Source organism: Pteronotus mesoamericanus, unplaced genomic scaffold (assembly GCF_021234165.1).
Source record: "Pteronotus mesoamericanus isolate MK-2021 breed Mesoamerican mustached bat unplaced genomic scaffold, CSHL_Meso_final contig_752, whole genome shotgun sequence".
NCBI classification, from domain to species: domain Eukaryota; kingdom Metazoa; phylum Chordata; class Mammalia; order Chiroptera; family Mormoopidae; genus Pteronotus; species Pteronotus mesoamericanus.
The window spans coordinates 418,431-490,519 of record NW_026555251.1 but is presented as its reverse complement, the minus strand read 5'-3'; the positions used below and the strand labels follow the sequence as shown (position 1 = coordinate 490,519).

The 72,089-nt window shown below is 42.2% G+C and overlaps 1 protein-coding gene across 1 annotated transcript; it reads right to left on the bottom strand.

Moving 5' to 3' along the window:
- Positions 1–29,748: 29,748 nt before the first annotated feature.
- Positions 29,749–57,251, bottom strand: PRSS38 (serine protease 38). The gene is made up of 5 exons (XM_054584054.1): positions 57,119–57,251; positions 56,752–56,914; positions 55,824–56,095; positions 30,445–30,587; positions 29,749–30,003 (listed from the first exon to the last, which is right to left on the bottom strand). Exons 1-5 carry the CDS (start codon positions 57,249–57,251, stop codon positions 29,749–29,751), a joined length of 966 nt encoding a protein of 321 aa, XP_054440029.1.
- Positions 57,252–72,089: the final 14,838 nt, after the last annotated feature.

Below are 72,089 nucleotides of genomic sequence, written 5' to 3'. Positions count from 1 at the left end.
ACTGGTGTAGCTGCTGTGGAAAGCAGTATAGAGATACCTCAAAAAATTAAAAGTGGATCTTCATTTGACACAATCCCAATTCTGGGAATATATCTGAAGGAGCCCAAAACGATTCAGAAGAACATAAGCACCCCTATGTTCACTGCAGTGTTGTTTACAATTTCCCAGACATGAAAGCAGCCCACGTATCCATCCATAGATGAGTGGATAAAACAGCTGTGGGACATTTACACATGGAATTGTACTTGGTCATAAAAAAGAAAATTTTACCTTTGCAAGAGTATGGATGGACCTGGAAAACATTATGTTAAGTGAAATAAGCCAGTCAGAGAAAGACAAATACCATATGGTTTCACTCATATGTGGAATCTAATGAACAAACTGAACTAAGAAGCAAAACAGAGACAGACTGATAGATGGTGAACAGACTCATAGATGGGGGTAGGGAACTTAGGGGGTGGAAAGATTGAGAAAAAAGGAAAAAGGACTCATGGACATGGACAACAGTGAAGTGATTGCTGGGGGGAGGAGGGTATAAGGGGACTAAATGGTAATGGAAAAAATATAATAAAGATTATATTAAAAACTTACATTTACACAATGGAATACTATGCAGCAGAAAGAAGGAATGAATTCCTACCTTTTGAACAGCAGGGATGGTACTCAGACTATTATGCTAAGTGAAATGAGCCATTTAGTAAAAGAAAAATACCATATGATCTCACCTAAAAGAGAAATCTAATGAATAAAATAAACTACCAAGCAAAACAGAACCAAAGACATGGAAACATGGAAAGACTGACAGCTGCCAGAGTGCAGGGTTGAGGGGGCATGGTGGCATGAAGGGGAAGGGACTAGTCAAAGAACATGTATGAGTGGCCCGTGGACATGGACAAAGATGTGAGGATTTACTGTGGGAATGTGGTGGGCTGGGAGAAGGAGGGCAAAGGGAGAAAAATTGGGACAACTGTAATAGCATAAAGAAAAATAGAATAGAAAAGAAAAGGCTAAAGTTAACCCAAACTTTTACTCGCTTAGATAATACTAGGTTAAAGCTGGCTTCCCTGTCCTCCAGGTCCTGCACTGCGCTGCTCTCTCCTGACTGTTCTCAGACACGTCCAACAGCATCTGTGCCACTCATGACACCAGAGTTCCCCTCTTCTGCCAAGTGGACATGCGAGGGACACAGCTTGATGGCCCTTTACATGTGGATGCCTACTTGTACAAAATCGAGAACATTCTCAGAACCAAGAAGTTACCTGCACTCCCAGTTCTCCGACTCTAATCACAGGGCCAAGAGCCAGTCCTGTTTCTGATTCAGACACTGAGGTTCTGAGAAAGCGAGCTGCCGTGGGCTGCAGGATGGCCACCTCTGTCTCCCCTGTTCCTGTTGTGACAGTGTGAGAAAGCGAGCTGCTGTGGGCTGCAGGATGGCCACCTCTGTCTCCCCTGTTCCTGTTGTGACAGTGTGAGAAAGCGAGCTGCCGTGGGCTGCAGGATGACTATAGCTGTCTCCCCATGTGAAACACTGATTTGGGGAAAGTGAGGTACCACACACTGTAGGCCAATGATTGTGTCCCCCAAATCCATACACTTAGAATGTAGGAAAGCAAGAAGCCACATGCTCCAGGCTGACTACTGGTTTCCCTCCAGTTCATACACAGAGATCTGTGGAACTGAGGTGCCATGTGCATGTAATGAGTCTCTCCTCTGACTATGTAAATGAGAGATTAAAGAGGAAACCCAGCACTGGGTGTGTTTGCTTTAATGATGTAAACAAAGATAAATAGACAAAGCACAGCATGGAATGTGTCTGTGCTCTGACAACATATTAGAGATGATAGGACTGTTGACAAAGTGAAACGGTTTGTGCTTGACAATGCAGATGAGAGATAAAGGGGTGAATCGCAGCATGGATGTGTCTGCGCTTAGGACATCGGTGAGTTAGAAGCAAGGAGCACAGCATGGAATTGGTCTCTTCTCTAATCGTGTGAGTGTTAAAATGATGGACCAGAGCATATGATGGATATGTGCTCAACCTACATAAATAAGAGAGAAAAACAAAATGTAGTACAGTATGGAGGGATTCAGTACTCCACCAACACATGAGAGGTAAAGGTGTAATTCTGCCAGTGTGTAAGAGAGAAGGTGATGGAGCACAGCACTGAATACATCCATGCTGTCATTTTGTAGAGGAATGTTAAAAGCATGGAGCTCAACCTCTAAGTCTGAGAGTAAGCTCAGAATAAGTCTATGTTCTAAAAACTTACGTGATGTAAAAGGATGTAGCCAAGTATGGAATGCATCTATGATCTAACAACACAAATGAGAGATAAAAATATGGACCACAGTATGAAGTGTCTATGCTTTAGCAATGTAAATGAGGAATAAGGGATGGAACACAGCATGGAATGGATCTATGTGCTATCATTTAAATGTATATGCACATATTAGGAATGGTGAAAAGTAGAAGAGCATATTAAACAATTGAACTGTTATCAGTAATCACATTTGCAGTGATAGTATTATTAAACTAATCTCAGACTTTGCATGTGAATGTGACAAAGCTATTGAATAACCATGGTATATCACTTCCTGTGTCTTGAGAGTTGTAATTTCCATGTGGAATAATAGATACAGATTGAAAACAAATGATTGCTTGAACGGAAGGTTTGTCACAGCTGCCATCTATGGGACACCCTGGTTCCTAGAATATTCAATGAAAAATGAAATGCTGTTTTGACTAGAAGAAGCCAAGTCTTCTAGGAGAGATCACAGACCCCAAGTTGGGGTAAGATGAGCCCAAAATCTCATGCCATATGAAAGGATGTTTGAAAAGACTTCCTGCTGAGTTCAGGATGCAGGAACAAACTTGTAGAAACTTCTATCATGCAAATATTGGACATTCTGCACCTTTATATAGACGATAATTGCAATGATTTGAAACCCATAAAATATATGTAAATCCATGACTTTGAGATAATATTTAAAAAACTAATTTCTTTTGTGGATGGTGAAAGGGAAGCATCTCAAAGTTTCTAAAGAAAATAATTAAACATTGCCTTTTTAAAGAAACTACTCATAGTGGGGTAGATGAGGGTTGTGGCTCTTTACAAAAGAATTTTACTAACTCTTGTTTGTAGACAAACATGTAAAGTGCTTGGAAGTCTTCACTCCCAAGAAAAAAAGCTGAACAAACTGAAAACAACTCTTCCTAGATCATCAGAAAACACGTGACAGGGAAAACCATGGCTTGGCACTGAGAGGTGAGGTGAGCCCAGAGAACCCCTTCTCCCAGGGCAAAGATGGACTGTAGCCAGTGGAGTAGCTGACACATTGCTGGAAAATGAAGGAGGAATAACTCAGGAGATGAAACTCATGAAGGCCCAGGTTTACCCCCAGCAGCTATCCCAGGCTTTCTGGGTATCAAAGGAGAATGCTTGTCCTTCTGCGAGACAAAGGAAAATCAGCCAATCTGGAACACACCAGAACTCTATGCTCTCATTAAGCAGACCAGTCCTAAGGAAAACTAACTAAGCATAACTGTTCAGGAAAGGGAGATACTTGAGTCCAGTCCACTTGAAGCCTTTGATATGGGAGAGGGAAATGCCCATCCCAGTCCTTTTACCCTTCCCATCTCACCAAAGGGGGAACTGAGGAGCATACATGAAGGTCACAACCCAGGGCACAGTCCCATAAAAACAGACCTGCCCCACACCTCACCATCACATCAGTGGAGCTCAAGGGCAGCGAGAGGGTTACTGCATATTGATTTAAGAAGGGGTCTAGGAGATACAACAGGGAAGATGAGAACGAGGGCACTCAGACTCTGAAATGATGGCCCCAGTAAACAATGAACATAATCTAATGTCAGCCAGACAAACCGAGAACTCCACTTAGGACCCAGAACTTCAGTTCTCACTCGATAGATCATGTCTAGCTTTTAACAAAAATGACAAGTAAATTAAAAGACTAAAAGCATAGTCTCAAGAGACAAAGCAAGACTCGGATATGGCAGAGATCTTGAAGTAGTATGACCAGGAATTTAAAGTAATTATGATTAACACGTTAAGGACTCCACTGGAATAAGCAGGCAGCACACAAGAACAGATGGTCAATGTAAGCAGAGAAATGGAAACTTTAAAAATGAATAAAAAATAACTGCTAGAGATCAAAACTCTGTAAGGGAAATAAAGGCTGCCTTTGATGGTCTCATTTAGTTGACTGGACACAGCTGAGGAAAAAAAAAAAAAATCAGTGTGCCTGAAGATATGTAAATAGAAACTTCCAAAACGGGCATGCAAAGAAAAAGAGGAATAAAAAATAGAACAGAATATCCAAAAACTCTGCTGTAATTAGAAAATGTAACATGTGTAACATTACATGTGTAACATACATGTAATGAAAATACCAGAATCAGAAGAAAGAGAAGTGTATAGAAGAGATAATTTACGTAATAAGGACTGAGAATTTTCCAAAATGAAGGGGGGAGACTAAACCACAGACCCAGGAAGTACAGGGATCACCAAGCAGGATAAATACCCAAGAAATCAACACCTAAGCACAGCATATTAAAACTGCAGAAATTCAAAGACAAAATTTTGAAAGAAGCCAGAGAAAAAAAGAAAACTCTTACCTCTGGAAAAACAAGGGTGAGAATCACATTCATCTCCACAAAATCATGCAAGCAAAAAAGAGTGGAAATATGTAAAGTGACAGAAAAAAAATTACCAACCTGGAATGTGTTTCCAGAAAAATTATCTTTTAAAAATGAAGGGTAAGTAAGGACTTTCTCATACAAACAATAATTAAAGAATTTTTTCCCCATAAAATCTGCCTTGCAACAAATTTAAAAAGTTCTTCAGAGAGATCAAAAATTATAGAGTTAAAAAATCATAAAGAAAGGAAGAATATTAGAGAAGAAATAAACACAGGTAAAATAAAATCTTTTCTTGTATTTAATCAAACATCATAGTTTGTTCAAAATAACAATAGCAATGATGTATTAGGTGATTATAGCTTATGGATAACAAAAAAAAATGACAGAAATGTAACAAGGGACAGGAGGAAAGAATTATTGAGAGTCCTCTAAGACACCTGTATTACCTCTGAAGAGTTAGACTGTCATTTGAAAGTGGACTTAGATTAATGTAAATGTGTATTACAAATTCTAGGGCAATTATTTTTTAAAAAATTAAAAACGGTACAGTGAGAGAGAAGAAAAAAATAGAATAATGAAATATTTAAAACTAGAGAACACAAAAGAGTAGAAAACAAATTTTTTAAAAAATGCAAAGAACAGGGCAATGAATAGAAAGCAATTACAATACAGTAGACAGTAATCAAACTACATCGATAATCCCTTTAAATGTGAATGGTCTAAATACACCACTTAAAGATATAGACTGTCATATTGAATAAGAAAGCAAGACCAAACTGTGGGCTGTCTACAAGAAACACAGTTTCAATATAAAGACACAAATGGATTACAAGCAAGGGAGAGAACAAACTAATTACAAGTAAGTTGATTACAGCAGTGATCAGAAACCTCCCAACACAGAAAATACCAGGAGAATTCTATTGAACATTTAAAGAATCAATGCCAATCCTCCTCAAACTCTTCCAAAAAACTGAAAAGGAGGGAAACTCCTCCTCTGACTCCTAAACTCATTTTTGAGGCCAGCGTCACCCTGATACCATATCAAGACAAGTTTTCTTTTCTATAAAACTATAGATCAAATATCCTTGGTGAATATTGATGCAAAATCACAACAAAATACTAGGAAACTGAATTTGGCAGTTCATTGCAAGAATTATACACCAACACCAAGTGGGATTTATTCCTAGGATGCAAAGGTAGTTCCATGTACAAAAATCAATCAACATAATAATAACAACAGAATGTGAGACAAAAACCACATGATCATTTCAATTGATACAGGAAAAGCATTTGACAAAATTCAGTACCCTTTATGACAAAACCACTCAGCAAGCTAGGAATAGAAGGACATTACCTCAATAAAGGCCATATATAAAAGAACCCACAGCCAACATAGTACTCAATGGTGAAGGACTGAAAGCTGCTGCCCTAAGATCAGGAGCAGGCAAGAGTGCCTGTGTTTGCTACTTCTATTCATCATAATACTAGAAGTCCTGGCCAGGGCAGTTAGTCAAGAAAAGGAAATCAAAAATATCCAAACAGAAAAGAAAGACATAAAATTATCTCTTTGCAAATGATATGATCATATGTGTAGAAAACTGTCAAGATTCTATAAAAATTGTTAGAGTTAATAAACAAATCAGGAAAGTTTCAAGATACAAAATCAAAATACAAAGATTAGGTATATTCCTTTTAATTTATGTAGTATTTTATTGTTTATGTTATTATAGTTGTCCACACTTTTTCCCACTTTGCCCATACTTACCCAGCCATCCCCCTCAGGCAGTCCCTATGTTGTTGTCTGTGTCTATGGGCCATGCATATATGTGTGCTGGCTAATCCCTTCACCTTATTTCATCCAGGGAACTGGTATATGCCTTCCCCCCCAAAAGAAACTATACCATCACCTTACACCATACACCAGAATAACCTCAAGATGGACAAAAGACTTATTAAAAGTCGTGACACCATAAAAGTCCTAGAGGAAAACACAAGCAATAAAATTTCAGATACCCCATGTAGCAATATTTTTGCTGATATATCTACTAAGGCAAAGGAGATAAAGGAAAAAATAAACAAATGGGACTACATCAAATAAAAAGCTTCTGCACAGCTAAAGAAACCATCATCATATGAAAAGGGAACTGACCATCTGGGAAAACATTTAGCAAGGATACATCAGACAAGGGATTGATCTCCAAAATATATAAAGAGCTCATACAACTCAACACCAGGAAGACAAATAATCCAATTAAAAAATGGGCAAAGGACCTGAATAGACACTTCTTCAAGGAGGACATACAGATATCTCATAGACAAAAGATGCTCAACATCACTAGCCATCAGAGAGATGCAAATTAAAACCACAATGAAATATCACCTCACACCTGTCTGAATGGCTGTCATTAATAAATCAACAAGCATCAAGTGCTGGTGAGAATGTAGGGAAAGGAAACCCTAGTGCACTGTTGGTGGGAATGCAGACTGGTGAAGCCACTGTGGAAAACAGTATGAGTTTCCTCAAAAAACTAAAAATGGAATTGCCTTTTGACCCAGTGATTCTGCTGCTGGGACTATACCCCAAGAATCTTGAAACACCAATTCAAAAGAAGTTATGTACCCCTATGTTCATAGCAGTGCTATTTAATAATAAACAAGTGCTGGAAACAGCCTAAATGCCCATCAGTAAATGAGTGGATTAAATACTGTGGTACATTTACACAATAGAATACTATGCAGCAGAAAGAAAAAACTCCTACCTTTTGTGACAATGTTATGGACCCAGGGAATTTTATGCTAAGTGAAATAAGCCAGTTGGTAAAAGACAAATACCATATGATCTCACCTATAAATGGAATCATATGAACAAAATAAACTACAAACAAAGTGGAACCACAGGCACGGAAACATGGAACAGACTGACAGTCTCAAAGCGTTGATGGTGGAAGGACGGAGAAGAGACTAGTCAAGGAACATGTATAAATAACCCATGGACATGGACAACAGAGTGGGAATTGACTGTGGGAGTGGGGGGTTGGATAAGTGGAGGAGAGCAAGAAGGAGAAAGTGGGACAATTGTAATAGAATAACAATTAAAAATGACAAAAATTTTTCAGAAAAAAGAAATAGCCTTTTTACCTACTTTGAAAGCAATTAGGATACCATTTCTTGTATTTATTTCACAACAGCATTTTACTGCAAAATACAAGATATTACTCTAAAAACTACAATAATTGAAATGAAAAATACATTAACTGGAATCAATAGCAGATTAGATGAAGAGAGGGCTGAATCAGAAATTTAGAAGACAAGGTATCAGAAAACACCCAATCAGAACAACAAAAAGAAAAACATTTTCAAAAGATGAGGACAGTTTAAGAAACTTCTGGGACAACATCAAGGATACCAACACTTGCATCCTAGGGGTACCAGAAGGAAAAGAGAAAAAGGGATTGAAAATCTATTTAAAGAAATAAGAACTAAAAACTTTCTGAACTTGGCAGAAGAAATAGACATACAAATCTGAGAGGTCCAGAGTCCCAAACTAGATAAACTCAAAGAGGTCCACATCTGTCATAGTTAAAATGCCAAAGGTTAAAGACAAACTTAAGAGAGAAACTTAAAAGCAGCAAGACAATGCGGTGTGCCTGAGGCTAATACAAGGTAGTGTTGAATGTAAAGTGTAATTTTTAAAAAATGAAAAAATTTAATTGTGTGATATAAAAAGGAAAAAACAAAGCAGCAAGAGAAAATCAGTTAATTATATACCAGGGAGCTCCCATAAGACTGTCAGCTGATTTCTCAAAAGAAACTTCTCAGGCCAGAAGGAATTGGCATTAAATATTATTCAAAGTGATGAAAAGCAAGACCTATAACCAAGACAATTCTACATAGCAAAGCTATCATTTAGAATTGAAGGAGAAATAAAGAGTTTCCCCAACAAGAAAAAGGTAAAGGAGCTTATCACTACCAAACCAGTATTACAAGAAATGAATGTTAATAAGTGTTCTTAAAGAAGAAAAAAGTAAAAGACAAAAATATGAATAATACAGTGGCAATAACTACATACCTATCAAAAATTACTTTAAATGTAAATGGATTAAATGTTCCTATCAAAAGACATAGGATGGCTGAATGGATAAGATGCAACAATACCTACATAGGCTGCCTGTAAGAGACTTCAGAGTGAAAAACACACACAGAATGAAAGTAAAGTGATAGAAAAATGAGTTTCATGCAAATGGAAATGAAAAATAGACTTTAAAACAAAGGTTATAAAAAGAGAAAGAGGACACTATATAATGATAAGGTGAGCAATCCAACAAGAGAATATAACCTTAGTAAATATTTATGCACCCAACATAGGAGCACCTAAATATATAAACCAAATAATGACAGGCATAAATCGAGAGACATACAGTCATACTGTCATCCAACAAGAAAATCACCACGGAAACTGACCTTAAGTGGCACATTAGAGTAGATGAATTTAATTGATACTTTTAGAATATTTTACCAAAAAGCAGCAGAATATACATTCTTTTCAAGGGTACATGGAACATTTTCCAGGACAGACCACACATTAGGCCACAAAACAAGTCTCAATAAACTTAAGAAGACTGAAATAATGTCAAGCAACTTTTCTGATCACAATGATATGGAAGTAAAAATCAATTACAATAAGAAAAATGAAAAACACATACGCATGGAGGCTAAATAACATGCTATTAAATGATGAATGTGTCAACAATGAGATCAAGGAGGAGATCAAAAATACATTGAGACAAATGAAAAAGAACACACAATGACCCAATATCTATGGGACGCATTGAAAGCAAAAGCAGCCCTAAGAGAAAAATTCATAGCATTACAGGAAGCAAGTAATTGCTTCATTGCTACCTCAGGAAGCAAGAAGTCTCAAATAAACAGTCTAACTTTATACCTAGAGGTATCAGAAAAAGAATAAACAATGCATGAAGTGTGTAGAAGGAAGAAAATAATAAAGATCATAGTGGAAATAAATAAAATAGAGCCAAAAAAATACTGAAAAGCACTGAAACCAAGAACTCATTCTTTGAAAAGATAAAGAAAATTGACAAACCTTCAGCCAAACTCATCAAGAAAAAAAGAGAGGACCCAAATAAAACAAACCAGAAATAAAAGGCAAGTAACGACTGACACCAAAGAAATATGAATGATTTGTAAGAAAATACTATGAACAACGATATGCTAGCAAATTTGGACGACTTGGGAAAAATGGACAAATCCCTAGAAATGTACAATCTTCCACAAATGAATCAAGAGTAAACAGAAAGACAGAACTGACAAGTAACTAGTAACACAATCAAATCAGTAATCAAAAAACTCCCAACAAAACTCCTGGACCAGAGAGTTTCACAGGTAAATTTTCCAAACATTCAAAGAAAAATTAACACCAATCTTTCTCAATCTATTCCAAAAGGTTTATTTTACAAGGCCAGCATTATATCAATTCCAAAACCTGATAAAGACATTACAAATAAAGAAAATTATAGGCCAACATCCTTGATGAACATAGATGCAAAAAACCTCAAGAAAATATTAGCAAACCAAAATCAGCAATACATTAAAAATACCATACGTTGTAATAAAGTGGGATATATTCCTGGAATGTAAGGCTGGTTCAGTACCCACAAATCAATTAACATGACACACCACATAAACAAAATGAAGGATGAAAATCATACAGTCATACCCATAGATGCAGAAAAAGCATTTCACAAAATCCAGCATCCTGATAAAGACTCTCAGCAAAGTGGGCTAGAGAGAACATACCTCATCATAATAAAGGCCATATACCACAAACCCGCAGCTAACATCATACTCACAGGTAAAAGCTGGAAGCACTTTCCTTAATATTAGGAACAAGACAAGGATTTCCACTTTTTAGCACTTTTATTTAACAGAGTCTTGAAAGTCCTACTCACAACAGTGATGCAAGAAACAAATGTAAAAGGCATCCAAAGTGGAAAGGAAGAAGGACAACTGTCATTATTTGTAGATGACAGTTTTTAGATGTCATCATTTGTAAAAATAGATTTTGTAAAAAACTATTAGAACTGCTAAATGAATTCAGTAATGTAGCAGGATGCAATATTAATATTCAGAAATTGGTTGTATTTCAGTAAGAAAGAGAAAGTACTTTCCCATTTACAATTAAATCAAAAAATGAAATATCTAGGAATATATTTAACCAATAAGGTAAAAGTCCTGTACTCAGAAAATCATGACATTAAGAGTTTTGGTCAAGATGGCAGAATAGGTAAATGCAGTAGTCACATGCTCCCACAACGAAATCAAATTACAACTAATTACAAAACACCCATCATTTACAACTGCTGGAAATCTAGCTGAACAGAGTCTTACAACTAAGGAGATAAAGAAGAAGCTACATTGAGGGAGGTAGGAGGGGGGAGATGAGGAATGGGGTGGTTCCCTGTCACATGTGGTGGTTAAACATCAGGGAGGATATCTCAGCTGCAAAGGTCCACCCCTGAGAAGCAAGGGGTCCCAGCCCCCCACCATCAGGTGCCCCAGCCCAGTGTTCCAGTGCTATCAAGAGAAGTTCCTATAACTTCTGGCTGTGAAAAGCAGTGGAGATTGTAGCTGAGTGGGACAGAGCACATTTGGAGACCCAGGCATTCCTCTTACAGGGCCTGCAGCTGGATTTAGAGTTTCTCTGAGTTTAAGGACAGGAGCAGCAGCTTGAAAGGCATTAGAGATAGATGGGAAGTAGTGAACTGCCTGGCATCAGGACAAGGGCTGGAGGGGCAGCTTTCTCTCAGACAGAAGTGTTGGCAGAGATCACTGTTCCTTTGGAGAGCCCTCCCCCCACACAGATGGCAGGCAGGTGTCATATCTGAGTCTCCATCATCCTGGCTGACACTGTTCTCCAGTCCTGGTGATTCCCCTAGACCCTGACCCATGCAACATTCAGGCCCATCTGAGCCGTTTTCAGTGGCTTTTCCATAAAAATGGCCTGTCTTGGCTCATGCTGCAGAATTTCCTAAAATCTCTTAAACAAGCACTACTTGGCCTCAGCATGCTCCAGAGCTGTTGCTACGGACCCAGGCCTGGCAGTAGTGGCAACTGGCTTTGGTTTGCAGACTGGTCTCTCCTGGGTACCTCAAAGCCCAGATCAGTAGCAGCCATCTGCAGAATGCTTTATAGCTCATGCCAGGTGCCCCCAAGCAGTGTACAGGCAATAGCTGACCTAGGCCTGCACTTTCCAGGAGGCTCCAGAGCTAGTGCACCTGATGAACAGCATCAGGTCACATAGGAGCACCACACAATTACCTCTGTCAGCAACACACTCAAGGGGAAGACTCAGCAGACACCAGAGTCCTGCCTAAGTGAATCCTGCTCCATAGGGTTGGCCCCTGCACAGCACTTCCTGTGCTATGGTCTTGCGCACTCCTTATGGCCTATTGGCCTGGTGATATGTCCCTCCCACTAATATACCAACAGCAGTTAAGGCCGAACTACAACAGAAGGGTGCATGCAGCTCACATTGACGGGACAAACCCAAGGTGTCCAGATCTGGGGATTGGGAGGCTGTGCCACTGGATCCTATAGGACACCTACTCCATAAGGCTACTTGACAAAGACCAGGAAATGTAGCAGCTCTTCCTAATATATAGAACAAACACAGGGAGGCAGCTAAAATGAGGAGACAAAGAAACATTCCCCAAATGAAAGAACAACAAAACACCACAAAAAGAACTAAAAAATGCAGACAAGCATTCTACCAGTGGAGTTCAAAACACTAGTATAAGGAAACTCAATGAACTTAGAGCAGCATTTTTCAATCTTTTTCATCTCCTGACACATAAAAACTAATTACTAAAATTCTTTTGCAAGCCAAAAAGTACATTTTTTGTCAGTTTGAAAAAGTGTAATTTTGATTCATTCACACTGAATGGCTCTTGTTATGTTGGCTGTTGTCTTTTTTTTTTTTAATTTGATAGTTTAAGGGGAAAAAGGTCAGCACCCCTGACTAAATACAAGTATTGCATATTTTAAAAATTCTTGTGGCATACCAGTTGAAAATCACTGACAGGGGAAGAATAAATGAACTTAGACTTCAATAAAAAGAGAGGAAACATAAAAATGGAAATAGAAAACAAAAAAGAATCAGAAATGAATACAATAACTGTAAAGAAGAATACATTACAGAGAATGGTAAAGGAGATGAAGCAAAGGATCAAATCAGTGATTTGGAAGATAGAGCAGAAAACTCTCAGTCAGGACACCAAAAAGAAAAAATAATCCAAAAATTTATGATGGTTTAAGGAGCCCCAGGACAACATCATGCACAGCAACATTCATAAAATGGGGGCGCCAGAAGGAAAGGACAGAAAGCAAGAAATTGAAAACCTATTTGAAAAAATAATTATAAAAAACTTCCCTAACCTGGTTTGGAAGTGAAGAGAGTCCCAAACAAGATGAACCCAAAGAGGCCCACATCAAGACTTGTCATAATTAAAATGCCAAAGGTTAAAGACAAAGAGAATCAAAGGCGGCAAGAGGAAAGCAGTTAGTTACCTTCAAGAGCGCTCCCATAAGACTGTCAGCTTATTTCTGAACAGAAACATTTCAGGCCAGAAGTGATTGGCATGAAATATTCCAAGTGATAAAAAGCAAGGACCTACAACCAAGTTTATTCTACCCATCTTTTTCACCCAGCCCATCACCCTTGCCCTCTGATGGCTATGAGTCTATTTCTATTTGTCAGTTTATTTTATTCATTAGATTTCATATATAAGTGAAATCATATTTGTTTTTCTCTGACTGGCTTAACTCAGCACAATAGGTTTATCCACGCTGTTGCAATAGGTAAGATGAAGGGATTAAGGAAAAAAAACCCCCAACAATTAAAACCTCATAGACAGAAAACAATATGGTCATTAGCAGAGGGAAATGGAGGTGAGGGAAGCAGGAGAGGGTAAATGGTGATGGAAACATGACTTGGGGGTGGTGGACAAACAATGCAATACACAGATATTGTACTATAGGATTGTCCCTTAAACCTACATAATTTTATTAACCAATGTAACTCCAGTAAATTCAATAAAAAAGATCACCCAGCAAAGCTATCATTGAGAATCAAAGGGCAGAAAAGAGCTTCTCAGACAGTAAAAAGCTAAAGGAGTTCATCATGAGCAAAACATTATTACAAGAAATGTTAAAAAAAAAGATAAAAGATAAAAATATAAATAATAAAATGGCAATAAATACATATCAGCAATTTATTTATTTTTAAAGATTTTATTTATTTTTAGATAGATAGGAAGGGAGGGAGAGAAACATCAATGTGTGGTTGCCTCTTGCACTGCCCCTACTGGGGCCTGGCCTGCAACCCAGGCATGTGCCCTGACTGGGAATCAAACCGGTGACCCTTTGGTTCACAGGTGGGCACTCAAGCCACTGAACCGCACCGGCTAGGGCGACAACTACTTTAAATACAAATTTATTAAATGCTCCAATCTGAAGACATATGGTGGTTGAATAGATAACAAAATAAGACTTTATATATGCTGTCTAAAAGAGAATCACAGGCTGAAATTGAATAGAAAAAGATATTCCATAAGAATGCAAACAAACAAAAAAGCTGGGGCATCAATACTTATACAGACAAAATAGACTTTACAACAAAAGCTATAATGAGACAAAAAAGGACCCAGAAATTCCATTTCTGGGTATCTATAAAAAAAAAAACACATAAAACCCTGCCAAACATTAATTAGAAAATAAATATGCAACCACTTGTTCATTGCAGCATTTATTTACAATAGCCAAAATATGGAAGCAAGCTAAATGTCCATTATTGATGAATGGATAAAGAAGAAGTGGTACATATATACAATGGAACATGACTGAGCCATAAAAAAGAATGAACTGTTGTCATCTGCTACAACATGGGTAGACCTAGGGAATATTATATTGACTGAAATAAGTCAGACAAAGAGAGACAAATGCCAGATGATTTCACTTATATGTGGAACCTGAAAAACAAAATAAGCAGGACAGAAACAGACTCGTAGATAGACAACATTTTGACAGTTGCCAGATGAGAGGGGGTCTATGGGGAGTGGGTAAAAAGGTAAAGGGGTCAGAAGTACAAATTGATAGTTTCAGAATAGTCATGAGGATGTAAAGTACAGTATAGGGACTATATAGTCAATAAAATTATAATAACAATGTATGGAGTCAGATGGATACTAGCTTTACTGGGGTGATCACTTCATGAGTTATATAAACATTTTGTCACTGGGTTGTACACCTGACACTAATATAATATTGTGCATCAACTGTAATTAAAAAATAAAAAATAAATAAAATTAAATAAATAAAATAGTGGGTCCACACACACATAAAAAGGAAATAGTAAGACAGTGAAGGAAGAACTTGAAGAAGGTATAAATAAATAGAAGCATATACTGTGCTCATTGATAGAAAGAATTAACACTGAAATACTGCCCAAAGAAATCTACAGATTCAAAGCAATCCATGTCAAAATATTAATGACAAGACTTCCAGTCAAGATGGAAGCACAGGTAAACATGCTTGCCTCCTCACACAACCACATCAAAATTCAACTAAAATTCAGAACCATCAGAAATCAAATCCAATGGAAGCCTGACAACTACAGAATTAAAAAACACACCATCCCAGACTGAGCTGGTCCCATATCCACGTATGGTGGATAAAAATTCGGGAAGGATATCTCTGGAGCGAGAAGTAGCCCCATACCAGGACCCCCGCTCAGGTTTCTGGTGGCAGGAAGATAAGTCCCCATAACTTCTGGCTGAAAAACTAGCAGAGATTGAGTCAGTGGAAGTAATGCCTGGAGTGCCAAGCAGCTCCCCTTAAATAACCCACTTACAGATTTGCTCAGATTCACTCTCCCTAGGCTCCAGCACCAGGGTAGGAGCTTGAAAGGTACCAGTGGCAATGGGGGTGGGGGGACTGAAGTGCCTGGCATCAAGGCAGGAGCTGAGGGACAGTTTTCTCTCAGACAGAAAGGCAGGCAGAGGCCATTGTCCCTTTCTGAGCCCTCACTGCACTTAGCCACAGAGCCCACAACCGGGAGCCATAGCTGAAACTCCATCAACTTGGCTAACACTGTTTGCTCCACCCTGGACATCCCATGAGACTATCTCACTAACTTACTCACCCACCCATTCATATGTTAACATATAAATGGCTGGTCTTGGCTCCTGCTGCACAACTTCCTAAATACACAAGTAGGGGCTCACCTTGGTCTACACTGCCCAGGAGACCCCAGAGCCTGCATAACCAGTGGACAGCTACAGAGCACCATCACCCTGCCCCTGCACAGCTGATCCTCCACAGAGGGAAGAGTTTGGCGTAAGCGGTCACAGGCAGTCCTTGCAGCTGATTAACCTGGGTAAATCCCTCTCATTGATCTGCAAACAGCAATAAAGGCTCAACTATAAGAGCAGGTTTACTCAGCCCACACGGAGGGAGCACCTTGAGTACCCAGCTTGGGTGATAGCGGAGACTGTGCCACTGGATCCTACAGGACACCTACTACATTAGGCCGTGCTACCAAGACAAGTAGTCATAACAGCTCTGCCTAATACTTAGAAATGGACAGAGGGAAGCTGCAAAAATGAGGAGACAAAGAAACATGGCTTGAATGAAAGAACAGATCAAGACTCCAACAGAAGAACTGAAAAGAATGGAGATAAGCTATCTACCAGATGCAGAGTTCAAAACACTGCTTATAATGATGTTCAAGGAACTTACTGAGGACCTCAGCAGCATAAAAAATATCCAGTCAGAAACGAAGGATAAACTCATTGAAATAAAGTACAATTTACAGGGAAACAACAGTAGAGTGGATGAAGCTGAGAATCAAATCAATGATTTGGAATATAAGGAAGCAAAAAAAAAAAAAAAAACAACAACAACAAACAATCAGAACAACAGGAAGAATCTAAAAAAATGTAATAGCATAAGCAGCCTCTGGGACAACCTCAAGAGGTATAACATTCGCATCATAGGGTGCCAGAAGGAGAAGAGAAAGAATAAGAAATTGGAAATCTATTTGAAAAAATAATGAAGGAAAACTTCTCTAATTTGATGAAGGAAATAGATATGCAAATCCAGGAAGCACAGAGAGTCTCAAACAAGATTGATGCAATGAGGCCCACTCCAAGATACATCATAATTAAAATGCCAAAGGTTAAAAAGAGAATCTTAAATGCAGAATGAGAAAACCAGTTAGTTACCTACAGGAGCGACCCCTCTAGACTCTCAGCTAACTTCTCAAAAGAAACTTTTCAGGCTAGAAGGAATTGGCAAGAAATATTCAAAGTCATGAAAAGCAGGGACCTACAGCCAAGATTGCTGTACTCAACAAAGATATAGTTTAGAATTAAAGGGCAGATAAAGAACTTCCCAGACAAGAAAAAAACTAAAGGAGTTCATCATCACCAAACCATTATTATCTGAAATGTTAAAGGGACATATTTAAGGAAAAGAAGAACATCAAAACTATGAACTATAAAATGGCAATAAATACATATCTATCAACAATTGAATCTAAAAAACAAACTAAGCAAACAAGAACAGGGACAGAATCATGGGTACAGAGAACATTTTGATGGTTGACAGGTGGGAGGGGGTGTCGGGGAATGGGAGAAGAGGTGAGGGGATTAAGAAGTACAAATACGTAATTACAGAATAACCATGGGGATGTAAAGTACAGTATAGGAAATGGAATAGCCAAAGAACTTATAAGCAAGACCCATGGACATGAACAATGGTGTGGGGATGGCCTGAGGGAGTAGGGGGTGCTTGGTGGAGAGCAGAAAAGAGGAAAATTGGGACAACTGTAATGGCATAATGAATAAAAAATAATTTAAAAAATATTAATGACATATTTCAGAGAAATAGAAAAACATCATAAAATTTATATGAATCACAAAATACCCCAAATACCCACAGCAACCTTGAGTAAAAAGTTGGAGGTAGCATGCTTCCTGACATCAAACTATACTACAAAGTAATAGTAAACAAAATGCCATGGAACTGGCATAAAAACAGACACACAGATCAATGGAACAGATTAGAGAACCCAGAAATAATCCACACTTGTATGGTCAATTAATATTTAACAAAGGAAGCAAGAATATACAATGGGATAATGAGAGTCTGTTCAATAAATTGTGTTGGGAAAACTGGACAGATACATGCAAAAAATGGGACTAGACTACCTTCTTACATCTTATACAAGAATAATCTAAACCTGTATTGAAGATTAAGTGTAATACTCAAAAACACAAAATTTCTAAAAGGAAACATAGGCAGTCAACTCTTTGACATTACTCTTAATAATATATTTTTAGGGATACACATCCTTGGGCAAAGGAACAAAAGAAGGAAATAAACAAATGGGACTACAGCAAACTAAAAGGTTTTTGCACAGCAGAATAAACCATCAACAAAACAAAAAGACAACCTACTGAATGGAAGAAGATATTTGCAAATGATACATCTAATAAAGGGTTCATATCCAAAATATATAATGAACTCATACAACTCACAAAAAACCCACAAGCAATCTAGTTGAAAAATGGGCAGAGGTCCTAAATACACATTTCTCCAAAGAGTAATGCCTCTTTGGCCAATGGATCTGAAAAGGAGCTCAACATCACTAATAGTAAGAAATTGCAAATTAAAACCACAATGAGATATCATCTTACACCTGTCAGAATGGCTATCATCACTAAATCAACAAATAAGTGCTGGGGAGAATATGGATGAAACAGAACCTTGGTAACAGAACTGTGGGTAGTGTTACAAACTGGTGCATCCATTATGGAAAACAGTGTGGAGTTTCCTCAAAAAAAATAAAACTACTGTATGACCCAGCAATTTTACCTCTGAGTATTTATCTAAAGAAATCTGGAATCAAGATGGCGGAGGAGTGCATGGAAGTCACACTGACCTCTTCCCAGGACCAACCTGGAATTACAACTAAATTGTGGAGGAATAACCTGGAACAAATAACAGAACACAAGCGAGAGAGGAGCCTTTTGACTGACAGACAGAAGAATCAGCTTTAGCACAATCTAACTGGTATGGAGTGCGGTAGAGACCTGAGACAAGCGAGCAGGGCACCCACGGGTGGCAGCACCAGAAGGATATTGAAAGGGCCAGTTGGATGCCTCTGAGGAGAGCAGGGTCTAAACCAAAAGCCGGGATCTCTAGCCTACAACACCAGAGCCCAAAAAGTACACAGATAACAGTGAGCTGCGAAAAGCGGCAGAGTTGCTCTCTGCCAGAGACAGGTGCTTGTAGATGCAAAAAGCTGTTTAAAGGGCCAATGTATAAATTTATATCTGCAGCCACTTACCCTGGTCTCTGGCAAAGGTGGGGACAGAGTGGGCTAGAGATGCCTGAGGGGAGACTGGGAAAGGAGGCTATGGGGAGAGAAAGGAGAGAGTAGTTGACAGTGCTGACTCCTCCCCCACACAGCAGCAGCCATCAGGCTCAGGCAGACCACCTCCTCGGCGGCAGCAGCGTGAGAGGACCCAATAACCTCGCCCACAGGAGGGACTCTGCCCTGCTCTGAGCTGTCTAAGGTGGCCTGCTGAGTGCAGAGTGGCTAGATTAACAGCTGAAGGAGACAGCCACAAACAGTAGATTACTGGAAGTCTCCAACAGACTGCATAAGGTTGGAGAGGGTCAACATCTGACATCATCAGAGGCAGATCCGGAAAGTAAAAACCGTGGTCTCCAACCACAGAAGTTCGCACCACAAGTCAGGAAATCAAGACAGGTCAATTTAAGAAGCAGAAGCAGAAGAGAAGAGTCTCACAAATAATGGGAAGACAAAGAAACATCCCCCAGGTAAACGGAAAGGAGGAATCCCCAGAAAGAGAGCTCAAGGAAATAGAGGCAAGTAAACTATCAGACATTGAGTTCCAAACAACGGTTCTAAGGAAGTTCAGTGAGCTCAGAGAGAATTACCAAAAGCTACAGGGAAACTTTGAGAAACTTACTGCAAACTATATCAGCATGAAAAAGGACATAGAAACTATCTATAAGACACAAGAGGAAATGAAGAATACGATTCCTGAATTGAAGAACACAGTAGAAATCAAAAGCAGGCTTGATGAAGCAGAGGACTGAATCAGCGAGCTGGAGGAGAAGGTGGAAAAAAGCTCCCAGAAAGAGCAAGAAAATGAAAAAAGACTCAAAAAGAATCAAGAGGCATTGAGGGAAATGCAGGACAACCTGAAATGGAATAATATCCGTATAATAGGGTTACCAGAAGGAGAAGAAGAGGAGGAAGGGATAGAGAACCCGTTTGAAAAAGTCATGATGGGAAACTTCCCTAATTGGAGGAGAGAAAATGTCACACAAGTCCGGGAAGCACAGAGGGTCTCATGCAAGAGGAACCCAATGAGGCTCACTCCAAGACACATCATCATTAAAATGGCAAATATCAAAGACAAACAGAGAATCCTAAAGCAAGCAAGGGAGAAAGAGGTAGTAACATATAAGGGAGCCCCGGTAAGGCTAGCAGCTGACTTCTCTGCAGAAACACTTAGAAACCAGAAGGGAATGGCAAGAAATATTCCAGCTAATGAAAAGCAAAGGCCTGCAACCAAGACTGCTCTACCCAGCAAGGCTCTCAATTAAAGCAGAAGGTGAAACAAGGGGTTTCCCAGACAAAAGAAAGCTAAAAGAATACACCTCCACCAAACCAGTATTGCAAAATATGCTAAAGGGACTGCTTTAAGAAGATGAAGAAAAAGTTTCTATGAATACCCAGTTCCATTCAGAGTTGCCAATACTTTATATTACCAATATTTGTTCCTTTATTATTTGTTGAAACTAAACCTGCTTTAGTATATTTCTTTCCTATTTCTATTATTTTTTAAAAAAAAGCTTTAAATGACTTTTTGGTATTCTTTATCCATTTATTGATTAAAGGTTTGTAGAATTTTTTTTAAACCCTATCCCTTTACTCCCCTCCACCCACCCCACCCCCACTCCCCACTCCCACAGTCAATTCCCACTCTGTTGTCCATGTCCATGGGTCATTCATACATGTTATTTGTCTAGTCCCTTCCCCTTCTTTCCACCATTACACTCTTTCCCCCTCCCCTCTGGTCATTTTCAGTCTGCTCCATGTTTCTGTGCCTGTGGTTTATTTTGTTCATTAGTTTATTTTGTTGAATAGAGTCCACTTATAGGTGAGATCATATGGTATTTGTCTTTCATCAACTGGCTTATTTCACTTAGCTTAATTTTCTCCAGTTCCATCCATGTTGTCACAAAAAGTAGGAGTTCCATCTCTCTCTCTTTCTTTCTTAAATGCAGATTGATTTTATTTATATTTTTGCAATACTGGTTTGGTGGAGGTGTATTCTTTTAGCTTTCTTTTGTCTGGGAAACCCCTTGTTTCACCTTCTGCTTTAATTGAGAGCCTTGCTGGGTAGAGCAGTCTTGGTTGCAGGCCTTTGCTTTTCATTAGCTGGAATATTTCTTGCCATTCCCTTCTGGTTTCTAAGTGTTTCTGCAGAGAAGTCAGCTGCTAGCCTTACCGGGGCTCCCTTATATGTTACTACCTCTTTCTCCCTTGCTTGCTTTAGGATTCTCTGTTTGTCTTTGATATTTGCCATTTTAATGATGATGTGTCTTGGAGTGAGCCTCATTGGGTTCCTCTTGCATGAGACCCTCTGTGCTTCCCGGACTTGTGTGACATTTTCTCTCCTCCAATTAGGGAAGTTTCCCATCATGACTTTTTCAAACGGGTTCTCTATCCCTTCCTCCTCTTCTTCTCCTTCTGGTAACCCTATTATACGGATATTATTCCATTTCAGGTTGTCCTGCATTTCCCTCAATGCCTCTTGATTCTTTTTGAGTCTTTTTTCATTTTCTTGCTCTTTCTGGGAGCTTTTTTCCACCTTCTCCTCCAGCTCGCTGATTCAGTCCTCTGCTTCATCAAGCCTGCTTTTGATTTCTACTGTGTTCTTCAATTCAGGAATCGTATTCTTCATTTCCTCTTGTGTCTTATAGATAGTTTCTATGTCCTTTTTCATGCTGATATAGTTTGCAGTAAGTTTCTCAAAGTTTCCCTGTAGCTTTTGGTAATTCTCTCTGAGCTCACTGAACTTCCTTAGAACCGTTGTTTGGAACTCAATGTCTGATAGTTTACTTGCCTCTATTTCCTTGAGCTCTCTTTCTGGGGATTCCTCCTTTCCGTTTACCTGGGGGATGTTTCTTTGTCTTCCCATTATTTGTGAGACTCTTCTCTTCTGCTTCTGCTTCTTAAATTGACCTGTCTTGATTTCCTGACTTGTGGTGCGAACTTCTGTGGTTGGAGACCACGGTTTTTACTTTCCGGATCTGCCTCTGATGATGTCAGATGTTGACCCTCTCCAACCTTATGCAGTCTGTTGGAGACTTCCAGTAATCTACTGTTTGTGGCTGTCTCCTTCAGCTGTTAATCTAGCCACTCTGCACTCAGCAGGCCACCTTAGACAGCTCAGAGCAGGGCAGAGTCCCTCCTGTGGGCGAGGTTATTGGGTCCTCTCATGCTGCTGCCCTATGGGGGAGGAGTCCACACTGGGATCCCACCAGCTACTCTCTCAGTTCTCTCCCCAAATCCTCCTTCCCCAGTCTCTCCTCAGGCATCTACCCCCGCCTTTGCCAGAGACCAGGGTATTTGGCTGCAGATAAAAATTTTGCATTGGCCCTTTAAATGGTTCTTTAGGTCTCCAGCCACCTATCTCTGGCAGAGAGCAACCCTGCCACTTTTCGCAGCTGGCTGTGTCCTGTGTACTTTTGGGACTCTGGTGCCGTAGACTGGAGATCCCGGCTTTTGGTTTAGACCCCGCTCTTCTCAGGGGGATCCAACTGGCCATTTCAATATCCTTCTGGTGCTGCCGCCCGTGGGCGCCCCTCCCGCCTTCTTGAGTTTCTACCGCACTCCTTACCAGTTAGATTGCGCTAAAGCCGATTCTTCTGTCTCTGAGGTTACAAGGCTCCTCTCTCGCTGTTGTTCAGTTGTGTGTTCCAGGTGATTTCTCCACAATTTAGTTGTAATCCCAGGTTGGTCCTGGGAGGCCAGCGTGACTTCCACTCACTCCTCTGCCATCTTGATTCTCCACCGACAATGATATTTTAATTGTTACTATATTATTTGTCAAAACTAAACCTGTTTTTGTATAGTTCTTGCCTATTTCTATTATTTTTTAAAAAACTTTAAATGAATTTTTGGTATTCTTTATCCATTTTTTGATTAAATGTTGGTAGAATGTTTTCCCTAAAAACAAACAAAGTATAACTATTAACCCTTTTATAGATGTGTTGCAAATAGTTTCCTATTCTACTACTTGTCCTTTAACTTTTTTTACATGAATATTACTGGAAGACCTTAGGTGTTAATATAGTCACATTGCAATATTTTACTTTATGTATGCTTCTGGGTTTGAATATATTACTTCAGGGTAAGAAAAATATTATTTTGTATTTTCTCCTAAAATCCTTAGATTTTACATATTGATTTTTATCTCACCTGAATATTTGTTGTATAATGTGTGAGATAAGGCTCTATATTTGTTTTATTTCAAGTAACAGTGATCCATGCACCTTATATGTTGAATAAGCCTTATTTTCTGCATTGATTTGAAATATCAATTTAATCATATATTACACTGTTAGGTATATACATTTGTTTCTCGAACGCTCATTTTATATCATTGATATACTTGTTATTTCTGTGCTGGTTCATGATGTTTTAATTGCTGAGACTTTATAATGGATTTAAATTTTAAAATATTTTATAATGGATTTTGACATTAAAAAATAAATAAATAAAATCAACCTGCAGTTAAAAAAAAGGAATAAGGAACTCATATCTTTTGCAACAACATGGATGGAGCTGGAGAATATCATGCTAAGTGTAATAAGCCAGTTGGTGAAAGAGAAATACCATATGATCCCTCCTATAAGTGGAATCTATTCAACAAAATAAACTAATGAACAAAATAAACCACAGGCACGGAAACATGGAGCAGACTGAAAGTGACCAGAGGGGATGAGGAAGGAGGACGATGCTGGAAAGAAGGAGAAGGGACTAAACAAAGAACGTGTATGTATGACCCATGGACATGGGCAACAAAGTGGGAATTGACTGTGGGAGAGGCGGGTGGAGTGGGATAGATGGAGGAGGGCAAAGGGGGAAAAATCGAGACAACTGCAATAGAATAAACATGATTTAAAAATAGAAAGAAATCTAAAACACTAATTTGAAGATGTATTTACCCCTATCTTCATTGCAGCTTATTTACAATAGGCAAGATATGGAAGCAACCTAAGTGTCCATCGATAGACTTATAGTTAAGGAAGTGGTATATATATGGAATAGAATGTTTCTTGGCTGTAAAAAAAATGAAATCTTACCATTTGTGACAACATGGATGGACCTAGAGGATATTATGCTAAATAAATCAGACAGAGAAAGACAAGTACCATACCATTTCCCTTACTTGTGTAATCTGAAAAGCAAAATAAACAAAACAGAAACAAACTCATAGATACAAAGAAAAAACTGATGACTGCCTGATGGGAAGGGGGTCACAGGGCTGGGTGTAAAAGGTGTAGGGATTAAGAAGTACTGATTGGTTGTTACAGAATACTTCAGGAATGTAAAGTACAGCAAAGGGAATACAGTCAATAATATTGTGAATGTTATGGTGTCAGGTGGGTACCAGACTTACTGGTGGGACCAGTTTGTAAGTTATATAAATGTCTAACTACTGTGCTGTATACCTGAAACTAATATAATATTGTATGTAAACTGTAGTTGAAAAATAATTAAAAATTTTTTAAATAGAAAATTACAAATATGGGCAAGGATGTAGAGAAATTGGAACACATATACTCTCTCGACAGGCATATAAAATGGTGCATCTGCTGTGACAACTGTAGAGTCATTCTTCAAATAACTAAAAATAGAGCTACCACATGAACTGGCAATCCAAGGGTATATACACAAAAGACTTTAAAGCAGGGTCTCAAAAAGATGCTGGCATACTACATTCATAGCAGTAACATTTACAATCACCAAGGGTCCGCGGAAGCAACCCAAATGTTTATTAGTGGATGACTGAATATACAGAATGTGGTCTATCCATACAGTGGACTGTCATTAAAAAGGAAGAAAATTCGGACACATGCTGCAACATGGGTGAGCCTTGAGGACACTATGCTCAGAGAAATAAGCGAGACACAAAAGGACAAATACTGAATGGTTTCACCTAAATGAGCCTAGAACAGTCCAATTATAGAGACTGGAAGTAGAATGGAGATGGCTAGGCTGGCGAGAAAGAGGGGTGGGAGTTATTGTTTAATTGGTATTGATTTTCATTTTTACAAAATGAAGAGTTCTAGAGATGGATGGCAGTGCTGGTTGCTGCCACTGAAATGTGCACTAAAATGGTTATGAATGTAAGTTTTATGTTATGTATATTTTACCACAATAAAAAATAATAATAAATGAGTAAAAGGGAAAGCCACAAAACAGGAGAAAATATTTGCAAATCACATATCTGATAATGGATTAATATCCAGAATATATCATGAGCCCCTAAAACTCTGAAACAAACAAAAAAAAATCAAATAACCAAATCAAAAATGGGCAAGGGATTTGAAGACATTTCTCTAAAGAAATGTTCAATAAGCACATGTAAAGATGTTCACCATCATTAATCATTAGGAAAATCCAAATCAAAACACACTGAGGCATTATACACAGTAGAACAGCTTTTTTTTTTTTAACAGCAAAATAACGACAAAAGTTGATAATGATGTAGAGAAGCCGGACCCCATGTGCATTGCTGTTGAGAATGTAAATTGGTGCAGCTCCACCAAAACAGTCTGGTGGTTCCTCAAAAATTAAATGCAGAATTCCCATTTGTTCAGTAATTCTACTTCTGGGTATAGATGCAAAGGAATTGAAAGGAGGCATGATATGAAGCATGTACTTTACACAACCATCCATAGTAGCATATCCACAATCGCCAAAAGGAGGAAACAACCCACACGTCCATCAAAGGATAAATCAATAACAAAGTGAGCATGTGCATATGACAGAACATTATTCACTTTGAAAAAGGAACTGCATTCTCATACAACACGGATGAACTCTGAAGTCATGCTGAGTGAAGGAAGGCAGCCACCAAAGGTCGAATATGGCACTATCTCCTTCTCTGAGGTTTATAGAGGAGTCAGATCCATGGAGACAGACGGCGGAACACGGGTGCCAGGGCCTGAGGGAGGAGGGAACGAGACTGCGTCTTTACTAGGCACAGACCTTCCGCTTGGGCAGAAGGAAACGTCCTGGAGCAGCAGCGACAGCAGCATCGCACTGCGAGTGGGCTAATGCCACAGAACTAAGTGTATACTTCGAAATGATCGGAGTGGTAAATTTTGCTATGTATATTTACCACCATAAAAATAGTTTAAAGAGAACCGTAAGTGGGAAACTTTAATCTTGGATAATGTAACCAAGGCACCTTAAAGCTGGACCACTTAACATTTTAAAAACATCTGTTGGTGAACCTTCTCAATGTGTGTTCTCTTTGATTCTCCGGATTTACCGGGATCACGCCCGATAAACTCTTTCACGGGAAGAGTCACAGGGGAAGAGCCGAAACCCACAGAGGCGGACAGCGCCATCGGGGCGGCCTGCACGCCTCCCCGGGGGTCTTCGGGCTCCTGCTTGGAGTGTCCTGACCTCATTCCTGCCTCAGCCCTTCTGCCGTCGTTTGCTCCTTGTCTGTCGGTTCTGACAAGCTGCCCTGATTTTCCCCATGACCTCGACCAAGAGGGTTAGTTTCCATTGTGACATGACGACAGGTTTTGTCTCTTTGAAGTTTTCCCCCGGTTTGCACCTTTGGCTTCTTCGTCTTGGTTGTTTGGCAAGGTTATCCCCTGGCTGTTATCAATATTATCTGAATTTTAGTGTGACCAATAAAACTGGAAAAAATGTACAGATGAACCTGACGTCAAGACATCCGCTGGAGCAGTTCACTGGAGTTCGAAGTCGCTGCTTCCTTCCGCGAAGCGCTGCTCCTGTCTCACTGCCGAGAGCACGGGGCGCTTCCCCACTCTCTCCCGGCATCAGCTGCCTGCGCAGAAATTCTGCGCCTCGTGCTCGCAGGAGCCCGGCGCGGGCGCCAACCTGCGGCAGGAAAGCGCGCGGCGGTCCGCACGGTGGGTGCTCTGACAGCTTCCTGCCGGGAGCAGCTCTGTCACGTGACACCAAGCCCACAAGGACACGTGTGGGGACACGTGGCAGGACGGCTGCGCTGCCGGCAGCAGGGGCCCCGTCTTGACCTGCGAGTTGGGGAGGAAACCCTCGCCCGTGGACGAGCTTGGGCTCGGGCCGCCCCGCAGTCACCGTCTCCTCGCCGAGTCCGCGCGCAGCAACGCGTGTGATGCAAGGCACAGCCCACACTGACTTCCCCTCCGACGGTCGAACCGGGTTGGCCAGGAAGGGGAAGACACCCAAGTGCTGCCAAAGTTCCCACGGCCCGCGAGCGGCTGCTCCCCCGCCTCGAGCCAGCACGGCGGCCCGGCCAGGGCCTTCACTCCCGCCCGGACCGGACCGGACCGCGCGCCTCAGCAGACGCGCCGGGCGGCCGCACGGAGCGGGGACTGCTGTCCTGTGTTGCGGTGCTGAAGGGGTCCTAACGGTCACTCCTGCTCAAGTCCTGGGACGAAGTGCCTTAGTCACAATGAATGCTGCTTCTGGGCCCAACGCTATCGCGCCATGTTAAGTTGCACTTCTGATTTATTCCCGGATGCGGGGGAGAGAAGCGCGGCCCGGTGGTTCGGCTCACTGACCACGCGTTGGCTGGCTGCCGTACGTGCCCTGGCGGGCATCGAACCCACCACCTTGGCATGTCCCGCGAGGCTCTAACCCCCTGCGCAACCAGCCGGGTCCTGCGCCACTGATTTAAATCGACGCACTTATCACACATGGAGTTTCCACATGTACTTGGGCCAAGTTCTGAGGGTTTGACCTACGGCTGTGTCTGCACAGACGCACTTCTTGAGTCCTTGTGGCCTCTTGGCATTACAGAACCTTTATCAAAGTTTTGAATCTCCGCTGGATCCGTTCCCATCACATATTTAGTTTTATTCCTGGGTTTTCTTGCTTGTGTTTTGATACACACTTTGAAATGAATAAATGTAGATCCGGGGGGAGGGGGGATGCATTTTGACTCGATCTGTTCAAGAATATGCTTTATCATCATTCATTCAAATCTTTTTTTCCCCATGAGTATTTTTAAGATTTCCTATATCTAGTTCCACATCTCTCGGAAAAGATAAGGCCACAAGTAACATTTTCGTTGCTATAATAATTGGTGTCTTCTCAGATACATGCATTTTAAATGGAATCCAGTGACGATTGTCACAATTTATCTTGTGACTACTGAATTTTCTTACTATTTGTGGCACTTTTACATTGTTCTCTTGGGGATTCTGGGTATGCTCCACGTCTTTTTTACGAGTCTCAGTGGTTGTTTTCCATTCCCCTCCATGGTTCTCTTGTGCAGCTGCAGTGGCTCATCTCCTGTGGGAAGGAGGACATGAGGGGCAGCCTGCCCTTGCCCCTGATTTCAGGAGTGAGCGCAGCGTCACCCACTAGGAAGGGCCAGCTTTCAGGCTGAGGTACACATATCTTATTACCCGTTGAGTCCTATCTTTTTTTAAAATTGGAAATGAGTTTTGAATGAAAGAATTTTCATTAATATTGTTTAGCAGTTTTGGTGAATTGTATCTGTGGGCTTCCTAATATTTAATCATCTTTGCATCACTGGAATAAATCATACTTGATTAAAATGTACTATTTAAAAAATAGGATTGTTTGCTGCTCTTTCTCCAGGGTTTTTGAATTTTTAAGTTGGACTGTCCCAACCTTTGCTTTCTGTGTGACCAGGTTCATGTCCTCACATCCATCTGCTGCCAAAGCCCATCTGGACGCCCACTCCTCCCCATCTGCGCCGGAGCCGTGGGGCGGCACTGGATGACCCTGCAGGGGGGGGCTCGGTGCGATTCCCGAGGAAACCACCTCAGCTGAGTGCTTTCACTGGGACAGGGAAGCTCTTTCTTAAATTTCTCCATTTCTTCCATGGAATTTGGTCTAGTTAAACCCTCTAGCTCTATTGGGGTGAGCTTTGGTAAATTACATTTTTGTACAAAGTGATACTTTTCACTTCAAGTTTACTTATATAGAGTTGTACAATCTCTTATGATTTCTCAGAATTTGTGTTTAATGGCTACTTCCTCTTGCTATGTCTTGTTTTGTGTGTTTTCGGTCTCATTTTATATCCTGATTACATTAGTGATTTCTTCTCCTTTTTGTTTTTCAAAACCAGATTTTTAAAATGTGAGTCTGAGTGTTTTCTGGTGTTTGGCTTACTGATTCCTGCTTTTATTCAGTTCCTTCTACATGCTTGTTCTCAGCCCACATTTCCCAATTTTCAAACTGGAATTTTAAGTATTTAACACACCGTGACACCAATAGCTGTATTTAAAACGGCGCCTTTACCTGGGGACTGTATACTCAAGACCCGCCGCAGGTTTTGTCGCAGACAAATGTCACTGTGGCTGTCCCTTCTTTCTAGAGGCGCTGCACCTGCTCTGCACTTCCCTCTCCCTGCCGCCTGGCACCCCGGCAGCGCCACTCTGCACGAGGGAGCCTGCAGTCTGGGTGGAAACGCAGACACAGGACTTCGAGTATGCTCGCTTTGTAAATATTTAATATCTTACCGAACCTCAGGTGCGCCAAAGCACTCAGCCAAGGCACCTTGCTCTCCCTGGGCTCCTGGCCCTTCTGTGGTAACTGGGTCTGCCCTTGCTCAGCCCCTCCCTGACCCAGAACTGGCCTGGCCGGCGGCCCTCACCTCATGCAGGTGTCCAGGGACCTGAGGGCTGAGCTGGGCAGGGACAGTGGCATGCAGCATGAAGCAGCCAGGGCGGGGGCCTTGCATTCACAGCATTGGCAGGAAGGCCATCACGGTCACAAGCACACTGAGAGAGGCCCCCAGAGTGCAGGAGAGTGTGGGGAGCGGCTGAGGAGGTGGAGGTGTGTGTGCTATGTGATAGTTGATCCATGTTGAGAAATAGGACACTCGGGCATACACGGCAGGATACACTGGGAATAGGCAGCCACGGCCCCAGCTCACTATTCCAATTTGCACCCAGACGCGGTTGAGTTCACAGACGAGTGGGCCCCCAGAGTCACCCTGGAAGAAAAGAGGAGTTTCCTGTGAACCCAGAGACTGGAGTCTGCCGCCTCCTGCAGGAGGGTGGCCCGGAGCCCAGCCCTGCAGGGCCCAGCCGGAGCCCCTTCGCTCCGCACGTGCACACCACCAGGGCCAGGCCCTGCTGTGGGAGACAGCAGGTGCTCCAAGGCAACAGGTGCCGGCAAGCGCCCAGGTGGGTGCACAGCCCCGGGCTGCTCCAGCCAGCACTGGGGTCCACAGGGCACTGGGCACTGACTGGGTCTGTGTCCCGTGTGCGCCTACTCCGCCTGATGGTCCTGCCGAGCCTGTGGCTGCGCACAGTGATGTGCTCCCAGACCCTCAGCGGCCACCCACCCACTCAGTACAGTGTTCTCAATGGCTCCGAGCAGGGGAACAGTTGGAAACCACAGGCTTGGCGCCTGTCCCCGTGGTGGGATGCACCTCGCACACAGTCTTCACGTTCATGAGGTCCCCTGCACACATCATGTCCGGCTGAATGAATGATGTGTGCCCATAGAGCAGCTGGCACAGGAACAATGGGATCAGAGGCATCTGCACCTCCTGCAGGTGGTCTGAGGAGTCACCTGTGAGAAAGAAGCACAGGTTCAGAGACAGAGCCTCCCAACCCTGTTCCCCAGGATGTGCCCAGCCCCACCCCAGGCCCAGGGTGCTCCAGCAGCGGCTTTTCTCGCTCCTGCCCTCCAATGACTCCCTTCCCTGCACCAGGACTCAGGCTTTGGCCAATGAAATTGGATTAGAACTGCCACATGGAACTTTCTAAGAGAAACATAAGAGCCAGGGCCCACGTGAGCCCATTCCCTTCCCACTACTATAGCTTGTGTGCAAACAGCTCCATCAGCTCTGTCCCTGGGTGACTGTAGGGCTGACACTGTGTGCTCAAGGAACCCTCAAGTTTTGTGAGATGTCACCCCAGGTCCCCGCTATGCTGAGGAATGCAGTAATTGGTCCCAGGAACCATGGACTTCCCTGGCCACTGTGTATGGGGTCCCAAGGCCCCAGTCTGACAGGAAGGAGCTGCTCTCACAGGCTGGGGACCCTGTGACCGGGGGTGAAGGGGGCCGATGCATGTGCACCTTGAGGGGAAGAGACAGCAAACAGAATGTTGGCAATGTCTGTGGTGGCTGCTGGCTGTGCTGGCGAGGTAGTTAATTAACACCAGGGAAAGAGACACAGGAGCCCCGGATGGTGCCCACAGGAATGCAGTAGCGGAGTCCACAGACTCGGGTGCAGGGTTGGGAGGGGCTGCCCAGGAAAGCGGAGTTAGGAAACTGCTTTGAAACTACCAAGCCAGCTACCAATGTCCCTGATCTTCCACAGTGCCACTGAGAACACGGACGGGGCGGGGGTGGGGCAAGGCCTCCGAGGGCCCCCCTCCTGCGGGGAGCACGTTCCAGGCCTGGACATGCAAGGGGCACAGGCGGCTGGGATCTACAAGGCGGACGGACGCCAGGGGGATGCCAGAGAGAGACAGCCCCGGGCGGCACACGCCCGGCGCGCAGAGGGCACGCTCCAGGGCGAGGGCAGACGGTGGCCGGGCGGACTGCACAGTGCGCGGGGCTCCGTGGGGGTGGGAGGCTGGCTTCCAACGAGTCAAGAGTGAAGAGTCTTATGGGGGGACAGTGTCGAGGTAGGGGAAACATCCCGCGGTGCTCACAAGGACACTGGGGCCACACGAACTTGAGCAGGCGGAGGGCCTCAATGATGAGTGCGGCACGGCATCGCTCCACCGTTGGCATCAGGGCCCAGGGGCCGACGTGCAGCGCAGATGCGGGTGGCAAGAAACTGGCTATCACTTCCATGAGTCCTTCACTGCGGGTGCTGGGCCAGCTCAGGAAATGGGGAAACCAGGCAAGAGAGGTGTGTGCTCAGGGTAGGTTTTCCCTGGCCTTCCACTGGGAGCTCATGAGAAGTATGGGGGCAGGGCAAGGACCAGAGAGAAGGTTCCTCAGGGCAGGTGTTCAGGAGACAGCCAGCTGCCACAGGGTGACCCAGAAAACACAGCTTGCTTGCACACGGCACAGAAGCCTTCCAGCAGAAGGGGACACCGTACTTCGGCCCCCAGGGCCTGGACAGGTGCTCTCCTCTGGACAAAGGGCGGCAGTCGGGCCCATGTTCCTGAAGGGCCTCGGGGCTCAGGCACTGCAGTGACACCACCAGGCATCTGCCTGCTCTCCCTGCTGCCGCAGGCCCGGGTGTCTGCGGCCAGGGAGGCGTGAGGTGTGACACTTACAGACTTTACTCATCTAGTGATACACTATCGAGGGCACAAGCAGACAGTTCTACACCAACAGCTGGAGACTCCAACACCCCCCACCCCGGTGATGGAAAGAATGACCGGACAGAAGACAAGGAAGGAGGCAGAGGGTTTAAATGGCACAATGAACCGGCCTGCACCACAGACATGTGCAGGGTGCCCCAGCCAAGGGCGACGGCGCGCACGCGCATGGTAAATCCCTCACGTGCGTAGGGGCATTTCCCAGGACAGAGCATATGTTAGACCACAACTTAGGTCTCTATAGATTTTAAAAGACAGATAGGACAAAAGCTTCATAACAACGGGTTTGGCAGTGATTTCCTCATTGTGACATCAAAAACACAGGCAACAAAAGAAGAACAGACAAATTGGGCTTCATGAGAATTTTAAAATGTATGAGAAAAGACACTATTTACTAGAGTAAAAAGGCAACCCCACATAATGGAAGAAAGTATTTGCAAATAATATCTGATCAGGGGTTAATATCCAGAATATATGAAGAACTATTCAACAACCTACTTGATTCAAAAATGGGCAAAGGATTGAACAGACGTTTCTCCAAAGACGCCACACAAATAGCCAATGAGCCCATCAGAAGATCCTCAACATCACTAATCATTAGGGAAAAGCAAACTAGTACTATGAGACATCACCTCACACCCGTTAGGATGGCTACTATCAAAAAGAGAAAACAAATGAAGGCAAGGATGTGAAGAAACTGAAACCCTGGTGTGCTGTTGGTGGGAATGTAAATTGGCGTAGCCACTGTGGAAAGCAGTGTGGAGGGTCCTCAAAAAATTAAAAATAGAATGACCATTTGACCTAGCAATTGAACCTCTGGGCATATACCCAAAACATTTTAAAGCAGGGTAAAGTAAATACCTTGAAGGGATGTCTGCACACCTATGTTCATAGCAGCATTATTCACAATAGCCAACTCAGCGCCCACTGTCCAGTGATGGATTACCAAAACATGGCGCGCACACAGTGGAATATTTAGTACAGAAGGAAGGAAATTCTGACATATGCAGCAACAAGGATGAATCTTCAGGACACTGTGCTGAGTGCAATCAGCCAGTGAGGTGGCTCAGTCAAAATCACAGACAAAAAGTGTCATGGTGGGTGCCAGTGGTTGGTGGGAGGGGACAGTGGGGATTTGTTGATTAATGGGGACAGTTTCAGATGTACAGGCTACAAAGAGCTGTAGGATTGTTGGTGGTGACGGCTGCACCGACCTGTGCATTTAAATGTGGTTAGGATGGCATGTTTTATGTTCTGTGTATTTTAACACAATTTAAAAAAAGATTTGTGCTCAGAAGTTCTCTCAAATGAGTCAAGAATGCCTCACTTTATTGTGTCATGTTATTACAAACAAACATAAAAGAGGACCATGCATGAACCAGTGAGGAGTATTTCTGGAACCGTCAATTAGGGTGAATCCAACTCTGTGCCCCTCAGGGCCAATGAAAGAGACAGAGAGCGGACATGTCAACTGATGCTGGTGTCTGTGGATGGAGGGAGGGTGGGATCTGTTCGGGGAGGAGGTCCTGGAATGAGAGCCCCTTGCAGGGTGGGTGTGTGACAGGCCCACCAAGACGGGATGTGCGTGCCCCGTCACCACACCCCCTGCAGACTGCTGTAAGGGAACACGGAAGGACCAGTGTCATGGCTGGGAGGTGAACGGTCCTGGTTTGAGGGTGACCTAAATTTGGGCCTTGGGCCAATCATTTCTTGGATGTGGTTAAAAAAAGACTATTGAAAACTATGTTCAAAGATTACTGAAGGTTGGAAACAACAATAATGCCAATATAATGTGCAGAAGTAAAACACAGATGAGAGCATAAGGAGATGAGGGGGAGTGGAGTTCTAGTGTGTGAAGTGTTTACACCGTCTGTTAAGTAGTAAACTACAAAGTCAGGTGACACAAACTGCATCCACGGATCCAATTCTCTATCCTTCCCTGCGTCAACGACATTTGCCATGACCGAGAGGTGTGACGCATTTCCCAAAACTCGGATCTGGATTTGCCATGTGATACTTTTGTCAGTGGCGTCCGGGCAGACCTGTTGCAAGCAGGGACTTGGAAAAGTGCGGTGTGTCTCCACCAATGCCTGGGGATGCGCTAGACAGCAGACAACGCCTGGATCAGAGTCCAGTGCTCCAGCTTGCCTGTCCCAGGCTGCCCGTGACCGCGGGAGCTGAAGGCAGGCCCACCACTGCACACAGCAGGCTTTTCGGGTTCACTGTCACACAGCGTTACTGCGGCAATGTGTAAGTGCCGCAGAAAATGGTGCCTAGAAACTGGAGGTGTCCATAAAAATAACAAGAATGTGGCACTGGTTTTGGGACCTGGTAGATGGAAAAGGGTCCCCATAGGATAATCTAGAAAAATGAAAAGAAAACAGATCAAAACGGTTGGGAAAATGGTGGTCTGTGTTCTGAAGTTTCCAATGGCAATTTGGAAGATAGAAAATGTGCTTACTGAACTCAAGAAACTTGAGAAGATGACTCGTGGGCAGGATTATGAGAGTCTAGAAGTTGCTTCTGGCTGAGTGCAAGGTACTATAGAAAAGGTAAACTCAGAATAGAACACGTGAATTTTCAAGCCGAGGCTGGAGGGTATAAAGAAAGGAGTCAGCCAACCTCCCGGAAGGGACCACGAGGCTTTGCGGGCCAGACCACCTCTGTAACATAGGCTGAACTCTGCCGCTGGAGCGGGGCGCAGCCACAGATACTACTCATGTGAATGAGCACGCTTGTGCCCAAATACAAACGCATTTAAGACATGGAGCTTTGAGGTTTATACGATTTTCATATTTCATGAAATGTTTTTTGTTTGTTTTATGTGGACATGTAAAAGCCATCTCAAGGTTGCCAGAAACACAAGTCGGTGGGCACAACTGGGCCCGCAGGCTGCATCCTCTGGGTTGGAAATGAAACTGCTTTGGTCTCAGTCAAGGGCTTGGCTGTCAGCACCTTTGTTGAAAACTTGAAGAATTAAGAATGTGCCTAGTAGACGTCCCATGCTGGAAAAGAGGACTCTAGAAATCCTAAGGCTGTCCTGCAGCACGCTAACCTGCCGAGGGAGGCCAGGACCGAACTCGGAGTTACAGACCTCAGAAAGAGCGGCTTGGGCTGCGCAGGAAGTCACTGAAGACTTGTTACAGTGCTGCCTGTTTGGACTAAAAGGTAGGAGATGCTGGAAATGCTGAAAGGTTTCCGGGCCCCCAGGAAAGGCTGGGAAACATGTTCAATGAGTGATTTTTCAAGGCTCTTTTAAGAAGTAGCAAAGAAGGATGTCTTAGAGCCAAGAGCCACAAAAAACAGCCATTTGGAATCTTGGTATGTTTACTGTAGAAACTGGGGGGCTGATTCTAAAATTCACATGGAAATGCAAAGGCTCCCCAGCGCTGTGTGAGCGTGAAGAAAAGAGGCGCGTGGACTGTGTGTTGGGCCAGACTCATCGCGCAGCTGCGCCCCGCAGAGGCCTGTGAGGCAGAGCAGGAGGCCCAGAGCCCCCCACCTCCGACAGTCACACCGTGTCTGACAAAGGTGCTAATATGAGTCAGCGGGGAAAGGAGGGCTTCCAGATGAATGGCACTGGAGCAAGGGGGTATCAATATGGGAAAAAGTAGTTCTTAATCTTTTTCTCACATCGCATGCAAAAAATTGTGATAGATCCTATAAATAAATGTAAAAATTTAATTTATAATGCTTCTAGAATAAATGAAAGACTTATTTTCATGGCCTTACAAGAGGCAAATCACCATAAACATGACACAAAAGGTCCTACATATAAAGGGAAAAAACATAATAAAATGAACTGTCAAAATTAAAGACTTTTTCCAATAAAAGATATATTAAGAAATTTAGAAAGCAAGCCACAGGCTAGCAGAAAATATCTGTATATCTACCAAAGCACATGTATCCAGAACACAAAAAGAACGCCTATACCTCATAAAACCTCAAGAAGTTATCACTGCGCAGTAATCAGCACACGGCAGTGAAAAAACCGGTGACGTCAGACTGGACAGGGGTGTGGGGCAACCGGAGGCCTCATACACTGACAACGGGGATGTAAGATGCACAGTCAGTTTAGAAAGCTGTTTGGATTTTCTAATAAAGTTAAATTTACGCCCACCCTGTAGCCAACATATTCTACTTCTAAGTATATGCCCAAGATAAACAAGTGTGTGTTCACCAAAAGACTTGCACCACAGTATTTTTTGCCGATTTACTCATAGACCTAAACACTGGAGACAACCCAGGTATCCATCTACAGGAATATGGAGAGAAGAAATTTGGCTATGTTCATAAAATGGAACACACTAAGTGGCAGGAAAACAAGATAAACTACCATATGAACAACATGGATGAATCCCAAAAACAGGAGGTGAGGGAAGGAAGGCAGACACAAAGGAATGCATGCTGCACGCTTTCATAACCATGGAGTTTAAGGTGAGGCATATCTAAGAATCCACTGCCAAATTCAAAGATTTACCCCCTGTTTCTTCTAAGAGTTTATGGCTTTAACCCATATTTACGTTGTTGATCCACTTAAAATTTTGTATACAGTGTGAGGTAAGGGTTAAGCTTCATTCTTGTGCATGTGGAAATACAGTTGTCCTACCACCATTTGCTAAATAAGCTATTCTTTTCCCATTGAATGAACTTGGAACTCTTGTCAAAAATCAACTGGCTATAGACGTATGGGTTTATTTCTGGACTTCCATTCTATTCCATTGGTCTATATGCCTGTCCTCATGCCAGTAATACATTGTTTTCATTGTTGTAGCTTTGTAGTAAAATTTGAAATCAGGAAGGGTGAGAACTCTAAATTTGGTCTTTTGTTCAAGACTGTTTTTGGCTATTCAGGGTCCCTTCCAATTGCATAAGACTTTGAGGATCAGCTTTCCCATTTCTACAAAATTTTGGGATTTTGACAGAGTAAGTATCACTAAAGGCAATCTCTACGAAATGCAATCTCAACCACTTTGGGTAGTGTTGATGTCTTAACAACATTAAGTCGTCCATTCCAGGAATATGAGCTGTCTTTACATTTATTTATGTCTTTTAAAATTCCTTTGAGCAATGTTTTATAGTTTTTGGCATACAAGTTGTTCACCTCCTCGGATAAATGTATTCATAGGTAATTTTTCTTTTGGATGTTTTCTTAATGTACTTTTTCATTGTTTGTTAAGATATATAGAAACACAAGTTATTTGTGTATCTTGTAACTCTGCTAAAGTTATTACTGTCTACTTTTTTTGAAGATCATTGTGATTTTCTATATATAGGATCCTGTCATCTGTGGATAGTCTACTTCTTAGTGCCAGTTTGGAAACCTTTTATTTCTTCTTATTGCCTAATGTATCTGTCTAGAGTCTGGTACAATATGGAATACCAGTGAAGCCATCCCACTTTTGGTCAATACGGTACAGTAGGTAAATGCTATACTCACTTCCTACCACGACCACATCAAAATTACAACTAAATGATAGAACAAACACCCCATGAGAACCACCTGAGGACGTGCTGAACAGAAATCCTACAACTGAGGGTATCGGGAAGAAGCCATCCTGAGCGCGGTAAGAGTGGGTATGTGGAATGGGCTGGCCCCCGCCCACATGCGGCAGTTGAGATTAGGGAAGGGTACCTCAGCTACAGAGGTCCTGTCTCAGGACCAAGCACCCCAGCCCCACCCCGGGATCCTCAGTCCGGAGTATCAGTGCCAGGAAGCGGAGTCCCTACGACAACGGGCGAGGACAATGAGTGGGGGTTCTGCCCAGGTGAGAGGGCGGGCTGCTGGAAACCCAGGTGTCCTCTTCAAGGGCCTGCACGCAGGGTCACTAGCTCACAAAAACTCACCTTGGGCTCCAGCAGAAGGACAGCAGCTCAAAAGACAACAGGAAAAAACCAGGAGGAACTGAATTGCGTGGCTCCAGGGTGAGGGCCGGGGTGGAAGCTGCCACTGGTTGTATGACGAGCCCTCCCGCCACACGGCCTGCCAGTGCAGGCAGCCACCAAATCTGAATCTGCTCTCACCTGGAGAACGCTGCTCTCCCTGCTCTGCTGGCTCCCCAAGACCCCCACTCCCACCCAGCTCCCACACCACCCGGGCCCATTTCAGCAGCTGTTCCTCACAGGCAACCCGCCTCAGCCCAGGCTGCAGACATTTCTAAAAATTCTCCAAGGTCTGCAGGCCCTAGACTGCTGATGCCTGGCTCCCAACTGCCCTGTGTCTCGTGCTGAGCAGCCCCAGGCCTTGCACTGCTAACAGCCAGCCTCTCTTCGCAGTGTAGCCTCTCCCTTGTGCCTTTGGGCCTGCACAGGCAGCTAAAAACTGCCAATCACTTTGTAGCTCCTGCCCGGTGCTACACTGGTGACCTTGGACTGCTCAAGAGCCCCTCCCAAGAGGCCCTGGGACCAACACACCCGGCAGCCAGCTTCAGATCACAAGAGAGCACCCTGTGACTAGCTCCAGAAACAGCATACCTGAAGGGTGGTCTTGGTGGGCACTAGGGTCCCTCTGGACTAAATCTTGTTCCACGGGGTCCGCCCCAGCTTAGCAGATAGTCCACTGGGATTGTGGCCAGTCTTCATAGCCAGTCAGCCTGAGGGTCAACCCCACAACTGACAGGCCAGTAACAATCAAGGCTCAAATACAAGAAGAGAGCACACACAATGCACCTGAGGGACACGTTTCGAAAACCTGGCTCAGGTGACCAGCAAGACTGCACCACTGGGCCCCACGGGACACCTACTATATACAACCACTTTGCCAAGACTGGGAGACGTAGAAGATCTACCTAATACATAGCAATACACAGAGAGGCAGCCAAAATGAAGGAACAAAAAATGTCCCAAATGAATGAAAGGGAGAAAACTCCAGAAAAGAACTAAACAAAATGGAGGCAAGCAATCTACCACATACAGTTCAAAATACTAGTTATAAGGATGCTCAGTGAACACAGAGGAAGAAGAGGTGACTCAGTAAGGGAATTTCAACAGAGTGATAGTAAACATAAAAAAGACATGGAAACATAAAAAAGAACCAGTCAGAAGTGGAGAATAACAGAAATGAAGACTATATTAGATAAAATAAACAGCAGATTAGATAAAAGTAGAAGATCAAATCAGTGATTTAAAAGTACTAGGTGTAGAAACCACCCAAGCAGAAGAGCAAAAAGAAAAAAAGTTAATAAAATGATATCTTAAGGGAACTCTGAGACAACGTCAAGTGTAACAACATGCATGTCATAAAGGTACTAGAAGAAGAGAGAGAAGAAGGGATTAAGAACCTATTTGTATAAACAATGACTGAAAAGTTCCCTAACCTGGTGAAGGAAATAGACATGCAAGTCCAGAAAGCACAGAGAGTCCAAATAAAATAAATCAAAAGAGGCCCACACCAAGACAGATCATAATGAAAATGCCAGAGGTTAAAGACAGAGAATCTTAATAGCAGCAAGCAACTGGTTACATACAAGGGAACTCCCAGAAATCTGCTGATTTATTAACAGAAACTTTTCAGGCCACAAGGGACTGGCATAAAATATTCAGTGATGAAAAACAAGGAGCTACAACTAAGACTACACTACCCAATAAGGTTATCATTTAGAATCAAAGGAGAGATAAGGAGCTTCCCAGACAAGAAAAAGCTAAAGGAGTTCATCACCACCAAACAAGTATTACAAGAGATATTAATGGGACATCTCTAAGAAGAAGAAAAAAGGATCATAAATATGACCAATGTAATGACAATGGCTTCATACCTGTCAATAATCACTTTAAATATGAATGGATTAAATGCTCCAATCAAGACGCACAGGGCGGCTAAACGGATAAGATAACAAGACCCACATACACGGCGCCTACAAGAGACCCACCTCAGACTGAAAGACACATGCAGACTGGAAGTGTAAGGATGGAAAAAGATATTTTACGCAAATAGAAATTTTTAAAAAGCTGGGGTGGCAATATTTAGACAAAATATACTTTTAAAACAAAGGCTTTAACAAAAGATAAAGGACATTTCATAATGATGAAGAGCTCAACCCAACATGAAGATATAATTCTTGTAAACATTTACACACTCAATAGAGGAACACCTCTATTAAAAATAAATACATAAAATAAATACTGACTGATATAAAGAGAGAGATTTACAGTTAATATTGTAAAAGTAGGGGACTTTAACACCACATTGACATCAATGGATATATCATCTAAACAAAGAAATAAAAAAGGAAACAGTGGCGTTATGTGACACATAAACCAGATGAATTTAATAAGTATTTTTAGGTCATTTAACCCATAAGCAACAGAATATACATTGTTTTCAAGTGTACATGTAACATTTACTAGGATAGAGCACGTTAGGTTACAAAACAAGTCTCGCCGAATTTAAGAAGACTGAAATCATATCAAGCATCCTCTCTGATCATAATGGCTTGGTAAAGTAGAGGTCAATTACAAGAAGAAAAATAAAAACCACACAAACACATGGAGGCAAAATAACATGCTACTGAACAATGAATGAGATCAAGAAGGAAACCAAAAGATACCATGAGACAAATGAAAATGGGAACATAAAACCAGGTAAATATAGCCCATTCAATAAATGGTATCAGGAAAGCTGAACATACACATGCAAAAAAATGAAACTAGACCACTTTCTTAACACCATATGTAAGAATAAACTCAAAATGGATTAAAGACTTAAATGTAAGAACTGAAACCATAAAATTCCTCTTTGACAACCTTAGTAACATTGTTTTTGATGTCTTCTTGGGTAAGGGAACAAAAGAAAGAAATAAACAAGTGGACTACACCAAACTGAAAAGTTTTTGCACAGCACAGGAAACTATCAACAAAATGAAAAATAGAAGACAATATTCACCAATGGAACATGTGATAGGCATTAATATCCAAAATATATAAAGTACTCAAATAACACCAAAATCCCCAAACAATTCCATTAAAAAATGGGCAGAGGACCTGAACTGACACTTCTCCACAGTGGACATACAAATAGATGGCCAATAGAAATATGAAAATAAGCCCAAAGTCAATAATCATCAGAGAGATACAAATTAAAACCACAATGAGATACCATCTCACATCTGGTAAAATGGCTGTCATCAATAAATCAACAAATAATGAGTGTTGGTGAGGACGTGGAGAAAGGGGAACCCTTGTGCACTGTTGGTGTGATCGCAAATCGGTGCAGCCACAGTAACAGCATGGAGGTTCTTGAAAACAATTAAAACGGGAACTACAAATGTTACCTACATACAATGGGATATTACTTAGCCATAAACAGAACAAAATATTACCATTTGTGACAACATGGATGGACCTAGAGGGTATTATTCTAAGTGAAATAATTCAAACAGAGAAAGACAAATACCATATGATTTCACTTACATGCGGAATCTAAAAAATGAAATAAATAAACAAAACAGACCAATGGGTACAGAGAAGAAATTCATGGCTGCCAGATGGGAGGGGAGTTGAGGGACTGGATGCGAAAGGGAAGGGACCGAGCAGCACAGAACGGCCGTCACAGAGCCGTCGGGGGATGTGAAGCGCAGCGTAGGGGGTGCAGTCAGAACCACCGCAGTAACTGTGGCGGGGCTCGGTGGGCCCTGGGTCTATCTGTGATATCCCCTCAGAGGCTGCGAATGTCGAACCACTATGCTGCAAACATGAAGCTAATGTAATACTGAATGTCAAATGTAACTGAAAAATAAATTTTAAAACAGTACATTGTAATAATTTAGGAATCTGATTTTTTTTCCTGAATGTTTTCATTTGTTTTAAGCAATCTGTTAGGAATTAATCTGCAGAACTCTCCTGTAGTTTGCAGCTGTCGATGTCTGTGCTCAGTTTTCGTAATTCGTTTTCTAACTTTATGTTTATTACTTACACCCTTACAGATGTGCCCTTTCCGCGTTCTGCCCCTCCGCCCTCCGCCCTCCTGTTCCCCAGTCATCGCCACACTGCTGTCTGTGTCCGTGTGTCACTCACACGTGCTCTCCGGCGAATCCCTTCACCTTCTTTCATCCAGGAACCGCCCCCCCCACAACAGCTGTCAGTCTATTCCATGTGTCCATGTCTCTTTCTATTTTGTCAGTTTATTTTGTTCATTAGAGTCCACATATAAGTGAGATCATATGATATTTCTCTTTCAAGGTTTTTTCTTAATTATTATATTTATTTTTCATTCTGGCTTCCTGAGGGTTACCCTATGTCTTAATAGCTCCTTGGTTACCCAATACTTTGGGCAGAAATTGTGCACAAACACCTAAACTGCTAGGCCTTCTGCCTGCCAGTGCACCGTGTGTGGGTCCGGTGAGCATGTTTCAAGTCTTTACGATTTCCAAGTCTGCTTCAACTTTTATTTCCACTCAGCCCACTCCGTCTTCCATATGCATGCATGTCGTTTTCCAGTCGGAGCTAGGATAAATGGAAGATTCATCCAGTCCTTTCATAGCTCTCTTATTTCCAGTGTCCCCATAAAATTTGTTAGGGACACTGTTCACCCCATCCAGAACCACAGCCTCAGACAAACAGTGATATGTTTTCCTCACTCATTTCTTACAAAGTTTGATACTTTAACTTACGGTACACCAAGTGTGGGTTTCAGCACCCTCTCCAAATCAAGTTCTCCCCCCTCCGGGTGGAGAGACTGACTGTCTTCTCAGCCAGCCCAGCCGCAGTAAAGCCAACAACGACCCTGCCAGAGCAGGAGCCGGGGGTCAGGATGGTGAGGCCCCAGTGAGCAGGTCAGAGACTTGTCATTGCCGACCAAACTCCTACCAGTTTCTCATAAACACTGTTCTAATTTTCTTTGCTTTGAATTGATCTTTGGAGCCCTAAAACATTTTTTAAACTATTCTGTCCAGTTTTATATTTATTTATTAGCTGACATCTTCACTCCAACAGAGCCAGAAGCTCCAGGTAGAGATTTCTAAATTATTATTTTTACTGTTTACTGCTTTAAAAAAAAATATTTTCCTGCCTTCCTCCATTCCCAATAGACTGATTTTTATATTATTTATTTACTCTCTACTGTTTTGTAAGTTAAATATCCAATTTTTAATCTTCCCTCTTAAATTTTTAACATGCACACCTGAGCATACTCATTCCTCAAAGGAATAAAAATAACCCTGCTTTATATGTTTTATGTTATTTCATTTTATATGGAATTGTTTTCCAGTACTTGAATTCCACCTTGCTGTTTTCCCACAACCACAATCATTTTACTGTTACTTTACAGAGAACATGTTTATTTGGGAACATGTACATGTTAATCCAATTCATTTACTCCAGCATTATGCTCATTTCAATTATGTTTACTTTCCTTATTTCAAAGAATATACTACAACTTTTAAACAATCAATAGAAATAACAAATTATATTGGAAAATATTTTGAGATGAATTACAACAAATAGAGCAGAAAAAATGAAATAAAGAACTGAAAAAAGTAGAGCCAATGAAACAAATATTAGTTATCTGAAAAGATCAACAGAACTAACAAACTTTTAAGTAAGCTGACTACAAAAAAATGAAAAGGTACAAATAGAAACAAAAATCAGAAGTGAAACAGGGAACATCATGACCAACCTTACAGAAATAAAAAGGATTACAAGAGAATTCTACAAATAATTCTATGTCAACAAATCAGATAACTTACATGAAATGGCAACATTTATAAAAACACTCAAATTATCAAAACTGCACCCAAGTGTTGGTTTTAGTTGATAAAGACGTCAAAACAGGTATTATAAAGGTCAAAGAATTATTTTCAAACCACATGAAAGAGTTAAATAAAAATGTCATGATAATGAGTCAACATATAGAGAATCTCAATAGAAAAACAATAAATATGAAGAGAATAAAATAAAAATTCTAGAGTTTAAAAACACAGTAACCAATATTAATAATTCAACAGGTTCCATCAACAGAATATATAAGATAGCAGAAAACAGAATCAGTAAAATTAGAGATATATTAGTACAAGTTATCAAGTTTAAAGACTGAGCAAAAAAAAAAAAAAATGAAGAAAAGTTAACAGCATAGAGACCTTTGGACAACACGAAGCACACCCAAATACGTGTACTAGCAGGACCCCCAGAAACAGAGGAGGAGAGAGAAGGAGAGTGAAGGAGCAACAAAAATGTGAAGAAATTGCGGTTCAAGTCTTGAATTTGAGGAAAAAGAACCTTTATAAATAAGGAGCTCACTGATCCTCAAGAAGGACAAACACAAAGAGATGCACACGTAGACAAAGCATGACTAAACTGCTGAAGCCAAAGACAGAGAAAAATCCAGAAAACAATAAAAGAAAAAAAGTTGCAGTGTCCCACAAGAAACAATGGAAGCCAGAGCCAGTGGAAGACAGATTCAAGGTGCTGAGGGAAAAAACTGTTCAGAGAAGAAACCTATCCTTCTAAAAAGCAAAATAAAGACATTCTCAGATAAACATAAACTGAGGAAAAATTAACACATTACCTTTCATTAAATAGTAAATAAGTCCTTCGTGCTGAAATGAAATGACCTAAGATGCTAACTGTAATCCACAGAAAAAATGAAGAGTACTAGAAATAAATGTATTGATAGATTTTTTTCTCATCTTTATTTAAAAAAAATAAATTTTATAAAGCTATAGTTATCATTGTTTTTGGAGTTTTGATTATATGTGTATGTAGCATATGTAACAATATTAGCATAAAGGGGGGATGGAACTATATTAAAACAAAGTTCCTATATTTTACCAAAATTAAGATAGTATTAATCTGAGTGGATTGTGATAACTAAGTAATCCCTTGAGCGAACACAAGGAAAATATCTTTTAAAATATAATTTAAAACTAAAGAGAATTTAAATGATATGCTAAGAAACATTTGCTTATTAACACAAAACAAGGCAGGAAAGAAAAAAGTAGAGGATAAAGAATACATGCGATATATAGAAAACATTTAGGAAACTGACATTTGGAAATCTAACCATATTAATTACATTCAATGTAAATCAACTAACATTTCAATCAAAAGACAGACTGAATGAAAAGAGAGCTCAAATGAAAAAGGGAACCCGTCTATAAACTGTATGCAAAAGACACATCTTAAAGACACATACAGATGGAAAGTAAAAGGATGGAAAAAGACACACCATGAAGAGACTAACTGCAAGAGAGCCAATTAAGTGGCTAGACCAGTATCAGAGAAAGTAGACATTAAAACAAGTGATACTACTAGGGACAAAAGCAGACATTCCATAATGATAAAAGAGCCAAAACAACGTAAGACATAATTGTAAATGTATATCCACCCAGTCAGAGCCTGAATGCACATGAACCAAACCTGACAGAATTGAAAAGAAATAGACTATTCTCCAATCATAGTTATAGATTTCAATACTGCACTCTAAATGACATGGAAAATCAGTAAGAATATAGAAGACTTGAATACATTATCAGCTAAAATGACATGTGGTTGATTAAAAAATTCTACACCAATGATAGCAAGACACATTTTTTTCAAACACACATGAAGCATTCTCCAGGACAGATCATATAGTAGGTCATAAAATACATCTCAATATGTTAAAAAAGTGTGAAATCATACCAAGTAAATTCTTTGAGCACAATTAAATTGAAGTTGAAAGTCACAACAGAAATATATTTGGTAATTCACTAAATACTTAAGAATTAAACAACACACTTTAAAGAAGAAATCACAAAAGGAATGAGACAGTATCTTGAAATGAATGAAAGGAAAAACACAACATACCAAAACTTGTAGGATGCATTCAGAGCTGCACTTAGAGGGGACTTTATATCTTTAAAGGTGAATATTGAAAGAAAAATGGCACCAAAACACTCTAAGCTCACACCCTAGGGAAGTGGGGGAGGGGGGGAAGCACCTAAAGTCAATGCAATCTGAAAGAAATAATAAATATAAAAATGGAATCAATGAAATATAAAACCTAAACTGGAAAATCAATGAGCAAAATTTGGTTCTTTGAAAAGAACTCACACATTAGTAAACTGCTAGCTACAATGATGGGGGGTGGGGGGGGGGACAGAGGACACATTAATTACCAAAACCAAGAGAAAGAAGAGACGTTACTACTGACTCTTTAGAAATTGAAGGAATTATAAGGTAATATTATGAACAAGTGTGTGTCATTAAATTAGACACCTTACCCTTGCTCAGGAAGAAATGGAAATCTGAATAGGCCTGTGTAAGAACAAAAAAATAACAATAAATAGTGAGGCAGTAAGTAGATACATATTCTTCCACAAAGGAAAGCCTAGGTGCAGATGGCTTTATTAATTAATTCTATCAAATATTTAAGGGAGAAAAAATACTATACTACAAAATCTAGTATTACTCTGGTACCAAAGCCAAGCAAAAATCACAAGAAAAATACAGCCAGTATGTCTCATAAACAGAAATAAAAAAATGTTTAACAAGGTATTAGCAAACTGTCCTAGCAACCTGTAAAAGGATTATATGCAAAGACCAACAGGAATTAATCGTAGAAATGTAAGATTCATTAGCATCTCAAAACTAATAATGTAATCAATCTTATTAATAAAATTGAAGTCAAAAGAGCCCCACAAACATCTCATAGATACATAACAAGCATATGAGAAAAATATGACTCCTATTCATGATAAAAACTCAATAAACCAGTAATAAAAGGAACCTTAATTAATTAAAGAGAAGCTACAAAAATTCCACACCTAATATCACTTATAATATGCAAAACTAAATGTTTTTCCTTAAGATCAGAAACAAGGCAAAGATATTCACTTTTACTATGTCTATTTAACATTGCACCAGAGATTACAGCCAGTACAATGAGGCAAGAAAGAGAATGTGAACCAGACTGGAGAGTGAGAAGTAAAACTACCTTTGTTCAGACAACATAATGTATTGTATGAAGAAAATCATAATGAATGTATGAAAATATGAAAAAACTATTAAAACTGTCCCTGAGGATCTTACAACTGTCTTAAATAATCTCAAAGAGCTGAAGAAAAATATGGACAAAGAATTAAAATAAATCATGAAAATGATATATGAACAAAATAAAGCTATCAATAACCATAAGTTGTTAAAATGAACCCAACAGGAAATCTGGCACTCAACAGTCTTACACTCTAAGTGAAAACTGCACTGGAAAGGCCACACAGCATATTCTAGAGGGCAGGAGGGAGAGTCAGTCAATGGAAAAATGGAACAACCAAAATTACAAAAAAACTAAGAAACTGGAAGGGAAAAAGGAAAAGTGAGTGGAGCCCACCATACCTGTGGAAAAGCATCAAATGAGTCACCACAACAGATATTATGGGAGTCCTAGAAGAAAAGGAGAGAGGAGGAGAAATTGTCAGAAAAAAATACTTCAAGAAATAATGGTCCCAAACTTCCTAATTTGGTGAAACACATAAATTTACTAATCCAAGAAGCCTGACAAACTTCCAGTAGAATAAACTCAAACAAGAGTCCTCACTGAGACTCATTATAATGAAACTGTCAAAAACTGAAGGCAAACAGAGAATTTTGAAAGCAGCAAAAAGTGATCTGTTATTTGTAAGATATCCTCATTAAGACCAATAGCTGAATCTAAAAAAACAAAAACTGAGAATTCTACACCTGGCAACACTGCCCTTCAAAAATGAGAAATTAGACATTTTCAGATAAGCAAGAGGTTAGAAAAATGCTAACTTAACAGGTGTTCTTCAGGTTAAGATGAGCATACCCAAGACAGTAACTCAAAAACGTATGAAGAAATAAAGAACTCTGGTAAAGGTAAATACATGAGCAAATATATAAACCTTTATTTCCCTTTTTGGCTTGTAATTCCAGTTTTTATTTTCTACAAAATTTAAAAGATAATGCATAAAACAATTCTACATATAGGTTTGGAACGCACAATGTACAAAAATGTGGTCTCTAGTTTTTGTATGCTATTAAAGTTCAGCTGGTACCCATTTAGGCTAGATTGTCATAAACGTTGGATGTTACCATGGGCTATCCCCATGGTAACAACAAAGAAAATATCTAAAATATATGCATAAGAAATTGTGAAGGTGCCTTGACTGGTGTGGCTCAGTGGGTTGGGCACTGTCCTGCCAACCAAAGAGTCACCAGTTCTACTCCTGGTCAGGGGACATGCATGGTGTGTGGGTCAGGTCACCGGTTGGGGGTGTGTGAGAGGAAACCAACTGATGTTTATCTTCCTCTTTCTCCCTCCCTTTCCCCTCTCCCTAAGAGCAAATAAATAAATTAAATTAAATTAAAAAATAGAAATTATGAAGGGGATCATAACAGCTCATTACAAAAAATTAACTGAACACCAAAGAAATCCATATAGGAGGAAATAAAGCACAAAACATTACAACATACAGAAAAAGAAATGGCAAAATGGTAGTTCTTCCTCTAAGCAATTACTTTAAATGAAATGGGTTAAACTCTCCACTGAAAACTCAGGGACTGGCAAAACTGAAGTGTCCCTCATGGGATAAATGGATAAACAAAATATGGCGTATCTACATTAGCGAATATTTAGCCATTAAAAGGACACAGGCTACAACCTCACTGAACTCTGAAAACACTATACCAAGTAAAATAAGCCAAACACAAAAGGACAGCTTTGATTTCACTTAGATGAAATATCTGAAACAGGCAAATTCATACCAATGTAAAGAAGAATAATGGGGCTGGGGAAAAGAGGAATGTTACTGACTAAAGGTTACAGAGGTCCCCTTGGAGTGATGAAAACACTTTAGAGACAGGTGATGATGGCTGTACAAGATTATGAATGTAATTAATGCCACTGAGTTATATACTTAAAATGGTAAAAAAGGCAATGTATCTCTATCCAGATCAAAATCTAACCTCCACAATAAAAAGTCTCAGCTTTTTAAAATAGAAATTGAAAAGTTGACCATGGATAGGTGAGCCTTCTTTTCAACAGTTTCATAAGCAATAAACCTCCATTTTGGTCAACCCACTGTAATTTTGGGTTTCTTTGTTATAACACTTTAGCCTTTACCATAACTAGAATGATTAGAAAGTAACAAGAAATACTAACAACCGAATAATAAAGAATATAAAGAGCAAATTCACTGAATTGCAGTCCCAAATGGCCAATAAATACATGAAAAGAGGCCAAAAGTTCTAGTAATAGGGACCTACAATTAGGGACCAATGGATACATCAAATTGGCAAAATTTAACAGCATGCTAACCCCAAGCATTTACGGTGCGGCATAATGGGAACACTCGTACCTGCTGATGGGATTATAAGTTGGTGATACAAGTCAGTAATACAAATTAGTGAACACTGAATATCAATTTTAAAATTTAGTCAATTAATATATGCTAGTTTTGTACAATCTAAAAATTCTATTCCTAGGTATGTAATCTATGCAGAAATGTCCCTCAGAAGTTTGGAGGTAAAACAGGTGTGTCATGTCGGCAAACGCGTGCTGGTATATTTGCGTTGTGACAATGACAGGAATTTGATGGTGGGAACCTATAATACTAAGTGATCTGAAAGCCCAGAATGTCCCACTCAGTTGAGAATTACTGTGTCTACTGTTTGTCCCTAGAGAGCCACCTACACATACCCTCACAGATGGAAATAAGGAGAAGCAATTATTAAAGTCCTCTGCGGTATAATGTACAATGGCAAAAGGGAAACCAGCACAACCTCCCTCAATAATGGTAGATAAATCCTAATGTATTCACACAATGAACCATTCAAACAGCATTTAAAACACATTGACTAGAACTACAGGAATTAATTCAGACACATAATTCTGAGAGAAAAAAGCATAATATGACTTAAATAACTTTATATGCAAAATACTGTATTTTAATGGGTCATTTCTTTTTAAGTTTTATTTTATTGATCATGCTATTACACTTGCCCCAATTTTTTCCTCTTTTCCCCCTCCACCCAGCACCCCCCATTCCCTCAGGCAATCCCTATACCATTGGTCATGTCCATGAGTCATGCGTACTTTGGCTACTCTACTTCCTATACTGTACTTTACATCCCCATGCTTATTCTATGACTACCTACTGTACTTATAATCACCTCACCCCTTCACCCATTCCCCTACACCTCCCTCCCACCTGACAACTATCAAGATGCTCTCTGTATCCATGATCCTGTCTCTGTTCTTTTTCTTTGCTTGGTTTGTTTTTAGATTTGTTGATAGATATGTATTTATTGCCATTTTATTGTTCATAGTTTTGATCTCCTTTTTCTTAAATAAGTTCCTTTAACATTTCATATAATAACGGTTTGGTGATGATGAACTCTTTTAGATTTTCTTGTCTGGGAAGCTCTTTATCTTCCCTTCAATTCCAAATGGTAACTTTGCTGGGTAGAGCAGTCTTGAATGGAGGTCCCTGCTTTCCATGACTGAATATTCCTTGCCAATCCCTTCTAGCCTGCAAAGTTTCTTTGGCGAAGTCAGCTAACAGTTTTATGGGAACTCCTCTATAGGTAACTAAATTCTAAATTTTTTCCTCTTGCTGCTTTTAAAATTCTATCTTTAACCTTTGGCATTTTAGTTACGATGTGTCTTGGAGTGGGCATCTTTGCATCCATCTTGTTTGGGACTCCCTGTGCTCCCTAGACTTGCATGTCTATTTCCTTCACCAAATTAGGGAAGTTTTCCTTCATTATTTTTTCAAATAGATTTCCAATTTCTTATTTTTTCTCTTCTCCTTCTTGCACCCCTATGATGTGAATCTGGACCTCTCGAGATTGTCCCAGAGGCTGCTTATACTATCCTCATTTTATTGGATTATTTTTTTTCTTGTTGTTCTAATTGGTTGATTTTTGCTTCCTTATGTTCCAAATTGTTGATTTGATTCTCAGCTTCATCCACTCTACTGTTGTTTCCCTGTAAACTGTTCTTTATTTCAATGAGTGTATCCTTTGTTTCTGATTGGGTCTTTTATTATGTTGTTGAAGTCCTAAGTTCCTTGAGCATCCTTGTAGGCAGTGTTTTGAACTCTGCATCTGGTAGATAGCTTATCTCTATTTTGTTTAGTTCTTTTTCTGGAGTTTTGATCTGTTCTTTCATTTGGGCCATGTTTGTCTCATTTTGGCAGCCTCCCTGTCGTGTTTTTTGTTTGTTTGTTTTTTAATCTATTAGGTAGAGCTGCTATGATTCCCTGTCTTGGTATCATGGCCTAATGTAGTACATGTCCTGTAAGGTCCAGTGGCACAGCCTCCCCCATCGCCCATGTGGGTACTCGAAGTCTGCCCATGTTGGCTGAGTACAACCTCTTCTTTTAGTTGAGCCTTGATTGCTTTTGGCAGGTCAGTGGGAGGGATTTACCCAGGCCAGTCAGCAGCAAGGGCTAGATGTGACCACTGACCACCAACCTCCGCCCTCTGTGGAGGATCAGCTGTACAGGGGTAGAGTGGTGGTGCTCTGACATGGTCTGTAGCTGTCCATGGGGTGCACAGGCTCTGGGGTTTCTTGGGTGGTGCAGGCCAAGGTCAGCCCCTCCTGTGTTCTGCCTGGGGCCACCCTAAATGCACTATAAATCAATCTGAGACGGCTGCTACTTGTGCTGGGCTTGGAGGTTCCCAGGCAAAACCAGGCTGTTCACCTAAGCTGGTGGCTGCTAGTGCTAGGCTTGGAGCCACTTAGAAAGTGGTAGAGGGTCTGGGGGCTCACTGAGGTTGGCTGTGGCTTGTTTGATAGGATTTAGGAAGTTGTGTAGCATGAGCCAAGACCAGCCATTCATGTGGAAAAGTAACTCTTAACAGTTTGGGTGGGCCTGTAAGTTGGGTGGGACAGAGTCTCCAGGGATCTCCAGTGCGGGGCTAATAGTGTTAGCCAGATTGATGGAGTCTCATATACAGCACTAGCCGGCTGGCTCTGTGGCTCTGTGGGGAAAGGTCTCAGAAAAGGGACAGTGGACTCTGCCTGCATCTCTGTCTGGGAGAAAGCTGTCCACCAGCTCCTGACTTGCTGCCAAAAAACTCAGTTCCTCCCTGGACGCCACTGGTGCCATTCAAGCTGCTCCCCCGGTGCTGGAGCTCAGAGGGAGTGAGTCTGAGTAAGTCCGTGTAGGGGTTCTTTAAGAACAAACTGCTTGGGATTCCAGAAGTTTGTTCCACAAACTCAATACCCGCTGGTTTTTGCAGCCAGAAGTTATGGGGACTTATCTTCCTGGCACTGGAACCCTGGGCTGGTGGGCCTGGCACTCCTTGCTCCCTAGATATCCCTCTAATTTTTACCCACCATCCATGGATGTGGAACAAGTCTGTCCCACGTCTCCGCCACTCCTACTGATCTGAATGGATGTGGATTCCATAGTTGTGAGACTTTCATTCAACTCAATTTTGACAGTTCTGAATGATGGCTGTCCTTTATTTTAGTTGTAATTCTAATGTGGTTGTATGAGAAAGCAAGTCATGTTTACCTATGCTGCCCTCTTGACCAGAAGTTAATGGGTCATTTCTAAGAAGAAAGGTATGAAAGCATGCATGGGAATATTAAACATAATATTCAAGATGGGGGTAATTTGTAGAAGGAAGAAAGCAGAAAAAAAATTGGGAAGGGTAATAAACAAGCTGTTCAAATACATCTGTAATATGTTATATGAACAAAGGAGTCCTTGGTGGGGGGGACAACTGATCATCTTAAATTCATTCACAGAACAAGTATAAAAGATTGAAGGTACATCGCCCCAACTCTCAATTCAAAAAGTTAGAAAAGGGTGACTCAGCGAACTCTAAGAACACAGAAAAATGAAGAGATGGCTAAGTGAACAAACAGCAAAGTAACCAATCCATGAGGTAACTACCCATCACTATAACCTCAACACAAATAAAATCTATGGCAGGTAGTTTTCAAAAAGACAACGGAATAAGTAAATTTTGGTGGGGAAAAAAGAGAGGGAGGAAAAAACAAATTAAGAGGAGAATATAGGAATTACATTATTACATAATAAAAACCTGGACTGAAATGGGTAACTTTCTAGAAAAATATAATTCATAAAAAGCGGCCTAAGAATAAATCTGTTTAATGGATTAACCAGTAACCATCGTAGAAATTAAAGATAGTAGGAATAATTTACACCCACAAGAAGTACCAGAGTCACAGTGTTTTATGGGTAAATCATATACCTTTAAGGAGCAGCTAATTTCCACTTCATAGAACTATTCCAGAGAAGACAACTTACTGTGCAAAGTCAGATGTCAAAAAAGGCAAGGTCAGCTATGAAAATTCTAGATCTTACCATTACTTACCATTAAAGGTAAAAAAATCTCTAAATAAAAAGTTTAATTTGTTCTTTTTAATAAAGAAGAATTTAAACTTACTTAGAATGATATACCCTAAGTATCTCATGTAAGTGGACTCACACAGTATTTGACTTTCTGTGACTGGCTTGTTGTTCTTAACACAATCTCCTCAAGGTTCATCGTGTTACAATTTCCTTCCTTTCATAGGCTAAATAATATTCCACTTTATACGTATGCCATGTTTTGGCAATCCATCGCCTGTCAGTGGACACCTGGTTTGCTATTGTGAAGCATGTTGCTATGAGAAGGAGTGTGCAAATATTGCTTCAAGACCCTGCGTTAAAATACTTGGGGTGTATGCCCAGAAGCAGAACTGCTGGGTCAGATGGTGATTCTGTTTTTAATTTTTGATGAACCTCCATACTATTTTCCTCAGCAGCTGTGCAATTTGTTTGTCACTCATTTCCAGCATTGTCTTGTTTTTAGTTGATATTTTTGTAGTGAAGTGTTCAAACTCCCTTAAATTATCCTGTTGTATATATTCTGTAGCTTTTTGTAGTAACCATGGGGATTACACTTACCATCCTAATTTTAATTTATACCAGTTTACCTTCAATAACGTTTTCTAAAATTAAGTATACAAAATTTTAAATTTCTTAACCTGGTATGAGGTATCAACCTAAAATCTCCAAACCAAACCACAAACTTAATAGTAAACCGTTAGAAGTATTTCCATGAACAGAGTATTTTATTTCATAAAATTAAATAAAAGGATACCTAGTATAATTTCCACTAGAGTTTCCAACCATTCAATAAGAAAAGATAAAATATAGGAAGGGTAGTGATGAAACAATCTTATTTGAAGAAAAGCATGATTTTAAAATATTTAGAACAGTCAAATAATCAATTCACAAGCTATTAAAAATGAGTTCCATAAGGTGGCTGGAAAGAATGTCAATGTGCAAAAATCAACAGCTATGACTGATGAGCAAATGCAATTTAAAAGAATCTTTCCAGGTCCATCCATGCTGTCACAAAGGGTAAAATCATCTTTTTCACAGCTGAATAGTATATCATTGTATAAATGCCCCAAGGTTGTTTTATCTACTCACCTACTGATGGACACTTGGGCTACTTCTATATCTTGGCTATTGTAAATAACACTGCAACAAACATAGGGGTGCTTATGTTCTTTCAAATTAGTGTTTTGGGTTTCTTCGGATAAATTCCCAGAAGTGGGATCAGTGGGTCAACAGGCAGTTCCATTTTTAATTTTTGGAGGTATCTCCACACTGTTTTCCGCAGTGGCTGCACCAGTCTGCATTCCCACCAACAGTGTAAAAGGGTTCCCCTTCTCCACACTCTCACCAGCACTTGTTGTTTGTTGACTGATTATAAGCAAAACACAGACAGACTCATAGAGAGCAGGCTGACAGCTTTGCAGCGGAGGGGGGGGGGGGCGGGGGGGGTGTTTAAGGGGTGGAGAGATGCAGCAAAAAGGAAAAAGGACTCATGGACATGCACAACAGTGTGGCGATTGCAGTGGGGAGGGGGCTGAAAGGGAGATAAAGGATAATGGAAAAATACAATTAAAAATTATAAATACACACTTAAAAAAAATAAAAGAATCTTTTACTTAGCCATAAAAATTCTAGCCCTGGCTGGTGCGGCTCAGTGGACTGAGCGGTGGCCTGGAACCAAACGGTGGCGGGTTCCATTCCAGGTCAGGGCACAGGCCTGGGTTGCGGGCCAGGCCCCCAGCAGGGGGCACGTGAGGTGTAACCACACATTGATGTTTCTCTTTCTCTCCTTCTCCCTCCCTTCCCCCCTCTAAAAATAATAAGTAAAAAATTCTAGAGTACCCAGGTACAAACCTAGAAAGAAAAACAAGGCTTTTATGCAGAAAATGAAAATAATTAATAGTTTTAATAGGCTAAAAAGGTTACTTGTAAGTTAAGTTTACAATCTTAAGAAACTTTACTGTGAAACTAGTGGTTTTGATATGCTAAACATTATTTCCACACTCAAAGTAGAAGGAACTACTCTGTATACAACAAAGCCAGGGATAAAACAAAACTCCACACTGAGAGAAGAAATAGTGGTTAATAGGTTGGAATTCCAGTCCCCAGGTGCCTGCAACCCTGTAACTGACAGAACACTCTCTCCCCTGCGGGGGCGGAGGGCCCTCACCCCTTCCACAAGCTCCGACTTGTGGAAGTACTGACACTGCACTTCGTTCTCTTACCTTTTGAGGAGATGAGTCCCCATCCTGTAGCCCAGCAGGTAAGGTTCTGAAGGTTCACGTCCGGCGCGGCCACGCAGATGGGGAGCACAGCATCGGAAAACACAATGGCCGTTTTCAGCTGCACCAGGGCCACGTCGCCTCCCACAGGGTGGTGCACTTCATACGAATGATGTAAGATCACCTTGTTCACCTCAAACCACTGGGTGTGGCTGCCTGCGACCATGAGGTCCACAAGGCCCACGTACATATCGTAGGCCTCCGTATCCCTGTTCCTGTGGGGGCAGAGAACAAAGGCACCGGGCTCAAGCACCTTGACTCTGGGGAGGCGCCACCATTAGCTCACAGACACAGGCAGGCCTGGAGCACTGGCGGCAGCCTGGCGTCCGGGCTCTGGGCCAGGATGGGGAAAGCAATCCCTTGCGGGGCAGTGGGGACTTGCTTGTCTGCAGAGCTGCCCCCAAAGAAGTCCTGACCGGGGCCCATGGAGGGCGTGGGAAACATCAGGACCTGCTGGTCACCAGCAGCCCAGGATGGTGAGCTCGTGTACAGGTGTCCCGTGGGCTGCCCAGAGACCTCTGCTCAGCTCTCATCCTCTGCTGTGCCGCTTCCCCTCCCTGCCTAGCGTGGCTCCTGCCCTGCCATCCTGTGGTGAGTCTCCCCTCCTCTGATGGTCTCCTGGCTTCCCCTCTCATCCTACGACTTGGCTCCACGCCCGTCTCAGAATGCGTAAGGCCCTGACGATCCCTCCCTTGGCCCGGAAGAGCTACAGCACGGGTCGGGGCGGGGCGGGGGGAGCTACGTGCGGCCCCTCTCCCTCTCCAAGGCCACGAAGTCCTGCCCGGGCGCCTCTCTGGCCCTGGGCCACCCCGGAACGCCCCCCTACCCCCACCATACCCCCACCCCCCGCCGTCCCGCACCACTCACTCACCTGTCGAAACAGTGAGCTGCGGAGAGGACCCAAAACTCATGGATGATGGACCCGCCGCAGATGTGGAAGCCCCTGTAGTGCACGCTGACCTGCCACGGCCACTTCTTCTCCGGGGCGTCAACGCCCCCCAGGACCTTCCCCTGCACACGACGCTGGCCACAGGCTGCGCGGACCGGTGCGGCGCGCGTGAGGGGTGCAGACACGGGGGGAGGGGCGCGGCAGGGAGCACAGGTGGGGAGAAGCGCATAGGAGGGGACCGGGAGCGGGGCGAGCCGGGAGAAGAGGCCCAGGGAAAGAGCCTCTGGCGTGCCAGACTGCCCCCAACCACTGCCAGCCCGTCCGTGTGTGTTGGGGGGCGGTGTCCTACCCACGTCACGGCTCACGGGGACCCCCTCGCTGTTAGAGGGCCTGTGCGCCGTGGCTGCGTCCCGAGCGGGGGACAGAAGGAGCAGCAGCAGCAACTGGAGGCTCGAGACTGGGCGGAAGTGCAGGACGGCCATTGCGCAGAAGACCCGGGGTGCGAGCAGAACCGCTGCTATCGCGATGGCTGCCAGCACGTGACGCCCAAGGACGCCAGAGCTCAGCGCGCAAGGCGTAAGGGCGCGGGGCTCGCGCACGACGCCTGACGGCAGGGCCGCGCCCACCTCCTCACGTCCTGGAATTGCCCCAACGTGTTCCCTTGCCCTTCTGCCTGGACCTGTTAGGACACCCACTAGAGCTGTGGTCGGTGGTCTCCGGTGACCTCGCTCACAGGACGGCTGTGGTCAGTGGTCTCCGGTGACCTTACTCCATGGACGGCTGTGGTCAGTGGCCTCCAGTGATCTCGCTCCGGTGAGCTGGCTGGTTCTTGGCTGATGCGATGGGGATAAGTTCCCACAGTGTCTTCCAACATCCGTCCAGCAAGTCCAGGTTTGGTCGCATGTCGCAGTTTAACGGAATTGTGCAAGCGCAGTTACTCATCTTCATTATGTATATGCTAAGGTGACATTGAACAAAGCAAGTGACGTGACTGCCAGAGAAAAAAGGGCTGGGAAAGTACATCGTACCCCTGAACCCCGTGGAAACTACAGAGTGCTGCTTTTGTGTCAGTAGGTGCACACAAATGAACAGGACTGTGTTCCAATAAGACCTTATTTCCAGACACCAAAATTTGAATTTCATTTGATTTTTGCATTTCACAAAATACTCTTTTGTTTTTCTCCAAGCATTTTTTAAAATGTAAAAACCATTCTTAGCTCACGAGTTATATAAAAAGTTTGCCAGCCTCTGGGTGTTTCATATATACAAGGGGGAACCCCCCCAAAATGGAATTTATTTATAAAAAGCTGTGTATCTATTCTTGCATGTTTAAACTTCAGTCACCTTCAAAATACTCTCCATTTGATACAATACACCTATCAAGACATTTTTCTACTGCTCAGAAAGTTGTTTAATTAGTCCCTCTAGTGCTGCTGCCGTTTTTTGTTTCACTTCTACATCAGCAAAATGTTTCCCTTTGAGGACTTCTTTCATCCCAGGAAACAAAGAGAAAAGTCACTTGGGGTGAGATGGGGTGAATAGGGAGGGTGGGCCCACTTTTCCTCAAAAACTGCTGAACATTCAGTACCGCATGGGCAGGTGCGCTCCTAAATCACCCATCAGGACAAGGGCAAACACATTGAAAGAGTTCAACAAAAAAATTCACTGAAGCTGAACACAGCCTCTCACGACGACGACAGCTGGTGCACTGATACCGACGGGTTTCTAGGACACTGACCTAGCGGGAGGAAGCCTGTGCTACAAGGAGCCTGCCCTCCAGGAGATAATCCTGTTTTTCGCTCCCCAGCCCCACAAGGTATGTCGGTAGAAGTTCAGCCATTGTTAATATATTGAGAACGGTTTGTAAGACACAGATGTAACCTGGCAGCCAAGGAGAATGGGCTGGAATGCACTGCATGACCAATAATGTACCAGTCAGTGAGGGCAGTGGATGCCGTTGAGGGAGCATGTGTGCTGTGTGGCCATCACATTCAAAATGACTGAGTAGAGCAACGAATCTGAATCAAATTTTGCTTTAAGCTTGACCATTCCTCCGCAGATACTATTGGGGTGACTCAGAGGCAGCAGCTGTGGGCAGCTGGTGATTGGCAGCTTCATCGCAACGACATGCTCACTTATGCATCCTGTCTCATGCAGAGGTTGTTTTGGCAAAGCATCAAATCACCCAGGTGACTCAGCCCCCCTACAGCCCAGATTTGGCGCCCTGAGACGTCCGCCTTTTCCCAAAACTAAAATCACCTTTGAAAGGGAAGAGATTTCAGACCGTGGATGAGTTTCCGAAAAATATGAGGGAGCAGCTGATGGCAGCTGGGAGAACTCTGTGAGGTTCCAAGGTGCCTACTTGGAAGGGGACTGAGGCATCATTGTCCTATGTACAATATTTCTTGTGTCTTGTGTCTTCTAAAATAAACATCTGTTTTTCATGTTATGTGGCTGGATACCTTCTGGACACACCTCGTGTTCGTGTGCGCACATGGTATGTGTATATATATGCAGTCTATATATACCTATATATACACACATTTATATATACCTGTTTATTTAAATAGAGTTTATTTTTTATAGAAGTTTTGAGTTCACAGAAAAATTAATAAGAAGGTACAGAGGTCCATAATGGGGGAGACTGTGCATGTGTGCGATCGAGGGGTATTGGGAAATCTCTGTACCTCATATTTCTTGATAGTCATCCCTTGTCTTTTACAGATGGTCCCTGACTTACAATACTTGGCAAAGATTTTTTGACTTTACAACAGTGTGAAAGTGATACCCATACAACCATTTTGTTTTTCACTTTCAGTACAATATTCAATAAATACATGAGGTATTCAATACTTCAATATAAAATAGGCTTTGTGTTAGATGAGTTTGCCCAATTGTAGGCTAATGTAAGTGTTGAACGTGTTCAAGTTAGGCTAGGTCAGCGATTTTCAACTCGCAACACACATAAACTAATTACTAAAATTCTGCAGCACACTAAATTATTTTTGCTGATCTGATTAAAAATAGGTAAAATCTTTTATTCATTCACACCAAATAGCTATTGTTGTGTCGGGTATTGGCATTTTTTAAATTTAACAATCTAGGTACTGCATGTTTTAAAAATTCTTGCCGCACACCAGTTGAAAATCACTGGTCTAGGCTAAGCTGTGATGTTTGATAGATTAGTTGTATTAAAGGCAATTTTGACTTACGACATTTTCAATTTATGATGGGTTTATTGGGACGTAACCTCGTCGAAAGTGGAGGAACATCTGTAATGTATGGCCAGTAACTTCTCTTCTTTCACAGTTGCTTGTACTTAGGTATATTTCAAGTGTGTTCGTAATTGCTCAGTGGAGAATTTTTATGATGGCTGCTTTAAAATCTTTGTCCAACAGTTCTGTTGATTGCCTTTTCTTATTGGAGTTGAGATCTTCCTAGTTCTCAAAGTGAGAAGTAATTTTGGGTTATATCATATGCATTTTGAGTACAATTTTATGACGCTCTGGCTCCCACTTAAATCTGTTGTAGCAGGTAGCTAACCTGCTAGGTCCGGAATGCATATTCTGGCTCACCTTAGTGCGCTGGTTCTAGTGGCAGTTTAGTTACAAAGTTTCTGCAGGGGCTGTTGCTAAACATTCTATAATGCACAGGACACTTTCCAGACAACAAATTTTCCAGCCCCAAATGTCAGTAACGCTGAGGTTGAGACATCTTGGCCTACAGGCCGGACAGGGGTAACTTTACTGCAGGGGAAGGGTGTGGCACATGGCCTCCCACCACCTCTTCAGTGCCTTTCAGGGGACAGAGGGATGCACTTTCCTCAAAACAGGCTGGATGGTGAGCAGGTTTCTGTCAGGCTGGGCCACCCTTTCCTGGCCTTTGGCTTTTCCTATGGCCAATACGTGTGTGTTGTTGGGGGGAGGCTGTTGGCATTTCCAGGTTGCAGGCTTCTATAGCCCCAAGTTGGACCCATGGGGACTAGAAACACCCCAGGAACTCCCCGCTGGGACCTTCTTTCGGTCCGGAGGTCCCTAGCCAGTCTACGTCCTTTTGCCCACCTTCCAGAGTCTTTTGGTAGGTGACTTGTGGTGGTGTGATTAGTGGCAGGAATAAAAGGAAATGTGTTCATCATTCTTATTTCAAATCTTGAAGAACTGGAAGTACTTCATAACTTTAAATTTTTTTCTTTTCCTAGCTGAGTTTGTTTCTCACAAATTGCCATTTTTCACTTGATTGATTTGGTGTTTATTTTTCATGATAGAGGCCCTTCTTTTAGAGATCTGGCAGTCCTTTGCCTTCTGTTTGAAATTACAGCTGTTAGAATAAAAAGGGATTGGAAGTTTTGGGCTGGGGACACTGCTTATTTACTTGGAGCTCCCCAGTGAGAGAAGTGGGTGAGTCCTGGGAGCTGCTGCTACCTCTGTGACATCTCTCTTGGGCATGTCCGCTTCACAAATGATCAAAAGTCCTCTTCTGCACAGTGGGGGTCTTATTGTGGGGCTCTGGCAGCTTAGGTGGAAGGTGTCTGTCTCTAAATATTCCTTTTTGTAAAAGATTTTATTTTTAGAGAGGGGAAAAGAGGGAGAGAAACAACAATGTGTGGTTGCCTCTCTCACACACCTACTGCTGGGGACCCGGCCTGCAACCCAGGCCTGTGCCCTGACTGGGAATTGAACCAGCAACCCTTTGGTTCGCAGGCCGGCGCTCAATCCACTGAGCCACACCAGCCAGGGCTAAATATTCTGTATTAAGTATGTTCTCCATCTCCTAACCTTCCAATGTTGTCACCAGGCCCTAAACTGTGTCTGGGACTCCTCAGTGGGGATCACCTGTTTCACTATTAGAAACTCCAGAAAATGAAACTCCAGATTTCTGCAATAGGAAGGTACATTGGTCCAGAAGTATGGTGTGGGGAGAAGACTTAAGGGTATAGTAATTGCTTTCAAATAGTTCCCATCCCAAATACTCCTAGGGTTAGCATTCCCTCCCATTTTCATATCTAGACATACTGGTTCTTTTTGAGAAGTCTGTGCTATAGATCCTGAGGTTTTCCGCTTTCTTTACAGCCCACTCTATTCCATTAGGTCAGTTACCATGTATAGATCTGCTATCCAGCCATCAAAACCTTTTAAGGTATAACTTACACACAGTAAAATTTATCTAATTATCCAAGTATGGACAGCCATATCACCAGCACAGGCGAGCCATAGAAGAGTCTCACTGTCCCCAGTCCCCTGTGCCCTCTTATAGTCAAACCCTCCTACCCCAAACCCCTTGAAATAATGAATCTAGTTTTCCATCCACGTAGTTTCGCCTTTTCCAGAATATTGTATATGTACTCTTTGGAATCTGGCTTCCTGTACTTAGCGTGACACATTTGGAATGCATCCATAGGATGGCCAGTAAAACCAACTTGGCCTCGGATGTTATTTTCTGAATGGTTTGTAACTATGAATTCAATTTCTGTAATACCTATAGGACTACCCAGGTTATTGGTTTTTTCTTGAATGAGTTTTGGTACTTGTGTCTTTCAAGAAAATTGTTCTTTCCACTTGAGATGTTGAATTTATGGACATAAAGTTATTAGTAAATATTCCCTTTTTATCCTTTCAATGCCCGTAGTAAGGACTGTCCTTCATTTCTGATATTAGTGGCTTTTAACCCATTATTATTTTATTTATGCATATGAAGGCTAGTGTTTGTTTGTTTTTGTATTCTGCTTTACTGAATTTTCTTTCAATTTGTGATAGTTTCACATTGATTCTCTTTTTGTTATGGAGCTGTAAGATGTTTATAAATTTTTGATACAAGTCTCATCAGATATATGATGGGCACATGTCTCTTCACAGTAGTGTTCTGTCGTCACCTTCCTTGACGTGTTCTATGACACACACACGTTTTCATTTTAAAGAAGTCCAATTTATCTATTTTCTTTTGCCATTTATACTTTGGGTTTTGTATCTAAGAAACCATTGCTTAGCCCAAGATCACGAAGATTTACGCCTGTTTTCCTCTAAGTGTTTTTATAATTTTACCCTTTACATTTAGGTCTATGATCAATTTTAAGTTAAATTTTGTGTGTGATTTGAGTTAGGGACCTAATTTCTTTCTTTTGTTTGTGGATATCTGGTTATCCCTGTACCATTTGTTGAAAAGACTAATCTTTTCTCTTTGATTATCTTGGAATATTTAACAAAAAACAAGTGGCCATATATGTAAGGGTTCATTTCTGGACTCCCAGTTCTGTTCTGTTGATGTATGTTTCTATCTTCATGCCAGTTCCACACTGTCTTAATTACTGTAGTTTTGTAGTAACCATGTAGTCATGAAATGTAAGTCTTCCAACATTGATTTTTCCCTTCCCAAGATTGTTTTGGCTGTTCTGAGTCTTTTTTCATATGATCTTTGGGATGATCTTGTTGATTTCTAGAGGAAGTCCAACTGGATTTTGATAAGGATTACAATGAATCTGTAGATTAACTTGGAAAACATTACCATCCCTATGGGTTGGATGTTTCCCCCCAACAGGTATGTTGACGTCCTAATCCTAGTACCTCAGAATGTGACCTTATTTGCAAAAAGTGTCAGAGTAGATATAATTAGATTTAAAAGGAAGGCAAACTGGAATAAGATGGGCCCTTAAGCCAATATAGCTGGTGTCTTTATAAGAAGAGGAGAGAGAGGCATACAGAGAGAAGACAGCCTTGTGGAAGACGCAGAGGCACAGAAAGGTACAACATGAAGATGGAGACAGAAACGGGAGCAGTGCACTTACAAGCAGAGGAATTCCAAGGATCGCCAGCCATCACCGGAAGCCAGGCAGGAGACCTGTAGCAGACACTCCCTCAGAGCCCTCAGAAGGCTCCAACCCTGCGACCAGCTGGATTCCGGACTTCTGGCCTCCTGGACTACGAGAGAATCAATTTCTGGTGTGTTAAGCCACCGTGCGTGTGGTAATTTGTTACGATATCCCTAGGGAACTATTACAGATTTTAGTTGCAGGAGCAGAGTCTGACAAACTCAAAATGTATAGAGCAGGCAATAGCCTGGAAACTCTGGCAAGAGTTGAAGTTGCAGTCTTGCATCTGAAACCTGTAGGACAGGATGGCCTGCTGGAAACTCGTGTGATGCTTCTGTGTTGGTCTCGAGTGAAGCCTCTTTCCCTCCAGGAAACCTCACCTACTGCTCCAGGAGGCCCTCAGCTACTGCTCCAGGAAACCTCAGCGGGCCGGGTGATGCCCACGTTCAAATCAAGGGGAATCTCCTTCACTCAGAGTCACTGAATGTGATTGTTGGTCGCTTCCACAAAAGGCCCTCATGGCAATATTGAAACAACACCCGAACACACAATGGGCACTGTGGCCCCGTCAAGTTAATCATGACAGTCCTCCCTTTCCAAGATCTCCCAATCCAGACTTAATCTCTGGGTAAAGGCAATAACCAAGTCATCCTTCTGTGTAACATGACACAAGCCACCCTGGACACTCGAAAAGTGCTAGCCCTCTCCCCAGGAAAGAGTGCAAGGTCCTCAGGTGAGGTGTGCTTCTCTCCTTGACTTCCTGTAACACAGACACACATACATGCTTGCATGCACACAAACATATTCATAACAAAGGGAGGAAAAAGACTCATAACTATTAGAGTCCGGGTTTCTTCAAGTGGTCCTGGCAGGGATTTACAGCTTTTCTCTTCCACTGCTCATTACATAGTCCCTTTGCCCTCAGCAAGCACCTCACTGGGCGTGGTTTTTACTTCCTGGGGTACTCAAACCTTCTCCCCTGAAGGATCTGGGCCTTCAGCAGCACTGCCTGAGTGGGGGGCGGGGGGGTTGCAGTTTCATTGATTTTACTCACGGGGCACCGTGACACGAGAGACACCATAAGGGACCTCTTGTGGTTCTCCCCTCCATCTTGGTCATCCGGCGATCAGGATCGGCCAGCACAGCTTCTCCTTTGTCATCTGTTGATTCAGAGGCCTGAGGAGGCAAAAGGAGCCAGGCAACAGCCCGAGCTTGCCATTCAATGGCATCGTTGCTGTGCTTCCTGTGGCAGCACCCTCTTGTGAGCTCAGACCCCTAGGCCAGGGTTAGGACAATTGTACATAATGCTAGTAGCATTAAATCTGGTCCAGGGACATGAATGTGTTTTTATTTACTTAGATTTTTAGTTTCTATGTGTGTATGTATATACTTTAGTTTCTAAAATCTGTATATAGAAAGATTTTGAATATCATGATTTCTTACAAATCTTGCATTTTTTTTGTTAAATTTATTCCTAAGGATTTTACCCTTTTTGATACTGTTGTAAGTGGAGTGATTTCCTAGCTCTGTTCTGGATTATTGTTGCTAGTGTGCAGAAATGCAGTTGAGTGCTGTGTATTGATCTCAGAGCCTGCAACTATTATTAGTTACAACATTCGTCAGTGGATTCCTTAGGATTTTTGTGTAGACGAGATCATCTCATCTGCAAGTGCAGGTCATTTCGCTTCTTCCTTTCCAACCTGGATGAAAAGTTTAATTTTCTTTCATTTCTTTTCCTCATCTAATTTTGTACAGAAGTAGCAAGAACAGCCATCTTGTTCCTGATCTTCAGGGGAAAACTTCCAGGATTTTATCTCAACTGCAATGAAAGCTGGGGGTTTTCCTAGATGCTTTTTATCAGGCTGAGGGAATTTCCTTATATTCCTAATTCATTGAAGTTTTTTGTTTAAATCATGAAAGGGTGTTGGATTTTGTCAAATGCTTTTTCTGCATCTATGAAATAATCATGTGAGTTTTGGGCCTTTATCCTATTAATACAGTTAATTACATTGGTTAATTTTTGGATGTTAACCCACCCTTGCATCCCTGGGACAAATCCCCTACCAAGTCATGGTGTATAATACATTAATATGTTACTGGAGTCACTCTAATAGCATTTTGTTGAGGACCTTTGCGTCTATATCATCAGAAATAATGGTCCATAGTTTTCCTGTGATTTTTTTTTTTTCCTGGCTTTGGTGTCAGGGAAATACTAGCCCCAAAGAATAAGTTGTGAAGCATTCCCTCCTCTTCTATTTTTTAAGAGTTTGTGAAGTGGTGGTGTTAATTTTTCTTTAAGTGTCTGGTAGAATCTACCGCCGAAGCCACCTAGGCCTGGCATGTATTAGTGGGAAGTCTCTCAATTACTAATTCAATTTCTGTAGTTGTTGTGGTCTCTTCATATTCTGTATTTCTTCTTGAGTTAATTTTAAGGTTGTCCAGTTCATCTAAGTTAACTCATCTGTTGGTGTAGTTGTTCTTAGTTTCCCTCCTCACTCTCTCTTTAAATTATTTGTTTATTTGTTTTTAGAGCAAAGGGAAAGGAGGGAGAAATAAAGGGAGAGGAAGATTGATGTGCAAGCAAAACATCGATCAGTTGCCTCTTGCACGCCCCCAGCCGGAGACCTGGCCCGCAACTCACGCCCGCGCCCTGACCGAGACCCAACGGGGGCCTTCTGGTTTGCGGGATGACGTCCGACCCACTGAGCCACACTGGTCAGGGCTCCCTTTTTATTGTTAGGGTCAGTAATGGTGATTCCACGTTCATTCCTGCATTTAGTAGTTTGAATGTTCTCTGTTTCTCTTGGCCAGTCCAGCTAAATTACACTGATTCTTTAGGATTGAACAATATATTTAAAATATCAGCAAGAAACAGTTCAAAACCATTCTTTCCCAGTTCCTCAGGTTATTTTCTCCTGTCTGATGCTTGGCTAATAGTTTCAGTGCTGGGTGATACAAAGGTGTAGTTGCTTCATGGGGAATGAATCCGGGACTTTCCCTTAGGAGATATGATTTGGGGGGTGAAATGCATATATTCATCATGAATACTATGCATTCATAAATTCCTGTTTTAAGTGTTTTTGATGAGAAATGCATTGTGCACTTAATGCAGTGTGTTCCTTACCTTTCTGTGGTGATGCAGCTTCGGTCGCTGTTTCTTCTTCCGCCCTCTCAGTGGGAGGGGACGCACACCCCTGGCTCCCCGTCTTGGGCTGAGAGGGGAGCCCCCACTGCCATTCCGACGCTGTGGTGCCTTTAAAACCCCCTGCTCATCACAAGCTGCCCTGCTCCAGTCTCACGGGCCCCCGGGGCTCCATTCCTGTGTCCCTCCAGAGGGTGGCGGGATCCTGTTGGTACAGGTCAAATGCAAAATTCCTAGCGCCTCTCATGTTGTAACCCACGCAGGACTCGGCCAGTATCTCAGAGGCAGCCGCTGTCCAGTAGGCCCCTTCTTGCTCGCAGGCCACCCCGAACGCCCCGCATCCCGGTGCGCAGTTCAGGACCCCTGCCCTTGGAGGCTTGCCGCACCCATGCCGTGGTTGCAGGGGCCCGACACGCTGACCCCACCTGCTGAGCCCTTCCCAGACCCCCAGGCTGGAGCACCCACGCCACTGGACGGCCTGCAGGCAGAAGGTAAGTGCCTTTGGAGAGGCTGCCCTGTTTGAAGAGGCAAAGGGATGAGGGTCTTGAGGAGGGTGGGTGAGCCTCTCACAGTCCCCAGGGCGGAGCTTGCACCCTTTTTTGGTTGGATGCAGGAGGTGGACCCAGCGACTCGCAGAGTCATCCAGACCCATCCACATGGCTGGCAACACAGATGAACCATATGGATATAGCACGTTTCCATTTATCCCCAAGCAGTTTGGGCCAGATCATCATTCTAACTGGTAGCCATTGTTTTTCCCCCTACGTATAACACCCTGGGAAAAAGGAAGGAGTTTGCTTTGAGTTTGGGAAAAAGTGGGTTTGCCTGTCTCCTGCCCCCATGAGGCAGTCCCCAGGATTTCATGGCTAAGTGACTGTGTGGCTGTGCTGGGAACCAGCCAAGTGCTGGGTCTGGCTCGCCCACGCAGATGTCCAGAGACAGGGCTCGGCCCTCCAACAAATCCGCCGGGGCTCCCAGGGCCCATGGGTGGCGGTCCTGGCTTGCAGGGCTGGAGTCCCTTAGGACACAGGAGGCCTGGTGAAGACGGCACTGGCAGGCTCCTGCCGCCGCCCGGTGGGCCGGGGGCACCCACGCTGCAGCTCCCTCTTCCTGTGGGCCATTGTGTTTAGCAAAGCATGTAGCCCTGGGCTCTTCTCGCTGGAGTTGGGGGCAAGGAGATCTAGAGGTGAGTCAGGCACAGGAGGCTTTTCAGAAATTCAGCTTCATTGGCCTTGTGTCACTTTGGCACTCTCTTGGGGTCAGGGAAACAAAAGGAGGAGGCCAGGACCCTCCGTGGGTGTGGCCACAACAAAGCACACCTGCTTGGGGCTGAAGCGAGAAGGGATGCGGCAGGGGCGAGGCAGCAGGGAGCCAGCCGCCTGAGGGGCCGCAGTCCAGCCCTGAGTCACGCAAGGCTCGGAAAGCCTCGGCTCAGCCCCGTGTGATGGAACTCCACACCAGCGGCGTGCCCTGTGCCTGGCAGAAACAAACAAAAATCCTTTTAGGATAATGGTAATATCACCCTTAGTCTTAAAGTATTTCTAAAAATAACATGTAAATACCATTCCAGCGATAAACGAAGACAACCAGAAATGTGAGATAATACGCCATGACCAAGAACCAGCCGAAAAGAGACCTGAAGAAATCCAGACACATGAATTCAACAGCCACAAACTATGAAACAAATGTGCTTGTTATGTTCAAGGGTATAAAATCAGGCTGGTAAATTTCTGCAACAACTGGAGAGTATATATTTGACAAGAAGGAGATTTTAAAAAGAACCAAACAGAACTTCCAGAAATGAAAAAGAACAAATTAGAACTCATTGAATGGCTCTGACAACACTTTTAGACAGAGATGAGAAGAGCTGTCCATGGGTGAAAAGACGAATCAGAAGAAACTGCCCGGAATGGGAAGGGAAAAAAGGAAAATTCAGAAAAAATCATGAATTGACTCTAGTGCTATATGTGTGTATTTCTAAAAGAAAACATGCTATTTTTGTTTTGCTTTTGTTTTAAATAAAATAATAAGAAAAACTTCAACTTCTAAGATGGAGTAAGAGGGACCAGGTTTATCTTCCCTCTGAAACAAACAAAAGTACAAAAGGAGCCCTGGCCCGGTGCCGCAGCTGGTGGGAGTGTTGTCCTGGGCACCGGTGAGGGCTGCAGGCGCAGTCCCTGGTTGGAGCGTGTACAGGAGGCAACCAACTGATGTTTCTCTTTCACACTGATGTTCCTCTCTCTCTCTCCCTCCTTTCTCCCTCCCTCTCTCTCTGAAATCAATAAACATACCCTCAGTTGAGGGTTAAAAAAATACAAAAGGAATAAATACAGAACACTGGTTGTCAGGACCTGAACATAAGGCAATGAATGATGTGATCCCTGACCCGAAGAAATCCAGACACCGGAATTCAACAGCCAGAATTAGCTTTATGACTGTTTCAGCTTCCAAACCACATTGTCCTTGTTGGGTGCCATCTGTCGTGGGGAGTGCTACGTGGGGCACTCCCGGATCTGAGGGTCACTGTCCAGAGCCAGCTGCGGAGGGAGTGGGCTCTGAATCCCGCAGAGCCTGTGCCGGGGTTGTCACAGATGGTGGGGGAGTAAACACGGGTCATCGCAAACCCTTCTCTGTCTGTCAGGGGAGGGGACAGGGCTCTTCCCTCTAGTGGAGAGAAGGCCCCGAAGCCCCCATGTCCAAAGGCTTTTATTGAGAACCATGTGCTCAGGGGTACACAACAAAGCTCATCAATCCATGTCAAAAGGCTATGTTTACAGAAAACAGACAGAGATCATAGATAACAACTGAAGGAACACAGATCTGTCTCAGGTCAGGGTCTATGAATAATGTAAACTTCCCAGTATGAGCCGGTTATCATAGCTTTTGAGGGAAGAACAACGCATGCTTCAAGGAACTTCTAGGCCTGATTGCCCCTGGGAACCACATGATCCAGTTTAGGGCTGAACCTGCCTTTAGTATTGTTTCAAGCCTGAGCCAGGCGGGCGGGTAAGAGCCACCAAGAGATATGGAGACTTCTTTCAGATAGAATGACCATGGCCATGTCCAAGCTGGGCTGAGGGGTACGGGCCTTTCTGCCCTTTCACCATGCCCCCTAAGTCCTTGTCTACTGCCCATACTGGCCACCTTAGGTCATCCCTCCTCGTGAGAGATCTTATTTGTCTTTGACTGATCAACTAATTGACTAAGCAGGGTGATGTGAGGAAGGCAGGGGCTGCACCCATGTCAGGGGAACAGGTTTTGTCTCCTCAGTGGCCTGTTTTCCCAAGGCCTCCTTGATTATTTCCAGCCTTGGGACCTTCTTGCCTCTTGGTGGGGCTACAGTCCCTGAAACCAGAGAGGACATTTCCCAACACCACATGTTCTTTCCCAACGTCCAGGTGGAGCCTAGAGGAGTGAGCACCTGAGTGGAGGTCATGGCAGTTCCAGGTCTCAGGAAAGAAAGGGAGCGCTGTCCTTGCAGGTGCTCAGCTGAGTCTAATCAGCACGAGCACATGAGAAAACTGCCCAAAGCTGGGTAAAGAAATCTTCCAAAATAATTACGCTCATGCTGAGCTGGGAACAGTGCCTGTCTCCCCAGCCACGATAAGTTCCCGATACACATACCATAAAATGGGTAGAGTGCTCATGAAGTTCTCACCTCAGCAGCAAGGAATAATTAGCACTAGGTTGAGCATGGCCCCAGACTCACCTGACAAATCATAAAAGACCTGAAAGATTGAACTATTTGTATTCTCATAACCTAAATGCATCCCAGATGGGAAGATGTGGAGGAATCAAAAATACCCAGCACCAACAAGGTAAAAGTCACAATGTCTAGAATCTGCTCAAAGGATACTAGGCATGCAAAGAAGCAAGAAAACCCAAAATAAGGAGAAATTTTCTTAACAGAAAAAAAAACACAAAACAACGTTGGTGAGGATATGGAGAAACTGGAAACTTCGTGCACTGTTGGTGGGAACGTAAAATGGTGAGGCCACTGTGGAAAATAGTAAAGCATTTCCTCAAAAATTAAAAATAGAACCACCATATGATCCAGCAATTCCATTTCTGGGTATACACCCAAAAGGTTTGAAAACAGGACTTTGAAGAAATATTTGTATAGCCATGTTCAAAGCAGTATTATTCACAATAGCTAGAATGTGGAAATAACCCAAGTGCCCATTGATGGATGAATGGATGAAAAAAATGTGGTCCATCCATTTAATGGAATATTATTTAGCCTTCAAAAGGAAGGAAATTCTGGCACAGGCCACAGCATGGATGAAACTTGAGGACATTGTGCTACGTGAAATAAGCCGATGACAAAAAGACAAATGTATGTTTCTGTTTATATGAAATCCCTAGAGTAGTCAAGGTTATAAGGACAAAAGCACAGTGGTGGTTGCTAGGGGTGGGGGCAGGGGGCAAGTATTATTTAATGGCTATAAAGTCATTTTTAAAAATCTTCATTGCATTTTTTTTACATTACCTTTTAGTCCCCTTATACCTCCTTTCTCCCAGCTATAGAATCTTAATTTTGCAAAACTGAAAGAGTTCATGGTGGTGGTGGTTGCGCAATAATGGGAACATAGTTAATAGCACTGAATTGCACACTTAAAAATGGCTAAGCTGGTCAATTTTATGGTATGTGTATTTTACCACAACAAAAAATTGGGGGTGGGGGAAACAAAGTTCTAATATATTCTACAACATAAATCAGCCTTAAAAATTAGCTCAGTGAAATAAGCCTGATTCAAAAGGATAAATAATGTATTATTCCACTTACACAAGTTTCCTAGTACAGGCAAATCCATAGATACAGGAAGTGATACAGAGGTTTCCGGAGGCTGGAGGAAGAGAAATGGAGAGTTGTTTCTTAAAAGTTACAGAGACTCTTGTTGGGTTATGAAAAAGTTTTGGGAATAAATAGGGACGATGGTGCACCACATTGTGAATATAATGTAATTAATGCCATTGAATGATACACTCAAAATGGTTAAATGGCAAATTTTATCTTATATATGTTTACCACAGGTTTTTAAGTTAATAATGTAATCTACCCAGGATTATGGAATCGTACACTTTAAATAAATGAGCTGTATGTTATGTGGATTACATTGTAATAAAGTTGTTAAAATTTTTTAATTTAAAAAAAAACTTGGAAAAAAACTACAGCTAATATCCATGGTAAATATAAAAGCAAAAATTCTCAGTAAGGTACTAGCAAATCGAATTCGGTAGCACATTAAAAGGACCATGGTATGTGCACCCTGGCCGAGCGAGAGTTACCCCTAAGGAGGCAAAGGTGGCTCAGCGCATGCAAGTCAACAAGTGTGAAGCACCATGTCGACAGAGTGAAAAAAAGAATCGTATGAT

Bases quoted from the DNA above. Each gene is read 5' to 3' on its own strand.
- PRSS38 (XM_054584054.1), bottom strand. From the start codon at position 57,251: ATGGCCGTCCTGCACTTCCGCCCAGTCTCGAGCCTCCAGTTGCTGCTG. The intron at 56,096-56,751 runs GTGAGTGAGTGG...CTGCCCCCACAG, and splicing joins GCAGCTCACTGTTTCGACAG to GAACAGGGATACGGAGGCCT. The intron at 30,004-30,444 runs GTGCATCCCACC...CTTTTCTTCCAG, and splicing joins ACGTGAAGACTGTGTGCGAG to GGTGACTCTGGGGGCCCACT.